This window comes from Amblyraja radiata, chromosome 26 (assembly GCF_010909765.2).
Source record: "Amblyraja radiata isolate CabotCenter1 chromosome 26, sAmbRad1.1.pri, whole genome shotgun sequence".
Classification (NCBI taxonomy): Eukaryota; Metazoa; Chordata; class Chondrichthyes; order Rajiformes; family Rajidae; genus Amblyraja; species Amblyraja radiata.
The window spans coordinates 18,088,626-18,157,479 of NC_045981.1; the positions used below are offsets into that span (position 1 = coordinate 18,088,626).

The window sequence follows — 68,854 nt, forward strand, 5'->3', positions numbered from 1 at the left end:
TCCCAGCCCCACACAGTCCAGTTTGTGATGTAAAATTCATTGTATAGAGATTCAGTGAGCAGAGGGAGGATGGAGTTGAGCTCTGAGGGTAAGTGCAGCTTTTGGAAATGCTCTGCCTACCCTCTCAAGTTGTAAAGTAGGCACACGGAAAGTATGTGTTGGCAGAAGAGGGCACAAAGTGCTGGAATAACTCAGCAGGGCAGGCGGCATCTCGGGAGATCATGGATAGGTGAGGTTTCAGGTTGAGACCCTTCATCCCACCAGGGCTTTTGATAAGTTCTAGGAGAATTAGGCCATTCAGCCCATCAGGTTAACTCTGCCATTCAATCATGGCTGATCTATCTTTCCCTCTCAAACCCAATTCTCCTGCCTTCTCTTACCCTGACACCCTTACTAATCAAGAATCTATTTATCTCTGCTTTAACAATATTCATTGACTTGGCCCCCACAGTCGTCTGTGGCAATGAATTCCTCAGATTCGCCACCCTCTGCCTAAAGAAATTCCTTCTCATCTCCTTTCTAAAGGTGCGTGCTTTTATTCTGAGGCTGTGGCCTCTGGTCCTAGACTCTCTTCCCCCTAGCGGAAACATCCTCTCTACATTCACTCTATGCAGGCCTTTCACTATTCGCCTCTATTTCCTTGAGTAAAGTTCCTCTACTTCATCCTTAGCCGCTGATTTCATTTTGACTTGCCGAAGAGGGATGGGCTCGGCACTGAGGTTGATACTTCTGCCAAAGATGACGAATAGTTACTGGCAGCACTGAATGCTTCCAATGCTTGGTTGTCCTGGCTGCAATATGTGACAACCAGCGTGCTACATTTTGGTTTTATTCCCAATTGTTTGCGTGGAACTGTCTTGAGTTTTTCCTGCTTCGGATGCTAAATGTGCGCTCAGCTTTATACTATTTCCTGAACTCATTTTGCGTGAGCTTTTTATGGTCTACTCTGAGAGGAGGCTTCCATATGGCCTGGATCCGAAGGTCTTGTTCCTCATTGTCTCTGATCCCTGTATTAACCCTCTTCTGTTTCCTACTTGCCACTTCTGCCATTTGAGAATTGAACTTTTTCCCGAGTTTACTTTCCAAGTTTGTTGTTGCTCTTTTTCTGCTACAAATATTTGCATTTTACTGGGTTCAAATACGAAGAAAAGATCATCCATTCTGTCTCTCTAAGGGGATGACAGGTGGTAGAGTTGCTGCCTCACAGCGCCAGAGACCTGGGTTCAATTCTGAATACGGGTGTTGTCTGTACGGAGTTTGTACGTTCTCCCTGTGACCGCGTGGGTTTTCTCCGGGTCTCCGTTTTTTTCTCACATTCTAAAGGTGAGCAGGTCTGTGGGTTAATGAACTTCTGTTGACTTGTAAATTGTGTGGGATAGTGTTAGTGTACAGGGCTATCGCTGGTCAGCATGGACTCAATGGGCCGAAGGGCTTGTATCTGCGCTGTGTCCCTAAAGTCTAAAGTAAATGTGAATTGGATCATCACCAGGAACAGGTGTAGTGCTCAGGGCAATGAATAATAAAGGCAGCATGGGAAGGCAAGGATGGTGATGGTCAGAGTTGTGTGAATTTCTGATGTACCAAAGGGAAGGACTGAGGGTTGACTTGATGGTCATTAATGTAATGATAGAGTTTGAATGGGGAGACATGGAAATGCCTCCAGGGAACACAGAAGATCACAATTAAACCAAATTCAGGTTCTCTTTTCAATTAAATTGAATTGAATTGAATTGAATCCCTTTATTGTCATTCAGACCTTACGGTCTGAACGAAATTTCGTGCCTGCAGTCATACATACATCATACAATAATAAACAACAGTAAACACAAATTAACGTCCACCACAGTGAGTCCACCAAGCACCTCCTCACTGTGGTGGAGGCAAAAAATCTTAGGGTTACTGTCTCTTCCCTCCTCTTCTACCTCTGCGCTGAGGCGATTCCCCACCGGGCGATGGCACAACAGTCCCGCGGCTCACCGAACCCCACAACGGGCCGGCTCAAACACCGCGGCCCGGGGGTGGTCGAAGCTGCCGCCCTCCAGTCCAGCATACGCAGCCGCTGGCCCGCGGCTGAACCCAGGACTCAGGTCACCGCCGCCAGAATGCCGTCCCAGCCACCGGAGCACCGTTCCAGCCCCGAGCCGGATCGCCCTCACGTGAGTGCCGTTCCTCCCTCGAGCTGGGCCACTCCGACGGGAGTGCCGTTCCTCCCTCGAGCTGGGCCACTCCGACGGGAGTGCCGTTCCTCCCTCGAGCTGGGCCGCTCCGACGGGAGTGCCGTTCCTCCCTCGGGCTGGGCCACTCCGACGGGAGTGCCACAGCCCCTCGCGGGAGAGTCTCGGCCCCTCGCCAGGCCGTCCTCACGGGAGCGCAGTTCCAGCCCCGAGCTGGGCCGCCCTCACGGGAGCGAGCCCAGGGCGAGTCCTGACAGGCTGCCTCCGGAGTCCCGAGGTCGCCAGCTCCGCCATTAGGCCTCAGCGCAGACGGAGGCAGAGAGGGGGGATACGACGAAAAAGTCGTATTCCCCCCAAGGGAGAGACAGCAAACCCCGTTTCAACCCCCCACCCCCCCCCCCCCACATAAACACAACCTAAAAATCAAAAACGCAACTACACAAAACGAAAAAAAAAAAAACAACACAAAAAAGTAAAGACAAACGGACTGCAGGCGAGCCGCAGCCGTTCCCAGCGCCGCCACTTCCAGTCAAGAAAGACTGGTTCAAATATGAAGTTGAATCATACAGCAGGGAAACAGGGCCTTCGGCTCACCAAGTCCACGACGGCCATCGATCACCCATTCACTCTATTAACTCCCCCTCCCATTCCATATCCGACCTCTCTGTCCTGGGCCTCCTCCACGGCCAGAGTGAGCAACACCGGAAATTGGAGGAACAGCACCTCACCTTGGGGAGTCTGCATCCTGGTGGCATGAACATTGAATTCTCACAATTCTGTTAACCCTTGCTATCTCCTCCCCTTCCTACCTCAGCCCTCTAGCTCCTCCTCCCCCTTTTTCCTTTCTTCTCCCCGCCTCCCCCCCACCCCCTATTAGTCTGAGGAAGGGTTTTGGCCCGAAACGTTGCCTATCTCCTTTGCTCCATAGATGCTGCTGCACCCGCTGAGTTTCTCCAGCATTTTTGTCTACCTTCAATTTTCCAGCATCTGCAGTTCCTTCTTAAACACACTGATGCTCTGTTATCTCACTTTGCATCCACTCCCTACACACTAGGGGCCATTTATAAAGGCCAATTAATCTAGAAACCCATGTGTGACTTTGAAATGTGGGACGGAACCAGAGCATCTGGAGGAAAGGCACGCTGGTCACAGGGAGAACGTGCAAACTCCACACGGGCAGCATTCAAGGTCGGGATCGAACCCGGTTCTCTGACGCTGTGAGGTGGCAGCATTACCAGCCGTGCCACTGTTCATTGAATGTGATCAAAGAGCCATGAAGGTGAATAGCTGAGATCCATTTAGGGGGAAGCTAAATAAGCAAATGGAGGAGAAATGAATTGGATGAAGAAGAGTCTTGCACTGAGTCCATCCATCAATAGTCCTGTTGTACCATTTCTGTGTTGTACGCCCTACGCATACTCTGTTGCTGAGTTGCCTAGATAACAAATGTGATTTCTTGATTAGTACAAGTGTCAGAGGTTATGGGGGAAAAGCAGGAGAATGGGGTTAGGAGGGAGTTAGATCAGCCATGATTGAATGGCGTAGTGGGCCGAATGGCCTAATTCTGCTCCTATTCCTTATGATCTTATGATTTTGTACTGTCCATGATTTGTGAGTGCATTGAGTAGGTTGATTTGATTGATGCAAAAATGGCCTTTGAATCCTCAAAATGTGCTGAGATTTTATGTGAATCTATTTGGCACAATTTGGATTGGGAGTGCTGACTGGGTCAAGTGAGTCCCACTAGTTCATTAAAATGGCCAGACTTTGGGTGAAATTTCAACATTATTGGGGGAATTTACATCTACTATGATGATCCTATTCCTTCAATAGGGAGATGCAGAACAGAAACAGTGGCACAGTGGTGCAGCGGTAGAGTTGCTGCCTTACAGCACCAGAGACCCAGGTTCGATCCTGACTATGGGTGCTGTCTGTATGGAGTTTGTGACCATGTGGGTTTTCTCTGGGGGCTCCGGTTTCCTCCCACACTCCAAAGATGTACAAATTTGTAGGTTAATCGGCTTTGGTAAAAATTGTAAATTGTCCTTAGTGTGTAGGATAGTGCTAGTGATAGTGCAAGTGTGATTGCTGGTTGGTGCGGACTCGGTGGGCCGATAGGCTTGTTTCTGTGCTGTATCTGTAAACTCTAAACTAATCAGTCTCTCACACCTCAGCGTTAATCTCGTGCCTTTGATCCAATCATTGCCTTATCAACCTCCTCTCACACCCCCCCCCCCCCCCCCCCCTCACCTCATCTGTCCGCCTATTCCCATCTCCCCCTCCCCTCACCCTAGTCATCCTTCCAGTTCCCCTGTTTGCACCCTTGCATCCCTCTCCTTAGCACACCGCCTCCTGCCATCAACGGGCCATTGTGGACTCCTCAGGTCATACCCCCACCTCTATCTTTCAGTCTGAAGAAAAGTCTCGACCCGAAACATCACCTATTCCTTTTCTCCAGAGATGCTGCCTGACCCACGGAGTTACTCTGGCATTTGGTGTCTATCTTAGATTCATAGTCACAGAGTGATGCAGTGTGGAAGCAGGCCCTTCAGCCCACACGGGCCAACATGTCCCAGCTACACTAGTCCCACCTGCCCACGTTTGGTCCATATCTCTCCAAACCTGTCCTATCCATGTACCTGTAACCGTTTCTTAAACGGTGGGATAGTCCCAGCCTCAACTACCTCCCCTGGCAGCTTGTTCCATAAACCCACCACCCTTGGTGTGAAAAAGTTACCTCTTGGATTCCTTTTAAATCTTTTCCCCTTCACCTTGAACCTATGTCCTCTGGTCCTCGATTCCCCCACTCTAGGCAAGAGACTCTGCATCTACCCGACCTATTCCTCTCATGATTTCGGTATAAACCAGTATCTGCAGTTCTGTCCTACACATTTCCTCCACCTAGTACCTGCTAGTACCCCCCCCCCCCCATATCTGGAAAAGAGTCCCGACCCAAAACATCACCTATCCATGTCCTCGAGAAATGCTGCTGCTGAGTTCCTCCAGCACCTTGAGTCGGGTTATGTCTCAGCCGTCAGCGAGCTTTACAGGAAGCGTTTATTAATGTTGCAATTCATCCCTGAGGAACTGAAAGAAACGCTGTCCGTATGTTCACTGCGTGGTCCTCTGCAGACACGTGTTCCTCTTAATAGAAGCCAGCACTTGCCAAGGCTGCACTCACGTTGGCGACCCTCCGTCTGTCGGAAGGAGACGGGAGCTGGGAACAACTTGGGCTGAGAGAAGCTGGGAGACAAAGGTTTCCAAATAACCTCCCATCCTTAACCCCATCCGAACAAGAAAGGTTGGGAAGCAGGTTGTAATTATTTGAAAGTTATTTCGGTAAGTGGTTTTGAAGAAGTAGAGTGTGAATTTTTGGCATCAAAGGTGAATTGATTGCAAGGCAGAGAGGGGGGGGGGGGAGGGGGGGGGGGGGGGGGGGTGGAGTGGAGGGGGGGGGGGGGGGGTGTATTTAAGGTGAAGGTAGGAACCAAAGATCCTTTAGCTCGATAGAGGATCTTTGGTGGGAACGGTTCACACTTGCTTCTGTAAAGGGACAGGGGCGGGTGATCGGAGCAGCCAGCGGTGAGCTGTGTGTGAATGTGTATATCTGTGTGTGAGAGAGAGAGTGTGTCTGTATGTGTGAGAGTGTGTGTGTGTGTGAGAGTGCGTATGTGTACATGTGTTTGAAAGAGAGTGTGTGCAGGTGTGTGTGAGTGTGCCTGTGTGGCTGTATTTGTGTGAGTGTGTGTGTAAGAGTATGTGTGGAAGTGTGTGTCTGTTTGAGAGTGTTTATGTGTGTACATGTGTGTGTGTGTGCATGTTTGAAAGTGCACGCCAGGTTGATTGCATTGGTTGAAACAGGGCGGACCACGTGAAGGTTGTAATCTGAAAGTGTGTTTGTGAAAGAGTGGGTGTGCATGAGTGTGCGTGTATGTGAGAGGGTGAGCGGGCGCATGAGAGTGTGTATGAGAGAGTGTGTGTTTGTGTGCGTCGGTGTGTGTGTCTGCGTGTGTGTGTGAATGTGAATGTGTGTTGTGGGGTGAGCTCAGATTTAAAGCGCGACATTGCCTCTTGCAGAGCCAGATGGAGAAGCTGGTGTTTGTGCTGCTCTTGGCTGCCTTCGCTTCGGCAGAAAGGAACCGAGGATGGGACCACAGATCAGACGGTAAAGACATTTAAAGACTAAACTATCGGCGTTCACGGTCCGCTGTGAGTGAGCAAAGCTGTGTGTTTTGGCGAGGTGCAGTGTTGTGGTGCTTGCCCACGTTAGTCCCAGAACACAGACCCACAAAGTGCCGGAGTAACTCAGCGGGTCAGACAGCATCTCCGGAGAAAAATAATGGGTGACGTTTCGGGTTATAAACCCCCGTCGCCCATCGTTTTTCTCCAGAGATGCTGCCTGGTCTACTGAGTTACTCCAGCACTTTGTGTCTACCTTCGTTATAGACCAGCATCTGCAGTTCCTTTCTGCACACTTATCCCAAAGCAAATGTGACTACTTCACCCGCTCTGTTGTAAGAAAGACTCTTGCTCTCCAAGAGCTGACTGCTCGCATTGTACTCCACATTGAAAACTGATCATAGTCTAATATATCAGAAAAGGGGTGGAGAATGCTAGACATCTTGTTCAGCTATAGGAACTGTTCTATCCCCCTGATTGCAAAGTTCTATTACATAAGTGGGGATTAAAAATAACTTCTATAACTTTTTCCACCTCAGTATCCAGCTCAAATATTCCCAAGACTTCTGTTCCTTTAAAATAGAATGGAATTCACATTTTGAAAATAATATGCTGTGGACAGGTTTAAGGTGAGAGGGGAAAGATTAAATAGGAACCTGAGGGGCAACCTTTTCACACAGAGGGTGGTGGGTGTATGGAATGAGGTAGTTGAGGCTTTTTCAGACTTTTCGACTAGATACAGCATGGAAACAGGCCCTTCGGCCCACCACGTCCGCACCAACCAGCGATCCCCAACCACCAGCTCTATCCTACTAGGATTAATTTACAACTTTACTGAAGCTAATTAGCCTACAATCCTGTACTTCTTTGGGAGTGTGGGATGAAACCGGGGCACCCAGAGAAAAGCCACGCGGGTTACGGGCAGAACGCACAAACTCCGGACGGACTGCACCATGGTCAAGGTCGAACCAGGGTAAAACAGTGCCACTACCACTGCGTCACTGCCCCCAAAGCCTGGCATGTATTATAACAAAATTTGAAGGACATTTGGACAGGTCCAAGAATAGGAAAGGTTTATAGGGATATGGGCCAGTTGTGAGTAGATGGGGCGTCTAGGTGGGCAAGGAAAAGTTGGGCTGAAGAGCCTGTTTCCCAGCTGTATGACTTTGACTCAATGACTAATATTTGCTCTCGTATTCCTGATGAGGTTAATGCTAATCCTTTGACAGTCGTTCTGCTAAATGCAAGTGAATTATCATTTAACATTCTAACTTCCTCGATGTTTGTGAAGCAATGGGACATGCCCAATGGTCTACTCTTAAGTATTGCTGCATTCTGTCCTGTGGTGATGTTGCCAAGTTGGGGGTTCTTCTCAATAATTGTCCATGATAATAATTTCTACGCTGTTGTCTGCTGGGGCAACAGCATTAGTGCAAAAAACAACAAGAAGCTGGACAAACTGGTTAATCGAGCTAGCTCAGTGCTGGAGGGGAGAGTAGACTCTGGGATGGATGTGCTTGAGAGGCGTATGAGGCACAAGGTGCAGGTCATCCTGAAAACCCCGGGCATCTCCTCCATGTAATTCTGGAGAGTCAAAAGAGCACTCGGAACAACAACCGGCTCCTCTCCCTGCCTGTAGAACGGAGCGGTTCAGGAGATCCTTCACCCCTGCAGCCATTAGATTTTATAATTCGGACCGCTAGGCTGTAGGGGGGTGCATTTTGCAATTTTTAATTTTTAACTGTTAATTATTGGTCTTTTTAAGTATCTATTGCTCTCAGGTAGTGTCCACATTGTATTCTATGTATTTTCTGTCTGCGTTCGTTTTGAATCTGTGGGTTTGTTGGTTGGGGGCTTCTGGACATCTGAATTTCCCTGAGGGGATCAATAAAGTATTTATTATTATTATTTATTATGAGGTGAAATTTATATATTTTTGAGGTCTGTGGGTGAAACCAAATAGAGGCGAGGATAGACACAAGATACTGGAGTAACTCAGCGGGTCAGGCAGCACCTCTGGAGAAAAGGAAGCGGTGGTGTTTCGGGTCGAAACCCTTCTTGAGACTGGTGAGGTGAGGATATCCTTACTAACTGCATAGATGTGGACGAGATCTTTCAGCGAGTGGAGAAGAGAATTAAGAGTATTTTGTTAGGGGTATATATTTCTAGTTATATCTTTTGTGCAGATCCTGTTGTTATGTTAAATTCTCCACTTCAGGTGGCAGGTGTGATAATACTATTTTACAGGTATTTTAATCCTGAGCTAATCTTTACAATATGTTGATATTAATCCCCATTGCCACCAATGGGATTGTAATCAATGTTGATGTTGTGAAATAAATAGCATAGCAGGAAGGTTGGATTCACAATGGGAGTGAAAGTTGTTTATTGGATAAGAGGTAGGTCTATTGTGGACGTCTCTATTGATTGGCACTAGAATCATTGTTTTTCTTAATATACATTAGTGATTTGTACTTGGGTTTCAGGTCCAAGGGTGCAGATTATGTTTGGGTTTTGTTATTGTCACATGCACTGAGGTACAGTAAAATAGCTTGGTTTTGCATGACATCCTTTATAAATACAACCAAGTCAAACTCAAGTACAATAGGTAGAGCAAAGGGGAAGATACAGAGTGCAGAATATAATTCTCAGCATTTTGTGTCAGTGGCACAGCTGATAGAGTTGCTGCCTCACAGCATCAGAGACGCAGGTTCGATCCTTACCCCAGATGCTGTCTGGGTGGAGTTTGCACATTCTCCCTGTGACCACGTGGGTTTCCTCCAGGTGCTCCGGTTTCATCCCACATCCCAAAGACAGCGGGTTCGAAAGATCATTCGTTTCTATAAAATTGCCCCAAGTGTGTGAATGAAAATGTGGGATAACATAGAACTAGTGTGGATGACTCGGGGTAGACTCGATGGGCTGAAGGGCCTGTTTCTGTGCTGTGCCTTTCAATCTCTGAAGATCACTTAAAATAGAAAAATGAAAATGCAAATCGTTTGTATCATTGTCTACATTCAACTATATTTGTATATTTTGTGTCTATCTTCTTGTTTTAAAACTTACACTAGGTACATGTTGACCAAATGTAATTAATTATTGCATCAATATTGTCATCTCAAGAACCTCCAGATTACATAAATTTGCCAGCAATGATGAATGAAGCTATTTAAAAATCATTTATGAGACAAAAAAACAGACAATACAAAGTACATCCTTGATATTTTCCTAATAAATGAGTAACATGGCTTAACAAGGAAGCAAGAAACAAGTTTCCTTGTAGTATTTTGGCACCTATCCAGATTCTTTTCCATCTATAAGACATGCAACACAAATTCTGTGCCAACAACACAGACACTGATTAAAATGTGATCACGATAAATTGTGGGCGACTGCCAAAGCTCTGAGGGCTTATTTTCACTACTTAGGAAATGGGAATGATTAGCATGTTTGTGTGTGAGATTGTCTGCAGTGTTGGACTACTCGGCGTAGCAGCAGGGTCAGTAAAACCGTTCCTGCTTCAAATATGTTTTTAAGGAGTTTATTATACATGATAAGTCATGATAAGATACTCCCCTTCCCATTTCCCTGCTGACCTTTCTGACCTAGGCCTCCTCCACTGCCAGAGTGAGGCCACAGGCAAATTGGAGAAACAGCACCCCATATTTTGCATACATCCCAACAACATGAACTTTGAAGGTAGACAAAAGTGCTGGAGACACTCAGCTGGTGCGGCAGCATCTATGGAGCGAAGGAAACAGGCAACGTTTCGGGCCGAAACCCTTCTTCAGACTGATGTAGGGTGGGGGGGGGGGGGGGGGTGGAAAGGAGCCAGAGGGCTGAGGGAGAGCTGAGAAGGGGAGGAGACAGTGAGGGCTACCTGAAATTGGAGAAGTTAATGTTCATGCCGCTAGGGTGCAGACTGCCCAAGCGAAATATGAGGTGCTCCACCTCCAATTTCCGGTTGTCCTCACTCTGGCCATGGAGGAGACGCAGGACAGAAAGGTCGGATTCGGAATGGGAGGGGGAGTTGAAGTGCTGAGCCACCGGGAGATCAGGTTGGTTATTGCGGACCAAGCGGAGGTGTTCGGCAAAGGGATCGCCAAGCCTATGCTTGGTCTCACCGATGTAGATCAGTCCCCCCCCTCCCCCCCCACCTGACGCCACCATAGTAATTTAATCAGTTCCACAGTTCATCACCACGTATCCCTCTTGAGATCGAATCTTCCCGAATCAACAATTAGCCTGCCAGGGCACTACTCTGCACGAGGTTATCTTCTACCAGCTCTGATTTGTCCTGGTCTTTTCTCACCTGCAGCTTTTCCCCCTCCCCCTCCCCCTCCCCCCCCAACCCCAACCCCAACCCCAACCCCAACCCCAACCCCTACTTTCAATCTAAAGAAGGGTCCTGACCTGAAATGTTACCTATTCATTTTCTCCAGAGGTGCTGCTTGACCTGTTGAGTTACTTACTCCAGCACTTTGTGTCTATCTTTGTTATAAACCAGCATCTGCAGTTCATTGTTATTACACTATGTCTGCTCCAGTTATATTGGTTTACTCCCTCAACCTCAAACCATAGCCACGTCTCCCCATCCCTACCTCAATGACCAACGCTCTGTTAGTGAAAGGGCAGCACAGTGGAGCAGCGGTAGAGTTGCTGCCTTGCAGCGCTTGAGATCTGGGTTCGACCCTGACTACGGGTGCGATGAGTATGGAGTTTGTACATTCTCCCTGTGACCACATGGGTTTTCTCCAGGTGCTCCGGTTTCTTCCAAAGACGTACAGGTTTGTAGGTTAATTGGCTTTGGTAAAATTGTACATTGGCCTGAGTGTGTAAGATAGTGCTAGTGTACGGGTTGATCGCTGGTCGGTGCGGACTTGGTGGGCAGAAAGGTCTGTTTCCACACTGTATCTCCAAAGTCTACATGAAATCTTGCAACCCCAATGAACACAGTTATCATCACTTGGTGGTATGTGACACAGATTAACATTGTGGCTATTAAAGGCTATTGCGGGATGTACACCAGCCTGTTTGACCACGTGAAACATCCATAAGCTGTCGAGTGGTTATGACCAAATAATATATTTTTAGTAAAGGTGTGTGAGGGATTAATAATGGGCAGGACAAGGTGGATAACTCCTTTGCCCATTATTAAATAGCGCCGAACAAATTATTTTTACTCAACATGTCAGAGCAGATGGAACCTTGGTTGAAACGAAAGCCATCCCCTCCAACACTCTATCATCACTCTATCACTACTTCACAAAAACAATTGCTTCAATATTGTGTTTAAGTCTCTTGTGTGGGACTCAAACTCTTTTGGCTTGGAGCTGAGGTTTACCAACTGAGCCATAGCTGACACTGAAGAGATAACGGCTGCCAAGAAAAATACTTTGAATATACACAGTGGGCCAGATGTTGCGGCTGAGAACTCATGCCATCAGTTCCTTCCCAACTTGCTCTCAAGGATTGTAATTCTTTCCTTGCATGCATAACTATTGAGAGTGTGGACTGATGATTCCCAGATCCCCAGCGATCCTTCCTCTGGGGATGATGGAGGTGAACTGCTGCCAACCCACAGTGTTTTCCTGTATCCCAATCAGATTATGAAATAAACAGCATGAGGTCTGAGTGCAAAATGGTAACTGCTGTCTGTGAGCTCCGTCTCTGATCTGGAATGGTGAAGGATGGATGGAAGGGGGAATTGGATCTAAATGGGAGGGAAAAAAATACATTTTACATTAGGGAGCAGAGAGAAAATGATATAAAAAGAAAGTTTAGGTTTATTATTATCATGTGTACTAAGGTTCAGTAAAACACTTTGATTGCATGCTATCCAAGCAGATCAGATAATACGTGTAGGAAGGAACTGCAGATGCTGCTTCATACCGAAGGTAGACACAAAATGTTGGAGTAACTCAACGGATCAGGCCGAGTTCTGGAGAAATGAATAGGTGATGTTTCTGGTAGGAACCCTTCCTCAGACGATATAATTCAGAAGGTACACAAAAATGCTGGAGAAACTCAGCGGGTGCAGCAGCATCTATGGAGCGAAGGAAATAGGCAACGTTTCGGGTCGAAACCCTTCTTCAGACTGATGGGGGGTGGGGAGGAGTGGGGGGGGGGGTGAAGCCTATGTTGGAGGACAGGGAGGGGTCACAGAGAGGGGGCAGTTAGAGAGGAGGTTGTGAAACTGTCTCCGAAGAGGAGGAGAACTTCTTCAAAGTAGGCATACCTTGAGGAGATTTCGCAGTGGAGTAGACAAGGTGTTTAAGAAGGAACTGCAGATGCTGGAAAATCGAAGGTACACAAAAATGCTGGAGAAACTCAGCGGGTGCAGCAGCATCTATGGAGCGAAGGAAATAGGCAACATTTCGGGCTGATAAACCCTTCTTCAGACTGATGGGGGGGGGACGGGGACCAATGCAAGACCAAAATGAACAAGCGGGGCTATGCAGATGCGGCAGACACAGAATATGAATGTGGAACATCTGTACAATCCATGCCACGTCCACTAAGATGCCCACTTCTTGGTGAACAATGCTGCCTGGAAGATCTAGCGGTAGCAAACGGAAAGGCTGTCCACTGTGCAAGAGCCTGGCCGAACATCTGAGACATAGATGATGGGCACGGAAGAAGAAGAAGGCGCTCAGGAGTTTGATAATATTTGAGGTTGTGTTTACTGATCCATCTCTGCATTCAGTGCTGAGTAGCACCAAGCAAGACCCCTCTGGTATTAATATTCCACAGCAGACAGATTATGATCAGCAGCCGAGATAAACGTTAACATCTGTAAAAGAACAAAAAAAAGTTGAATCCTTGAATCCGGCTTGTCCCATTCTCTGCACCTGCACACAAATAGTGCTTCCTAATCACCTCCAACCGTCATTCCAGCATTCCAACGGAAACCCAGGAGGCGAAATATCCCATTTGATTTGAGTTCTGTCCTGCAGAGAAAAAAAAACTTGTTCTTTTTCATCTTGAAAGTCCGTTTGTTTGACCAGGTGGGCAGCAGATGAGATATTTTATCTTCGTACTATTTAATGGAGAGGATGGCTGGCGGGTGAACAGTTTAATGCAAAGGGAAAAATCAGCCAAGAGCTTATTTTAGTTCACTTTAAACCAAGAAAGTGTTTTTCGTGATCTTTATGCAATCAGTGGTTTTCAACTTTCCCACCTGCCTGACAAATACCAATGTGCTTCCGACTTGTAAAACTATTGATCTATTCTGCTGTTTACGCACTCCAACGCCATCCTTTAATTGTTATACTCTGCTAATAGTTTAACAAGTAAAACATTGTAAATTGTCCCTAGTGTGTGGGATAGTGCTAGTGCACAAGGTGATCACTGGTCGGTGCAGACTCGATGGGCCGAAGGGCTTGTTTCTATGCTGTATCTCTAAAATTACAAGTATAATCAGATGCTGATTTCTAAGCCTCGATGTTTTTATATTGAAATAAACAAGAAAGTGCTGGAAATTCTTAAGTTTGTCAAGTGGAGCTCTTGTTTACCTGGAGAACACAAACAGAGCCGTGCCTGACATTAGATGGGCATCGAGTCATCTAGCCCCACCAACACTAGTCCCACCTGCCTGCATTTGGCCCATATCTCTCTATACCTATTCTGTCCATATATCTATGTCTGAAGAAGTGTCTAAACCCGAAACGTCGCTTATTTCCTTCGCTCTATAGATGCTGCCTCACCCGCTGAGTTTCTCCAGCATTTTTGTCTACCTGTCCATATATCTGTATAAATGCTTCTTATAAGTTGCAATGGTACCTGTCTCAACTATCTCCTCCGGCAGCTCGTTCCAGCCACCCACCACCTTTTGTATAAAAAAAGTTACCCCTCAGAATCCTAATAAATCTTTTCCCTCTCACCTTAAACGTATGCCCTCTGGTTCTCGATTCTTCAACTCTGGGCAAAAGTGTGTTTTGTCAATCCATTCCTATAAAATCACCTCCTCATCCCCCTGTGCACCAAGGAATAAAGTCCGAGCCTGCTCAACCTCTCTCTATATAGCTCAGGCCCTCGAGCCCTGGCAATATCCTCATAAATCTTCTCTGCACCTTTCCAGCTTGACACCATCTTTCCTCTTGGTGGCTCTATGAGAAATATTTGTTTGTTTTACAATGTAATTGTGTTGTGCCGTTGCTTTCCAGCTAAGAAAGTGAGCATGCGAGGATGTGCGAACCTGACCAACGTGCTGGACAACTGGAAATTTGCCATCATGACCCAGATTAAGGACCTGCTCCTATATGACCACCACACGATCCTCCCAGACTACGGCCGGTAGGTGTTCAGCAAAAGAAGAAGAAGAAGATTGCATTTTTGTAACCCTTTTCAACATTCCGGCCATATCGTATTTCCTCAAAATCTGGGGCATCGCAGTAGCACAGCGGTAGAGTTGTTGCCTTACAGCGCAAGACACCCGGGATCGAACCAGACTACAGGTGCTGTCTGTACGGAGTTTGTACGTTTTCCTGAGACCATGTGCTCCAGTTTCCTCCAACACTCCAAAGGCGTACAGGTTTGTAGGTTAATTGGCTTCGGTAAAAATTGTAAATTGTCCCTAGTGTGTAGGATAGTGCTAGCGTATGGGGATCGCTGGTTGGTGCGGACTCGGTGGGGCCGAAGGGCCTGTTTCTGCGCTGTATCTCTAAACTAAACTAAAATCAAACCAATAAAATCTAGTTACTGTCTCAATCCAAGGAGACACAGCAGCCAATGTTTGGAATGCAGACTTTTGAGTTGTTGGTACAGCTGAGATTATCCTCCGAGCTCAGGAAAATGGAAGCCCCTTGTGCCTGCTCTACCATTCAGTAAGATCAACACTCCCCCATGGACATTGATATAATGAACATTATTGAAATCTCCAGTTGAGGTTACCATTGGGCAGAAGCATGACTGGGGCAACCACACAAGGACTATAGCCTGCACAGTTTACCAGAAGCTAGCTACCATAACATGATGTGACATGATGAGATCCGTTTAGCTTGGTATTATGTTCAGCACAGGCACTGTGGACCAAAGGACCTGTTCCTGTGCTGTACTCTTCTATGTGAAGGAAGGAACTGCAGATGCTGTTTTATCCATAGATAGACACAAAATGCTGGTGAAACTCAGGCAGCATCTCTAGAGAAAAGGAATAGGTGACGTTTTTTTATGTTCTTCTGTGGGTGGTACAGTGACGCAGCAGTAGAGTTGCTGCCTCACAGAGTCAGAGACCAGGGTTCAATCCTGGCTACGGGTGACAATGGATGGAGAGAGAGTAACATTGATGAGTTGTGAAGGCTGGCTCCTGAGAACTTATGCCCCTGTCCCACTTAGGAAACCTGAACGGAAACCTCTGGAGACTTTGCGCCCCACCCAAGGTTTCCGTTCGGTTCCCGAAGATTCCCTGAGATTTTTGTCACTCCCTACCTGCTTCCACTACCTGCAACCTCCGGGAACTGCACGGAAACCTTGGGTGGGGCGCAAAGTCTCCAGAGGTTTCCGTTCAGGTTTCCTAAGTGGGACAGGGGCATTAAAGTATGTCCTTTTGAGTTTCACTGCATCATCTTATCTCCCTCACCAGAGATAACTGGGGGAATATAATTTCAATTAAGAGACAGAAGGATTTAAGGCAAGTGAAAAAAAAAATGGTCTAAGCTTGAAACTTGAAAGATTGGCTCAGGCAAAAAATCTTCATCACATTGAAAAATGGACTGGATGGACACGTGATGTAGTGGAACCAACGCAGCTATAGACCAAAATATAGGAGTAGTTAGGGTGGACGCACAGAGTCTTTTACCCAGAGTAGAGGAATCAAGAACCAGACGATCTGGAGATCTGGTTTGGAGAACAGCCCCGACCCAAAACATTACCCTTCCTTTTTCTCCAGAGATGCTGCCTGACCCGCAGAGTTACTCCAGCACTTTGTGTCTATCTTTGGCAAGGACCAGAAGATATAAGTTTAAGGTGAGAGGAGAAAGATTAAATAAGAACTTGATGGGGAACTTGGTCATATAGAGGGTATGTGGAATAAGGGGCCAGATTCTTGATTAGTACGGGTGTCAGGGGGAGAAGGCAGGAGAATGCGGTTAGGAGGGAGAGATAGATCAGCCATGATTGAATGGCGGAGTAGACTTGATGGGCCGAATTCTACTATTATCTATGACCTTATGAAGTAGCTGAGGTAGATACTATGATGACAAGTATTACATGAACAGGTACATGGATAGGTTTAGAGGTATACGAGCTAAACATGGGCAATGGGGCAAGCTTAGACGCGGCATCTGGGTCAGCATGGACGAGTTGGGCCGAAGGGCCGGTTTCTGTGCTGTGTGACACCAAGAGTTGAGAAGTGGGATTGATCAGGATTGTTTCTTTTCAGTCAGTATGGACCTTGATGGGTAAGTGCCAACCTAAATGCAAATGTATGGGGTTAATGGAGTCTGTCTGTCAGAGCTGAGCCAAGTGGTGGGTGGAAGAAAGCTTGGATTCCTGGAAAAAAACAACTTCTTATGTAATATTCATTGTCTGGCAGTGAGGGGATAGCCTGTGTAACGTGGTATCTAACTGTTATAGTTGGACACTGTTCAATATGACACAGCAATCTCCAACAAAATATCAATGTTCTATGTAGTGATCCAAATTAATTTTCTAACGTTTAGACTCACAGATTATTGACGGCATGTTTTGATTGTCTGGATTGCCTTGTTTAATCCAACCAGTGTAAAGCCAAGGTTTTGACTTTCCGGTTTGCTCCCACATTCCAAAGGTTAATTGGCTTCTGTAAATTGTCCCTAGAGGGTAGGATAGAACTCGTGTACGGGTGATACCTGGTCGGTGGGCCAAATGACCTGTTTCCACGCTGTATCTCGAAAAACTCAAACCTTCCTTTGTCCCCCTGCAGGATTCACACACTCTCCGGAGCACTTGATGATCTCTACAAAGAGTTCAGTGCCTTGAAAGAGAGAATGATTGAGTTGACCAACAAGTTTGAGGGAGTGCAATTATTCGTGGACGAGCTGAAGGCGGCTCGGCACTGGACACGGCCTGGAGAGAGGCGGGTCCAGTCCACCCACGGCAAGCTGGGAAACGAAGCTCCCCGCAGAACACGCTACGTGGTGCGTAAAGTGAAGAAGCAAGTCGTCCAACCTCGAACCTAGACTTGGCCGGGCAGAAACCACAGGCCGCTGCTTCTATTACAACAGTGTCTCATGGGGCTTCTGAACTTCCTTAGTGAGCTCTATAAATTGCCAGTGCGGTCAATGTATTTTAAAGGACCTAAAAACCTGGAGTAATTCAGCGGGCCAGCCAGCAACTCTGGAGAAAAGTCTCTACCCGAATCGTCATCTATTCCTTTTCTCCAGAGATGCTGTCTGACTCGCTGAGTTACTCCAGCTTTTTGTGTCTATCTTCGGTTGAAACCAGCATCTGCAGTTCCTTGCTACACATTTTAAAGTGTACATGATTAATGGAGGCTTTACTCCAAGTCAGGCAACTACTCATTTAATTAATACACTCAGACCTTCATTAGTAAGTTTTATTTAAGGGTTTGCTTATATTTCTTCCAAGGTACCCTAATATAAAAAGATTCACCTGTGTTTACTTATACAGAATATGCCTCTTACACTCTAAGAAATATTGTTTTTCTCTGCCAATGTTAATCCTACCATCATACTTTCATTGTTTTGTGTAGAGTCAATAAATCTGCTATCATTGCTGTTCAATAGACATCAGCTGTGGTTTGCCTGTATCCCCACCTGCTCCTCATTTCCCTGCCTTTGCACTGTGAATGGCCAATTTGAACAGAATAGGTGGATTTCTCTACTCTCCGGATAGCTCCAGCCGTAGATTTTCAAAAATCAAAGATCCACTTTTTAAAGAACGTTAATCACTTCCTTGGGCTTGGATATCAATAACCGCCATTAAAAGTGTTCTTCACTGAAATATTGAGACCTGATGTTCAAAATTCACCCACTGGATGGAAAATATACCTGGGGTAAATTAAATCCGGTGCCTCGCTTAAGTTACGTGTGGATAGACACAAAGTGCTGGAGTAACTCAGCGGATCAGGCAGTATCTCTGGAGTAAAAGCATGGGTGACATTTCGGGTCGGGACCCTTCTTCAGACTGAAAGTAGACGGGAGGGAACTGGAGGCACCAGTCTGAAGAAGGGTCTCGACCCGAAATGTCACCCATTCCTTCTCTCCAAAGATACTGCCTGTCTCGCTGAGTTACTCTAGACTATCTTTGGAGATAAGGAAAGGCCAGAACAAAGCAGGGTTGGCAACAGATGACCAAGGAAGGGTGGAGTTATTCTTGTATTACAAAGGCTATACAAGAATGGAGCTAGGCCTGGAATCCAGGTGAGTAGATGGCCCTGGTCTGCTGACGGCTGGGGGAGAGGCGAGGATCGGCGGACTTATTGGTCACGGCCCGCGGGCGGCTGAAGTCCAGGTGAGGGGCGGCAGTAGGCGTGGCCAAGGAAGCTGGGTGGGCATGAGAGGGGAGCAACTTGCGGGGCTGTACGCAGTGCGGGCCAAGGGGTGGCATAGGCCACCGTTGTTGGGTCAATCCGCTATAATGAAAATCCGTTATAAAGAGGTCCACTAAAGCAAGGGTTTGCTGTACGTTTGCATCAGCCTATCATATATACCTTCCTCTGGCAAGTGGTAAGGTGAATCAATTTGCACGATTCCACATGCAAAGCTTTGTTACTTTTTTTAACAGTAAAAACCAATACACAAAGGAAAAACCACTGCACGTATTAAATAACAAACCAAATATCCATCCACAGCTTGTCATGAAAACTAATATCGTAGCATTCCATCCTGCATGCTTGGTAATAACCGTGAATGTTTTCTTGTATCTAATTTACAATTAAAATATACCATTGTGTGTTTACATAATATTTTAATTTTTAAACATGTATATTAATCCTAAATGTATTTTAAAATATCTCTTCACGGTGGTATGTGGGCCCTAGTTTATACCAAAGATACTAGAGGAGCTAATCTTTGGTTTATACTGTGTGAGACACTGAGCAATCATCCATAATAGCATGCTGTTGTTTCAAAAAAATTCTGATGAAAGGTCTTCGTTCTGAGCCGCTTGTTCAGTTTCTTTTTCCACGGACACATCCTGGCCCGTTCAGTGATGCCAGCAGTTTTAGCTGTTATTTCAAACTCCCGGCCTTAAACATTATTTCAAAGCCATAAACTACAAGTGTGTTGCACAGCCAGGAAGAGCTGATCCTCTCGGCCCCACACCGCTTGTCATTCAATAAGCTAGAAAACAGATGAGACAATGATTTGTACGGCTACGACAGGTCAAATAATTTTAATGGGGACGAGGCTCTGTTCCAGGTTGATTCTGAGCCGTTCTATTGCAGATGTGACTGTTTCAGGCTCGGATATGGACCTCTGCAAATTCCTGTCTCATGGCCTCTGTTTCTTGATGTCACGAAACCTGGCCTCCTTCTCCCACATCCCCGCTCATTATCAGGCATATGTTTTGCATCAGGATCTTTGTCCCTACCACATGCTGGTCCCTTCAGCTGCTGAATCCTCCATTTGTATTTTTTGTCACCGCAATGTTCTGTTTACTTGTCTGGAAGATTCCAGTTACTGCACACCCTTGTAACCCTCCCTGCCGCACACAATCTTAACTCCTTGGCCTCTTTTCAGATTCAGATTCAGATTCAATCTTTATTGTCATTGTGCAGTGTACAGTACAGAGACAACGAAATGCAGTTAGCATCTCACCCAGAAGAGCGAACATAGAATAATGGAACAGTAAAATATATATATGTACATACAGTAGCAGTAGTGCATTTTTTCTGTGGGAAGGAGTGTCCGGGGGGGGGGGGGGGTGACTGGCAATCACCAAGGTGCAGAGTTAAGTTGTGTAACAGCCGCAGGGAAGAAGCTGTTCCTGAACCTGCTGGTCCGGCAACGGAGAGACCTGTAGCGCCTCCCGGATGGGAGGAGAGTAAACAGTCTGTGGCTGGGGTGAGAGCAGTCCTTGACGATGCTGTGCGCCCTTCGCAGACAACGTTTGCTCTGGACAGACTCAATGGAGGGGAGTGAGGAACCGGTGATGCGTTGGGCAGTTTTCACCACCCTCTGCAGTGCTTTCCGGTCGGAGACAGAGCAGTTGCCATACCATACTGTGATACAGTTGGTAAGGATGCTCTCGATGGTGGAAATTCACCAGAATCTGAGGATTTTCTGCTTGCATCATGTCATTGGATGGCACAATCCTACTCTCATCTCTCTCCCATTCTCTGGAGATACCTCCACAAATCGCTTTATGATCTACCTTTTAAAGGGGTTCCAAAATATGTGATTTTTACTCCTCCTGTCTTCTCATTCTTCCAGTCCTCCTGGATAATTAAACTGCACACACCTTTCCAAATGTTCCAAGTTGGTGTCTATTGCACAAGAAATATGCAAATGCAAATCACTGCAACAGAAAGTTATGACTAGCACCATTGCATTCAGTTGCCTTTCTGTGCCTTGTGGAAAAAAAGACCCAGGTTTGATCCTGACCTCGGGTGCTGTCAGAGTGGTGTTTGCACGTTCTCCCTTTTACATTTCAAGGGCAGAGGGTCACATTTTCTTGTGTTCCAGTGATAACAAACTCAATAAATGTGCACAATAAACTGAGCAACCTGACTTGTCTTTATTTTGTGATAAATGGAACAATATTTCAGCAGGTACAATTACTCAGACACCCAGGAGCATAGCAGTAACGTGCTGTGCACTGGATTAAGGCAGTCGTGTTTTGGGTGGGTTTCCCCCGGGTCCTCTGCTTTTCCTTCAACATTGCAAAGGTGGGCAAGTTTGCAGGTTAATTGGCTTCTGTAACTTGTCCGATTGTGTGGGGATGACATAGAACTAGTGTGAACGGGTGATCGATGGTCGGCACAGACTCGATTGGCCAAAGGGCCTATTTCCAGCTATATCGCCAACCTAAACAAATCACATTGTGGATCAGGGCTATACAGTTTCTTAAAATATATATTCTTGATAAATAAGCTTTATAGACTTTCAGTGAAATCTTAGTACGGTGAGGAATAGGAAATGGGATACCAATAGGACTGGAGTTAATTAGGAAATATCGACATAATCCTACTGTAATATTGATCCATCCATCACAATGCAAGCAGGGTTCCTGCAGCATGTATTAATCATGGCTTCACTTCTGCATTGCACTTGCTGTTTTTCTCAGAATTGATCACTTCCTTTATGTTTGCTGCTGAGCCCCTCAATTGCTCTATTCTGAAAATTTCGAGCTGAACCTTTTGTTGATGCATGTCCTCCACGGATGCTGCCTGACCTGCTAAGTTCCTCCAGCTCTTTGTCCTTCACTCAAGATTCCAGCATCTGCAGTTCCACATTTCATGTTGATTTCAGAGTCATAGAGTCACACAGCACGGAAATGGGCCTTTAGGCCCAGCTTGCCCAAAATGACCATGTTGCCCTTTCTACACTAGTCCTATCTGCCCACGTTTGGCCTATATCCCTCTAAAGCTTTCCTATCCACGTACCTGTCCCAATGTCTTTTAAATGTTGTTATGGTTCCTGCCTCAACTACCTCCTCCAAATACCCAAAAAGTTGCCCCCTCAGATTCCCATTAAATCTTTCCCCTCTTACCGAAAACTTCATCCTCCCACCCTCTACCCCCATTTCCAAAAGCAGATCCTCTCTTTGTTATGTAACATCTTGGTGGTTCTGCCACTGGTGAGCAATGCCTGTGTGATGTCCACATCTACATGAGCAGATCCCATCTTTGGAATGTGTAATAAAGGCGTCCAGGATCAATTCACATGATTCCATCTGGCAAGGAGGTTGCTTGTCCGCACTCTTCCACCAACTGAGTTCACTTCTTCAATAAGTAAATGGGCTCACAAAAATAGAGTAACGTTTTTGTGCAAACTTTGTAAAATGAGATGCTGCAGGTGGAACTGCTGCCTCACAGTGCCAGAGACCTGGTTCGATACTGACCTCAGGTGCTGTCTGTGTGGAGTTTGCACATTCTCCTTGTGATCGCGTGGGTTTCCTCCCATATTTCAAACACATGAATTTGTAGATTAATTGACCTCTGAAAATTGCTCCTAGTGTGTATGGAGTAGATGCGAAAGTAGGATAACAGAACTAGTGTGGATGGGTGATCGATGGACGGCATGGACTAGGTGGGCCGAAGGGTCTGTTTCCATGCTGAATCTCAAAAGAAAAAGTTCTGTCACAGCAATGTCCACAATATTCTCATCAAGGAAGCCTAGAATAGATACTGATATTATATATGCCCTTATCATAGAACTATATAATCATTTCATCTATACTCATTTCTTTTGCGAGGTTTATGATGAGTTATTTTTGTATTTTAAGGGCAGGAGGTCACATTTTCTTGTGTTCCAGTGATAACAAACTCAATAAATGTGCACAATAAACTGAGCATCCAAACTTGTCTTTATTTTGTGATAAACTGAACAATATTTTAGCAGGTACACAAAAATGCTGGAGAAACTCAGCGGGTGCAGCAGCATCTATGGAGCGAAGGAAATAGGCAACGTTTCGGCCCGAAACGTTGCCTATTTCCTTCGCTCCATATTTGCTGCTGCACCCGCTGAGTTACTCCAGCATTTTTGTGTACCTTCGATTTTCCAGCATCTGCAGTTCCTTCTTAAACAATATTTTAGCAGGTACAATTACCCTGATACCCACATCACACAGGCATTGCTCACCAGTGGCAGAACCACCAGTAGTGCAGCAAGACAGTGCAGAATTAAGACAGTCATTTTTTAATTACAGACTTTGTCTCACTCAGGTTAATAAATAAACGCATAAATGCTGAAAATCTGAAATAGGAGAGAAAAACAATGTTGGAACTGCAGTGGTCTAGATTTATTCTTGTCAAGCAATCTTTGGCAAAATTGTGTAATTTAAGACCCAAAATTCATTTTCAGATGGTTCTGCTGCACAGTTATTGCTATCTGTTACTTAATTTTAAATCTGCTGGCTCTGCTTTCAAATCCACGCTGCATTTTCCACTTGCAGAGAAGAGAAACAGGATCCTGCTGGAACCCCCCCTGCGGAAACCCATTCATTTCAATCGCCTTTGTTTGCCAACTCTTGATAGATGCACAGTGTCTCTTTCCCGGAGTGGGGGGGAATCAAGAACCAGAGGACATAGGCTTAAGGTGAGGGGGGGAAAAGATTTAATAGGAACCTGAGGGAAAACTTTTTCACACAATGGGTGGTGGGTGTATGGAACAAGCTGCCGGCAGAGGTAGTTGAAGCAGGTACTATTGCAATATTTAAGACAGGTACGTGGATAGGATGGGTTTAGAGGGATATAGGCCAAACGCTGGCAGGTGGGACTAGTTATGTTAGCCGGTGTGGCCTATTCCCACGCTGTAAAACTTTATGACTCGTAGAAAATGTTAAGGTCATTCTGTTCATTCAGATACGTCTTTCTTACCTTGAGTTTCATAATCCTAGTCATTGGTATAGATGAGAACCAGTAAGAAATAGTCAATAGAGTAGAGTGTTTCATTGTCAGTAACTTGACTCCTGATGATGCTGCACTTAACAAGCGTATCTGAAACACTTTTTTCGACTGGAATAAAGATTCAGGACATGATACACATTTGTCTAATTTGTCTGCAGCAGTAGACTTATTAAAGAATAGAACCCAAAATGGAATGGATTATATTTGGAATAATAGGAGAAGATACCAATTTAAATAAAGACCAAAATGTTTTTTTTAATTATGGGTTAATAATTGGAAAGAAATTGATACTTAAATTTTGGAAAAATACAACCATACCAACTGTTAAAATGTGGATTAGGAATATGATGGACATAGCACGCCTTGAAGAAATGAGACTCCGACTAATAGATAAATATGACCAATTCTTAAGGAGTTGGTCTCCTTTCATCGACTTTTTGGAATCATGTGATGCAGCGGTACCATAAGGATTGCTGATTTCAGTTCATGACGTGGATAGATCTACATCTCCGAATATAGATTTGAAAAATTCTCTTTTAAGGGGCCTTTTCTTCTATTTCTACTTTCCACCTTTTCTTTTTTATTTTATTTTTTTATTTTTATTTTTTTATATCCACACTTCACATTTTTCTACTCTCTACCATCTATTTTTCCACTCTTTCCCCTTTCTATTGTTTTCTTTTTCTTGTCTTGCCTACTCATAACATAAAACTAGAGGTTGTACATAGAATGGATTACGGTATGACATAGTTGGCACCTAAAATTAGGTGCCACTGTATTGTTTTGTATTGTATTAACTTCTAATAAAATAAACAAAAAAAACAAAACAAAAAAAAAGCACTTATTAGCTCTTGCCCCACCCCTCTTCCCTCACCTCTCTATAGCTACCTACTTCCCTTCAAAGACTCAAGGCCCTAAAATAACTCAGTGGGTCTGGCAACATCTCTGGAGAACACGGATATGTGACGTTTCGGGTTGAGAGATGTTCTCCAGAGATGCTGCCTGACCTGCTGAGTTATTCCAGCACTTAGTGTCCTTTTTGTATTAACCAGCACCTGTGGGTCCATGTTTCTTGTGCGTGTGAGTGTGTGAGATTTCAGGATTGCAGACTGGCTTCTGATTCAGTTATTTATTCCATTAGAAAAACACCAAGTGCTGAAGTAACTCAGTGGGTCAGGCAGCATCTCAGGGAAATTCCTTCAGCACTTTGTATCTATTTTTTGATTTACAATTCCTCGTGTCTTTTATTTATACTTTGGTTCTGCATGAAAATCCTGCTTGTTTACATTTGTAATATGTTATATATCTAGCCCAATGGTGTGAAAAGCCTGATCATGTTCAGAATATTGTCAGCAGCATGGTGTAGTTATGTGGTACCCATAATGGAACAAAGGTCCCAAGATTCAGAAGTTCATGTTATAGGAGAACAAGGCCATTCGGTCCATCAAGTCTACTTCATCATCGTTGAAAACATTAGCGACGCAGTGGTGCTGGTTTCCAATGGGAATGGTGGCAGACGCACCACTACATCTCTGTCCTCCAGTTCCTGCGGACCTCCGACACTGGAAGTATAGGATTTTGATGTGTGTGCTTTATCACCATTCCTTACAACGCTATGTACGACAGTGATCGCAACTTCTACTGAAGTGTGGACGGCCGTTGGCTCGCTAGAAGCTCATCTGCCCTTTGAGAGGCCTTGTTTTTGGTCTTGCTGGGGGTCCACAGCCCCCTCCTCACCTGGCAAACCAGGTGGGGGAGACGGTTTAGTCGCCGACTATCCGACCATGGAGCAGGTAACACGGGATTACATGGTACCCGTGGTGGGGGGAACTCCTCCTGACATGATTCGGGGTTCGCATAACTATCAAGTCTACTCCACCATTCAACCATGGCTGAACTATCATTCCCTCTCAACCACATTCGCCTGCCTTCTCCCCATAACTCCTGACACCCGCACTAATCAAGCATCCATCAATATCTGCCTTAAAAATATCCATTGACTAGGCCTTCACAGCCTTCTGCGGCAATGAATTACAGGATTCACTGTGCCTGAAGAAATTCTTCTTCATCTCCTTAAAGGTGCGCCCTTTTATACTGGGGCTATGCCCTCTGGCCCTACACTCTCCCACTTGTGGAAACATCCTCTCCACACCCACTCTATCCAGACTTTTCAATATTCCCTGAGAAGAAGGATGATTCTTTACAATCTGTTGTCTCTCTACGCTGTATATAATAGGCACGCGTCGGCAATCAGCAGTAGAAAATAAAAAAGTGTCACCTTCATTTTTATGCTAAATGATTCCTTTCTTCCCACACACTGAGCACTGAGTGTCTAGGCATTGACGTTGCATTTTGTATTGCATTTTGCAGAGCTGGTGCATTGGGCAGACCAAAGATTATAGAGGAGCTATATGGTTATAGAGGAGCTATATGATTATAGAGGAGATATAATCTTTGGGGCAGACTGGGGACATGCATGTTTCGGAACGCTTTCTTTTGCAACTTCTATGTCCTTTCCGCCGAGTCGTAGGGGCCCAGGGAGAGGAGGCTTCTGCTCCTCTAGTATCTTTGCTTGTGCTCGGGGAGAGGAGGCGCCTGTCCCTCGGCCATGGCTGGTGCCCGGACCCGGCGTGTCCGCTACTGGGACCACGTTGCAGCGGTGAGACGGGGCGGCCGCTGCTCGGCGTTGCTGCTGCTGCCGCCCCGCTCCTCCCCGCCCCACACACGGCTCTGTGTGTCCAACCGCTCCCACTTTGTCTACACGTACCACCACCACGGCTCCCTGCAGGTGAGTGGCCGCTTTTGTGATGGTTAAGATGGTTAAGCCCTCCCTTCACAACCTCCAGTTTAAATTCCATTTGGAATATTTTGGAGGACCAAGAGCCAAGATAGATCAGCCATGGACAACCCCAGCGGCGTGGCACTTTAACTCTCTCTGCTCCCACCCCCAAACCATCCCCTCTCCAGGACAGGTCTTCCCACCCAAACAACCCCCTGTCCAGGTACCTTCCCACCCAAACCATCCCCTCTCCAGGTACCTTCTCCTACAACCGCAGGAGATGCCACAACTGCCCCTCTACCTCCTCCCTCTATTCTGCCCATAGACCCCGATAGTTCTTTCAGGTTAGGCAGAGGTTCACCTGCACCTCTCCTCCAACCCCATCCACTGTATCCGTTGTTCAAGGTGTGGACTCGTACATCAGCAAGACCAAACGTAGACTGGGCGATCGTTTCGTTGAACACTTTCGCTCAGTCCGCCTGGGCCTTTGTGATCTTCTGGTTGCTAAATACTTTTAACTCCCCCTCCCCCAATCCCATACTGACCTTTCTGTCCTGGGCGAAGATCCTATCGCTATAGGACCTTTGGTCCTGGGCCTCCTCCATTGTCACGGTGAGGCCAAACACAAATTGGAGGATCAGCACCTCATATTTTGCTTCAGCAGCTTACAACCCAGCGGTAATATTGCTTTGTCTAACTTCAAGTAACCCTTGCATCCCCTCTCTCTCTCTCTCTGCTGCTCCCCATCCTGGTCGTTATACTAGTTTCACTGTCGTCATGATGAGTTTCATTGTCTATATAACTCGTTTTCACCTAGCTAGCCCACAACTAACAATGGACTTGTTACTTGTTTGCATATCTTTCATTTCTTTGTTCTATATCTCTCCATATCACTCACTTCCCTTTCCCATGACTCTCAGTCAGAAGAAGGCTCGACCCAAAATCGTGTCCTGCTGAGATACTGCAGCATTTTTTGTCTACCTTCAGCCATGATTGAGTGGTGTAGAAGGGTTTCGGCCCGAAACGGTGCCTATTTCCAAAGTGCTGGCTGTTGGTGACGTCACCCGCCAGGGAGTGGCCCCCGTGATCAAATCACTTGACTCTGCGCCCACCTTGATGCCTCTGGCTGCTCTGCCAGTCACCACTCTCACACTATGACGTTACCGGTTTGGTTTAGTTTAGAACACCACAGAGGCAGCGGAGAAAGCCTCGAGATGGCTCTGGATCAGGAGAGGAGGTCCATGGGGAGGAGCGAATGCCACCTGAACACAAGTCGTGGTCTGATCAACCACGGCTGGGTCGCCTGGGTGAGGGTATCTGATGTTGAAAGACCCGAAACACCCAATGACCCCAGGTTACACCACTGATGATGTGTTCAGGAGCATCAATAGATGTCTTTTTATCAATGCTTCCTGTTCTGTCTTGGTAGGTTGTGTACAGGTTACCCACTGCTGTGTGGCAAGTGGAGGTGCACAGGAGTGGAGAGCGGCTGTTTGTGCTGTGTGATGATGGCGGAATATATAACATTCTGTTAAACCAGAAGAGCAGGTAACAACGTTTTAGTTATACGGTACCCATAATGGAACAAAGTTTCCAAGGTTCATAAGTTCGCAAGTTAGAGGAGCAGAATTAGGCCATCGAGTCTACTCTGCCATTCAATCATGGTCGATCTATCCTTCCCTCTCAACCCCATTCCCCTGCCTTCTCCACATAACCCTCGACACCCTTACTAATCAAGATTCTGTCAATCTCCACCTTAAAAATATCCATTGACTTGGCCATCGCAGCCGTCTGTGGCAATCATTTCCACAGAAGGAATGTGAAGGTGGTCTGGTTCCCAGAGGAGTAGGGGGCGGGGGAGATACTGAGCAATGGTCACCAAATAAACATGGGGATACCACACAATATAAAATGCTAAAATATCTGGAGAAAGATCCCGATCCAAAGCGTGGCCTACCCATTCCTTCCACTCATTACTGCTCAATTCCCCCATCCCCCCCGCCTGTATCCACCTATCACTTGCCATGTCCCGCCCCCATCTATCCATTCCCTCCACAGATGCTGTTTGACCCGCAGAGAAATGAGACAGTACTAAAAGGAAAATCATTTGAGGCAGGATTGGTGGTTACACCACGGTTTGCTGCCTTACAGAACCAGAGACCTTGGTTCGATCCTGACTGCGAGTGCTTTCTGTATGGAGTTTGTACCTTCTCGCCGTGACCTACGTGGGTTTTCTCTGGGAAGCACCGGTTTCCTCCCACAATCCAAAGACATTCAGGTTTGTAGGCTAATTGGCTTGGTATAAATGTAAATTGTCCCTAGTGTGTGTAGGATAGTATTGGTGTGTGGGGATCGCTGGTCAGCGAGGTCTCGGTGGGCCGAAGGGCCTGTTTCCGTGCTGTACCTCTAAACTAAACTAAAAAGTGTATGCTGAGGTGGCCTGATGAATATGGTCTTGGCTTTCACTCAATCTTTATTTATCAATATATGTAACCCTGAAATTAGTGTGAGATATGATACAAAGTTAGTGAGATGTAAAAACTCTGAATTCACAGTCGAATACTGAGTTGGATGATCAGCCATGATCATATTGAATGGCGGTGCAGGCTCGAAGGGCCGAATGGCCTACTCCTGCACCTATTTTCTATGTTTCTATGAAAATATCAAGAAAAATTAAACTTCTGAGTTTTTAAATACGTTGAGCATTTTTTTGAACAAAAATCCGAGTAGATTTTCTTACGAGGATTGTAAACGGGGGAAAGGGTGCAGTTGCTGATTCAGACAAAATGTGATCGATCCATGATCTCCGTAAATGCTGCCTGTCTTTCTGAATTACTCCAACGCCTTGTGTCCTTTAGTGTATTAAATGCTATTTTGTACTCGGTTACTGCCTCCATTACGTAATCTAGCAGCTCGTTCCATATACTCACCACCCAAGATGTGGGGATAAATATTGCTCCTCGCGTTCCTATTAAATCTTTCTGCTTTTACAGCTTTACCCTCTAGTTCTTATTTCCACTACCCTGCATTCACCCTATCTATTCACCTCATGATTTTATACACCTCTATCAGTTAACCATCAGCTCTTGTGCTGCACAGAATAAAGCCCTGGTCTGCCCAACCTCTCTCTATAGGTCAGGCCCTCGAGTCCCAGCAGCATCCTCATAAATCTACTCTGTACTCTTTCCAGCTTAATGGCATTTCTCCTATAATAAGGTGACCAAAACTGATAGTACAGTAGCTGTCCAACTGTAACAAAATATCTCAACTCCTCTACTCGATTCCGTTACTGATGCCAAAAGCCATATCACCTATCCTTTTTCACCAGAGATGCTGCCTGACCCACTGAGTTACTCCAGCACTTTGTGTCATTCTTTGTCCTTTACTCACTCTAACCAGGTTCAGGCCTCTGATCACATTTTCTTTGCATCGCCCAAGGCAGTTTTGAAAGCTCCGACCCAAAAGAGCTTCTCATCAGCATCTCCAAAGTCAGATTTGTTTGACTATGGGACTGACCAGTAGGTGGGGCTGTAACTTCAGTGAAAGTTGTCCTCTTGCTGATGGTGATTTGTAATAAGTACACGTCGTAAGTAGTCAAGAAATTTGTCATTGCTCGGATGCTTGCAGTGTCTTTGCCCGTGAGAGTTGAATTTGTGTCTGTTTTGGCTGCTGCTCTGGAGCTCAGCTCATTACTTTTATTAATCATTTATCTCTCGGCCCCAGTGTCCCAGTCTCTTCCCTGTACAGGGGGGGATTGGTGTTGTGTTTCATTTTTAACTTGTAGCACATTGCTGACTCTATTCCCTCTCCTGACCCATCCTTACTTCTGTGCTTTACTGCTGTCCCTCTGCTGATGTGGACTCTCAGCCCCCCTTGGTATTCTGCGAGGTATTCATGAAGGAACCAGCCCATTCTTTCATATCAACAGCTGTGTCACCTTTCCCGCCCCCCTCTCTCGCTGACCTTCCCCTCCATTGCACCCGCGGGGATTAATCTCGCCAACCTCTTCATCCTGCCACCAACATCTCCTTGGACGTTAATGGTGGATCGCTCTCCCTCCATCTGCACTTTCCTCAGTAAAGCTCCGACAATGAGGGCGGCACGGTGGCGCAGCGGTATAGTTGCTGCCTTACAGCACTTGCAACGCCAGAGACCCAGGTTCGATCCCGACCTCGAGTGCTGCCTGTACAGAGATTGTACGTTCTCCCCGTGACCGTGTGGGTTTTCTCCGAGATCTTCGCTTTCCTCCCTCACTCCAAAGACGTGCAGGTTTGTCGGTTAATTGGCTTGGTATAAGCGTAAATTGTCCCCAGTGTGTGTATGATAGTGTTAATGTGCAGGATCGCTGGTCGGTGGGGACTCGATGGGCCAAAGGGCCTGGACCTCTAAACTAAACTAAAAACTGAAAAAAAATCCAGGACCTGAGTGTTTGAAAGCTTGATGGTTTGGCAGCTGTCTTGCTTGCAAGTCCATAACGTGAGCCAGGGCATCACAGTCCTGTCAAAGTCTATTCAAAATGAGCTGGTACACAGTTCATTTAGCTAACTCTTACCCAATTCCGCTACATTATTGTAAGTGCCGATGAGCTTCACACCTCCAAATGCATCCAATAGTGTCATCCAGGAGAACAAATGTAACGGAGACACAAGGAACTGCAGATGTTGGAATCTTAAAACAAACAACAGTGCTGGAGGAGCTCAGCAGGTCAGGCAACATCTGTGGAGGAAATGGACAGATGACATTTGGGGATCAGGACCTTTCTTCAGGCAGATAGTAGGTGGGGGTGGGGGGGGGGGGGGTGAAATGCTGGAAAGGAGAGGTGGGTACAGGACAAACCCTGGCAAGTGATAGATGAATAATTCCTGAATATTTATCTCCATCTGCAATTTCCTTCTGTGGAACGGCACAAAGTGCTGGAGTAACTCAGCAGTTCAGGCTCCATCCCCGGAGAACATGGGTAGGTGACGTTTCGTGGTGAGACCCTTCTTCAGACCACTTCTTTCCCATTTCCTCCTTTCCATTCCGCACACAAACCTTAATTTCCTGCTTACTGTGACCGAGATTCAGCTGTTTCTTCTGGCGCTCATTTGAACCACGCTTAATTTGACCGACTGCAGTCACTAACATCGCTTGCAGCTGATTTTTTATCACAGTTTGTTTTGGACGGCTCTTTTGCCATCAAGAGTTTCAGTAAAGTACAAAGGGCAGTTTGTCTAATTAACCTGGAAACCGGCAATCAGACCATTGAAGCACAAATCCCTTTGTTATGGCTTGTGTCCAGTGCTAAAATAATATCACAGGAAATATAAGCAAGTCAAACGAACATCTGTTTTAGGAACAAAAATAACAAAGTACAGATCCCGAATAACATTCACCTGGATCTTGTTTTAGTCAGTGAGACAAAATACATAATCCTCTCGGGACTGCTGCGCTTCTAGGAGTCCTCGGATTATTGTAGACTTTTGTCCACCTCCCCTGCTGCTATCCGCATCCAACCCATTCCGTGGTATCAGCGAATCTCTGAGTTTTCCCTGCGATTGTCCTGTTATCCTAAAAAACTTTGCAATGAAAAATGCATTTGAACCACTAATTGAGACACGCTTTATGGATCTGACTGCTGCATTCATTTTGATCGGATGATCGTACATTGCTAATTTTGTTGCTAATTTTATTGGAATGATACAGTCTATATTTCCTTGCAGAGGCGAACCAGGTCTGCCGCCGCACATGGTAGCAGGCGGCTCTCTCCCTGCCAAGTCACCCCTTCAATCTCGGCAACCCCCCCCTCCCGGTCTCCCTTCATTTCCTGGTATCAGTAAATCTCCTGCGATTGTAATATTATCCTTATTACGTTGCAATGGAAAATGCAATTGAACCACTAATTGAGATGCGTTTTATGGATTTGACCCGCTGCATATCTTTCGATCGGATGATGGATTCAAGAGGCAGTTAGATATAGCTCTTAGGGCTATCAGAATCAAGGGATATGGGGAGAAAGCAGGAACGGGGCACTGATTTTGGATGATCAACCATGATCATAATGAATGGTGATTCTGGCTCAAAGGGCCGAAAGGCCTACTCCTGCACCTATTTTCTATGTTTCAATATCGTACATTGTACATTTTTTCTAATTTTATTGGAATGCCTCTCATTTAAAAATGTTCCCTTTCTTTTTTTGTTGCAGTTCTGTCAAGGCGGAATTGTCCCTGAATCCTTCCCAGTCAGGAGGTGACTCTGGCTGCTTTGTGCCTCCTGTCTTTACGGTGGGTATCGAGCAATGCCTTGTCAGAGACTCTACAGCCTGCTCCTTCATTGCTGTGCACGAACAGGTTGTGATGGTGACGGAGGAAGGGCGGAAATGGAAGATTAAGACCTTCGGGCTGCCATCAGCAGACTGTCAGGGCCAGAAGTGTCAGAAGATTGAGGAGATAGAGTTGATTTCTCATGCTAACTTACCGCTCGGTGAGAAATCCCCCAAACTGAGCCACCCACCTGTGTTGTGTTGTATTTATCCTCACGTTGAAAACGAGCAACAGGGCAGTGAAGATTACCCCTGTCTTCAGTCGTCAGTCTTCAGTCTCCTCTTCAACGTGGATGCCAGCTTGCTGCGGTCACCCGTGGTACTGTGTGGATTGCCGGACGGCCAGGTTTGCTTCTTGCCAGTGAAGTACACCCGACCTGAGGCCAAAGGTCACTCGTCTCGAACGACGGTCCTTCTGCACCTCGAACAGCCGGTGGCGTTTATTGGACTTTTGTCATTAAAATGGGAAACGGACGATGACCAGGATCGCCAGTCATCAAGGGCCAAGCCCCCAGTACCCAATAGCATTGTCGTGGTCGGGAGAGATGGCAAAGTGGTGATCGCCAAGTCCAGCCTTCAGATGGAGATGTGGGCTCCCAGTTTTGTTGAGTACCACCTTCAAGGCCCCATCGTCAGTGCTTGCTGTCACGCAGCTACACTTTATTACAGCACTTGCTCGGACGTTTTTGGCGTTGAGTTCCAACGTGGCGAGAATTCATCTTCTGGGAGGACGGCAGATATGAGGAGCGGTCGTCACCCTGTGGGAGACTTGCCCTCCATCCTCATCCCCATCAGCCTGAACATCTGCGGGGTTGTAGCTGTTTCCAGGCCTTCACTAACAGCTGAAGGTAATCGGTCTGGGCCCTTGGCCTGGTTTAGAGAGTGTGTCGACAACCTGCAAAGTTAACTCTGTTTCTCTCTCCACAGATGTTGCCTGACGTTCACAATCAAAGAGACCAAAGTCAATTGCATCAGTACGGTAGCTCCATCTCTTTCACATTGTCTCAATGTAGTTCACGAACATTGTAGACACAGGGAACTGTAGATACTGGTTTACAAAATATAGACACAAGGTGCTGGAGTAGCTCAGCGGGTCAGGCAGCATCTCTGGAGAACGTGGATAGATGACGTTTCAGGTCGGGACTCCTTTACCTCCTTTATCCACCTATCACTTGCCAGCTCTGTCCCTCCCTCCCTCGCTTGTGTTCTTGACCTCGAGTGCATGTTTTTGTTTGCATCAGGTGACATTCAGTTGGTAGCACTAACGGAGAAAGGGAAAGTGATGGCCTGCACCTTACCCCCCTCTCTACGTGAAGCCCCGACCACAAAACTCCACGCAGCCACTGCAGGACAACGCATTAAGGACCATCTCTCTGGGATTAGCAGTGTCTCGGACAGGTACGAGCATCATCCCGGCGCTGTTTGGGTTAACATATCAGCGTTTGACAACTTTGGGTCTGTACTCGCTGGAGTTTAGAAGTATGATGTTGGGGGGGGTTGGGGGTGAGAATCTGTTTGAAACCTACCGAATAAAGAAGGGCCTATACAGAATGGATATGGAGACGATGTTTCCAGTAATGGGAGAGTCTAAGACCAGAGGGCACAGCGTCAGAATCCTTTAGGACGTACCTTTAGAATGGAGATGAGGGGAAATTCCTTCTTTAGCCAGAGGGTGGTGAATCTGTGGAATTCATTGCCACGGACGATGGTGGAGCAAGGTGGGTATTTTTAAAGCCGAGATTGATGGGTACTTGATTAGTAAGGGCAAAAAAGGTTACAGGGAAAAGGCAGGAAATTGGGATTGAGAGGGGAATGATCGAATGGTAGAGTAGGACAGAATGGCCTAATTCTGCTCCTATGCCCTACGATTTTATGAAGTGCGAGGTTGATCCTCATGTTAAAGCTTCCAGTTCTGGTTTTCTCAGAAGCATTAAGAAGTGCATCAGTACTTGTGCAGAGAGAAGCCATTAGGTTTAATGTTTGCTTTGCTGAACTATTCATAGACGTAGGCAACAGTGCCTCTAGCTTAAGGAGCTGTTCAACAGTGGTATGCCTGACCAACTTGAGCTGCAGAGTTAGGTAGCCTGTTGCCACTCCGCAGTTAGAGCTGCGGTGAAGACGGACTCCAGCTGTGGCAGAAATACAGGAAGGGACGGAGGGAATTAAGACATGAAGTAACAACATAAATGAGGGCATAAATTCACTGCGTTCTCCTTCTCTCATTCACAGAATCGCTTCCTTGAAGGGCGTAATGCAGCAGAAAGACAAGGCCCTCAAAGGACTGAACCAGGTCTTCAACATCTGCTGTGCGCTGCTGGCCGGTCAGGAGAAAGGAACGGAGCCTTCCGAGCAACCCTTCCGCTGCCAAATCGCTGCAAAATGGAACCGAGTTTTGCTCCAGGATTCGTTGGTCATCTCATGCATTTTGGAGAACCTCAGCAACTGGCCCCTGGAGCAGGGGTGGTCTTTCTGCGTCCAGCTCGTCACCCAGTCCCTGGCTTTGGCCAAAGGATCGGACAGCACGGCCTACACCTCTGCCTTTGCCATCGGCGAGCTTCCACCCAGGGAGAAGATGGAGGTTGCAATCCCCTTGAACTCTGAGCATGACGGCTCTCTGCCGCTTCCTGTGGCCGTTCACTGCTTTCTCCATTACGACTTGAACCATCTCAGGGCGAGGACTGCTAGCAGCTTGCCCGCCTCACCTGGACCGTCACCGTCTCCTGTACCTGCAGGACATGACGACATCTGCTTGCCCCTAAACAGGCGCATCGTTGATTTGTTAGACTGCTTGCACATTCACAGTGGAGGAGCAAGTGAAACTAGGCCGCACCTGAATCACAGACCTGCCCCACCAGATCCGTTGGAGATTTTCTTGCATTCAGCTCTGCACTCTGGGAGCAAAGGCATTAAAAGCAACAACGTGGTCAACGGCTCTATGAGTGGCCTGTTCAAGGATAGGACTGGTGGGGGGCCGTTTACAGCTTCCATCAAGTTGTCCTCTCATCTGATGGATGTTGCTCTGAAAGATATTGGCACAGGTGAGGATCTTTTTTTCTCTTTTGAATGATGAGCTGCAATAGTTTAACTTTGGGCTTAATCCCAGAAACTTCCTTCCCACTCTGTGGGTTTCCATGGACTGCCAACCTATGGAATGGCTGCCTCAGTCTTCCACTGTTGAAGTGACCTCTGCATCCTCCACTTGGTTCATTGCAGTCAAAGTTTAGAAGTTGGGAGGTTCAGATATACATCGCGGAAACAGGCCCTTCGGCCCATTGAGTCCACGCCGACCGTCATTCCCCGTACACTAGCACAATCCTATACACACTAGGAACAATTTACAATTTTCAAGAATAAGATCGTGAGAGGAATAGACAGGATAAATGCACATTCTTCTACCCAGAATAGGAGAATCGAGAAGCAGAAAACATAGATTTAAGGTGAGGGTGGAACGGTTTAATAGGAACCCAAGACGCAACGTTTTGTACATAAAGGGTGGTAGGTCTATATGGACTTTAGTAAGGCCTTTGACAAGGTTCCTCATGGAAGGTTGGTTAAGAAGGTTCAACTGTTGGGTATAAATGCAGGAGTAGCAAGATGGATGGTATGCTAGCCTTTATAAATCAGAGCATTGAGTATAGAAGCTGGGATGTAATGTTAAAATTGTACAAGGCATTGGTGAGACCAAATCTGGAGTATGGTGTACAATTTTGGTCGCTCAATTATAGGAAGGATGTCAACAAAATAGAGAGAGTACAGAGGAGATTTACTAGAATGTTGCCTGGGTTTCAACAACTAAGTTACAGAGAAAGGTTGAATAAGTTAGGTCTTTATTCTCTGGAGCGCAGAAGGTTAAGGGGGGACTTGATAGAGGTCTTTAAAATGATGAGAGGGATAGACAGAGTTGATGTGGATCAGCTTTTCCCTTTGAGAATAGGGAAGATTCAAACAAGAGGACATGACTTCAGAATTAAGGGACAGAAGTTTAGGGGTAACATGAGGGGGAACTTCTTTACTCAGAGAGTGGTAGCAGTGTGGAATGAGCTTCCAGTGGAAGTGGTGGAGGCAGGTTCGTTGGTATCATTTAAAAATAAATTGGATAGGCATATGGATGAGAAGGGAATGGAGGGTTATGGTATGAGTGCAGGCAGGTGGGACTAAGGGAAAATAATTGTTCGGCACGGACTTGTAGGGCCGAGATGGCCTGTTTCCGTGCTGTAATTGTTATATGGTTATATGGTATATGGGACATGCTGTCAGAGGAGGTAGTTGAAGAAGGTACTATGACAGCATTTAAGAAACATTTAGACAGGTACATGGATAAGCTCATTCCATCTACCCACCACTCTTTGTGTGAACTACCATCTTTTAATGCATTAATGCCAACGCATTAATGTTGTGGATGTCACCAGGCAGGACTCCTCCATAAGGAGCCAGCATAGACTCGATGGGCTGAATGGCTGTCTTTCATTGTATACTGTAACTTTGATTCCCCCATGGAAAATTCAAGCATGTAGTTATGCTCTGACCCTGAAACTAAGGGACAAAATAGTTCAGCAGATATCTTTGAACTGCTGGTTTTGGCAGTCCTTGTCAATGGAATGTTCCAGAACTTTTTCAGGACCAAGGTATGAGAGTAACATGAACTCGTGGGACTAAAGGCAGTCGCTGGCAATTGTTGCAGCTGGCTTTGTCATCATAAGCTTTTTGTTTTGTCATCAAGGCTTCAGTAAGTTGCAATGGTTGGTGTGTACAATGAGAAAACAGGCTACGGAACTGTAACGCGGCCTTTCCAAATGTTGTTTGTTGGACGGGTTTAAAGAGTTTGTAAATGTGACCTGGTGGCTTCCGCAAACGGCTTCCTTTAGTCAACCTCCCCGACGGAGTTCAAGCATCCTGTTATTTCCATCTCCCAGTATTTATAGCATATAAACAAGTTTAGAGGTAAAGAAAAAAAACATTGGCTCTTCCATGGTATTTAATGCCCTACAGCAGTAACATTCAGTCATAGAGTAAATGAAACAGGCCCTTCGGCCTAACTTGTCCATGCCTCGTCTATACCAGTCCAATGTACTGCATTTGGTCCATATCCCTCTAAAACATTTCTATCCATGTACCTGTACAAATGTCTTTTAAATATTGTTTTAGTACCAAACTCAACTACCATCTTTGGCAGCTTATTCCATATGTCCACCACCCTTTGTGTGAAAAAAGGTTGCTCCTCAGATTCCTGTTAAATCTTTCCTCTCACATCTGAAACCTATGTCCTCTGGTACTTGATTTGTCTCGGTACAAGACTCTGTGCATTCACCCTATCTATTCTCCTCATTATCTTATACGCCTCTATAAGATCATCCCTCATCCTCCTGATTCCAAGGAATAAAATCCTCTCCCTATAGCTCTGGCCCTCAAGTCCAGACAACATCCTCGTAAATCTTCACTGCATTCTTTTCAGTTTAACACCATCCTTCCTACAGCATGGTGGCCAACACTGAACACAATGTTGCAAATCTGAAGAAGGGTCTCGACCCGAAACATCACCTATTCCTTCGCTCCGTAGATGCTGCCTCGCCCGCTGAGTTTCTCCAGCATTTTTGTCTACCTACAATACAGCAAATGCAGCCTCACCAATGTCTTGTACAACTGTAACAAAACATCCTCACTTCTATACTCAATACCCTGACTGATGAAGACCAATATATTGAAAGCCTTCTTGACCATCCTATCTACCTGTGACATCACTTTTAAGGAACTTTCAACAAACTAAGTACCTACACTCCTAGACCGTTTTGCTCTACAACACTCCCCAGGGCCCTGCCATTCACTGTGTAGGTCCTGCCCTAGTTTGACATCCCCGTATGCAGCAACTCACACCTATCTGCATTAAACTCCATTGACCATTCCTCAGCCCACTCACCCAACTATATGACCTCCAGGGTACTGCCTGACCTGCTGAGTTGCCCCAGTGCTTTGTGTCCTTCCCAGTAACTTAATACTGGTGCCATCCCATCAGATGGTCCGTTTCCCTTAAGGCACTTTTAGTTCCTGATGAAGATATTTAATACATAGAGGTTTGGCTTCTGAAGCTCCTACCACTGTTTTTTAGTTTAATTTAGAGATACAGCACGGAAAAAGGCCCTTCGACCCTCTGAGTTTGCACCGACCTGCGATACCCGCACATTAACACTATCCTACACACACTAGGGACAATTTTACATTTATACCAAGCCATTTAACCTACAAACCTGTGCATCTTTGGAGTGTGGGAGGAAACCGAATATCTCGAAGAAAACCCACGCAGGTCGCAGGGAGAACGTACAAACTCTGTTCTGACAGTGCCTGTAGTCAGGATCAAACCCGGGTCTCCAGTGCTGTAAGGCAACTGCGCCGCCCCTATCTCTGATCATTGCCAAACATTTTCAGAATGTTTTGGTCGTAAAGTGCTCCTTCCTCTCCAGAATCTTGCACTGAGCTATTTTATAACTGTCCCCCCAGGAAACGAGGCAGAGAATGGTTCAAACGTCCTCCAATGGCTGCTGTCGACAAACTCCGAGATGGAGGCATTAAGGATGCAGCTTGGCCCAGTTGTACACTGTTCAGCACCAGACGGTAGCAGTGTCCACATACTCACCAAGAAGGTAACTGGTCAGTGTCCGAACGCTGAGGTTGTACCATCAACCCACTATGAAGAGGCTGAAACTGTGCAGGATAGGAAACCTCAGTGTCACAGCAGGACCATGGGTCAAGAGCGTTTTATTGTAAAATGTCCCGAAATGGAACAATAAAATTCTTACTTGCAATTGAACAACAGATATGTAAACATAGTCCTCAGTCCATCATAAACACAAGAAAAGTTCAATATATTAAATAAAAAATAACAATAATAGTGCAAAGACAAAAAATAATGCCCCCCCCCAAGTCTATCTAGTTCAGAGCTTAGTTAGCTTTTGATAGCCTGATGGTTGTTGGGAAGAAACTGCTCCTGAACCTGGACAAAGGTACAGAAGTATGAAAACGCACACCTCCAGATTCAGGGACAGTTTCTGACCAAGGTAGACAAAAATGCTGGAGAAACTCAGCAGGTGCAGCCCGCTGAGTTTCTCCAGTATTTTTGTGTACCTTTGATTTTCCAGCATCTGCAGTTCCTTCTTAAACACAGTTTCTGCCCAGCTGTTATCAGGCAACTGAACTATCCTCTCACCAACTGGACAACAGTCCTGAGCTACCATCTCCTTTATTGGAGACTCTTGGACTATCTTTAATCGGACTTCACTGGACCTTTTCTTGCACTCCACATAATTCCCTTGATCATGTATCTGTACATTGTGGACGGCTGAATTGTAATCATGTATAGTCTTTCCGCTGACTGGTTAGCACGCAACAGAAGCGTTTCACTGTACCTCGGTACATGTGACCCCTTTAGCTGTTGATTTATAAGTAGGCCAAAATCTTTTTTCAGCTTTGAATATATTTAATGATCCCACACCATCTCTGCCTTGGAGAATTCCAAAACCACACTAAATTCTCTGAAAGAAGAAAATTCTTCCTCAACTTATTCCTACTTGAGTGTTGGTTTACCTTTAAAACCATGCTTCCTGATTCTACACTCCTCACCTGGGGGATATCCTCACAGTAAATGCCCCGTCTGGTCTCCTCAGAAGGGTCCCAACCTGAAACTTCACTTGTCTATGTTCTCCATGAATGCTGCCTGACCCGCTTGATTTCAGTTTAGTTCCGAGACACAGCATGTTAACAGGCCCTTTGGCCCACACTGACCATCTATCACCCATTCGCATTAGATTAGTTTAGAGATACAGCTCGGAAACAGGTCCTTTGGCCTTCTGAGCCTGCACCGACCAGCAATTACCTATTCACACGAGGGACAATTTTACAGAAACCTGTATCTCTTTGAAATGTGGCAGAAAGCCAGAGCACCTGGAGAAAACCCACGCGGTCACAGGGAGAAGGTACAAACTCCACAGACAGGATTGAACCCGGGTTTCTGGCGCTGGGAGGCAACAACTCTACCCGCTGAGTTACTCCAGCACTTTGTGTTTGTGGCACAAGATTCCAGCATCTCCAGTTCCTTAGATTAGATTAGATTAGATATAATTTATTGCCACACAGCCAGGCTGGTGGAAATTTGGGTTGTCTGCAGCGATACAATAATAAAGAACACACAACCACAATAAAACTGTAACACAAACATCCACCACAGCATTGATCACTGTGGTGAAAGGCACAAAATTTGGCCAGTCCTCCTCCATTTCCCCCCCGTGGTCAGGACCAGAGTCCAGAGTCAGTCCAGGATCGGCTCTTCCTCACCGGAGACCGCGGCTTTAGATTGTTGTAGGCCGCAGGCCGGCAGTCAAGATTTAAAGTCCCCGCCGCAGCCAGAAGCACCGTAGACTGCAGGGCCGGCGGTCGAAGCTCCCCTCCAGGGGTGATGGTAAGTCCATGCCGGCCCCACAGTAGAAGTCGGCCGCGGGCCGGCAGTGATGGCTTCTTCTTCCCCCGGGTCCCCAACGTGAGATCCCGGGCTGTAGACGCCGCACCAGCTGGAGCTCTGCAGACCGCGACTTCAGGCCGCGACTTCAGGCTGCCGGCTGCCCCGGGTCAGCGAAACGGAGCGCTCCCCTCCAGCGAGCCCCAGCGAGGGCTCACCCGCTCCACGCCGAGAGTCCACGCTGCGCCCGCCGCTGAAGCCCCGGGCGCGTCTCCGGGAAAGGCCGCGTCGATCTTTGATGTTAGGCCACGGGGGAGGCGACCTGGAAAAACTCGCCTCTCCATGGAGGAGGCGACCGAAGCAGTTTCCCCCACACCACCCCCCACATAAAACACACAAAGAAACATTAAATACAGACTTTAAAACATACTAAAAAAAAATAAAAAAAGGTTGAAAAACTGACGAGCTGCATGACATGGCTGCTGCCAGAGCAGCGCCCCCTACGGAATCACCTCAGAAGCTTTTTCTCTTCTCCCATTCCTCTCTCTGCAGGTTGAAGTCACCAATTTCTCAGTTGATGGTGTGATCAGTGCAGTGGAGGTGGTGATGGAGTGTTCCTCGCTGTCCGTGTTTTGTTTCTTGCATCAGGCTCTCACTCGGCGGGTCCAGGTAGGAAGACAACAGTCGCTCCTGAAACTATTGTCTGTCTCGGTGGGGGAATCCTATCTGGGCTTTCACTGCCTCGTCAGTGACCTGGACTGATCCTTGCCAGTTGGACTGAATGTTGCCAGTTGTCTCCTGGTGTGGGATACTCTGCGATGCCAAAATCACCGCCAACTGTTTAGTGCAGCTCTAAGAGCAGAATTAGGCCCATCAAGTCTACTCCGCCATTCAATCCATGCCTGATCTACCTTTCCCTCTCAACCCCATTCTCCTGCCTTCTCCCCATAACCCCTGACACCCTGTGTAAGAAAGAACTGCAGATTCTGGTTTAAATCGAAGGTAGACACAAAATGCTGGAGTAACTCAGCGGGACAGGCAGCATCTCTGGAGAGAAGGAATGGGTGACGTTTCTGAAGAAGGGTCTTGACCCGAAACGTCACCCATTCCTTCTCTCCAGAGATGCTGCCAATACCGCTGAGTTACTCCAGCATATTGTGTCTACCCCTGACACCCTTGCCAATCAAGAATCTGTCAATCTCTGCCTTAAAAATATCCATTGACTTAGCCTCCATAGCCATCTGTGGCAAGGAATTCCACAGAATCACCACCCTCTAACTAAAGAAATTCCTCCTCATCTCCTTTCTAAAGGTATGTCCTTTTATTCTGAGGCTATGGCCTCTGGCCCTGGACTCTCTCACTAGTGGTAACATCCTCATATTTACTCTATATAGGCCTTTCACTCTATTTTAGTTTAGTTTAGAGATACAGCATGAAAACAGGCCCATCAGCCCACTGAGTTGACATTGGCCATTGATCACCCGTTTACACTAGTTCTCTGTCATCTCACTTTGACATCCACTTCCTATGCACTAGGGGCAATTTATAAAAAACACACGTCTTCGTGATGTGGGAGGAAACCGGAGCACCCGGAGGAAACCCATCTGGTCACATGGACAGCAGCCATGGTCAGGATCATACTAGGGTCTCTGGCACTGTGAGGCAGCAACTCTACCAGCTGCGCCACTGTGCCCGCCCACAATTGTTCATGTATAGAATCGTACAGCATGGAAGGTGACCATTTGTCCCTTTGTGCCTATGCCAGTTTGAGGACTAGCATTGTTTCCCTTAATAGCTGAATCTTTGTAAATTCAGTTCGATTGTTTCTCTTCTTTTTCTGCAATCATATTAAATGGAGCTGTCAAAACAGTTTTAGTTATGACCGCAATGCGTGGTGTGGAAATTGGTTTACTTTAACATGTCGTCCGCATGCACTATTAATCAATCATCTAAAACCAGTCAATTAATATGAAAGGAGAATCCAACAAAAAATCCTTGCTGTTTAAAGGACACCTCTTTCCTGCAGTTAATGGGATTTGATAGAATTATGTTTGACATTTTAGAATAATGTCAGTGGCCATGTGTGGAGAGCTTTGAATTAAGCTCCTGCAGGTTCTCACCAACTAACTCTCCAGGGAATGGTAATGGGATTGAAACTCCAATACAATCATTCTGCAGCCACAGAACCCCGAAGAAGTCACTTAACTGGATGAGAAAACTATTGGAAGAGAACCTTGTGTTAGGGATAGAGGCTCAAGATACTGCTGATGCTGGCTTACAAAAATGAAAGACACAAAACACAAAACAGAGTAACTCAGCGGGTGAGGCAGCAACTCAGAGAACATGGACTGGAGATGTTTCGGGTTGGGTCCCTTCTTCAGACTCTGTTGCCTGTTCATGTTCTCCAGAGATGCTGCCTGACCCGCTGGGTTACTTCAGCACTTTGTGCCTTTCCTTGTAAACCATCATCTGTAGTTGCTTGTGCGTACAATGTCCATGAGTACTTTAAGACACAGTGTAAGAGCTGGAACTACTGTATTAGTGCTAATTACATTACACTCTATGATTGTGAACTCCAGCACGTTGAGTTTGGTGTAGTTTAGAGATGCAGTGTGGAAATAGGCTCTTCGTCCCACCGAGTCCACCACGACCAGTGATCACCTGTAAACTAGTTCTACCCTACTCACAATTTACAGATGCCAATTAACCTACAAACCTGCACGTCTTTGCGGTAAATTGTAAATTGCCATTAGTGTGTGTGAGATAGTGTTAATGTGCGGGCGCTGGTTGACACGGACTAGGTGGGCTGAAGGGCCTGTTTCTAGAAGGATTAAATGAAAATTGACACATTGCCGATGATGCAAATCTGAAATTAAAACAGAAAATATTGGAAGTGTCATGCAGATCACATGACCCAAAATTCCAATTGTCGTTCCGCAGATGTTGCCTGGCCTGCTGAGCATTTCCTGCTTTTAATTCCTAAGGAGTAACAACATGATATTTCTTTGACAAGGAACCAGAATTTTCAACAAAGCAGGCAGAGGGAGGAGGAGAACTTCCTCAAAGTAGGCATCTTCCGTCTTTCTAGACATACCCATCCCCCCACCCCCATCCCCCCCCCCCCACCTCCCCATCCCCCTGCAATCAGTCTGTAGAAGGGACCCGAAACATCACCTATCAAATTTTCTCCAGAGGCTCAGCCTGACCCGCTGAGTTACTCCAGCACTTACTTTGTGTCCAGTTTAGTTTAGAGATGCAGCGTGGAAACAGGCCCTTCAGCCCACCGGGTCCGCGTTGACCAGCGATCCCCGCACATTAACACCGTCCTACGCCCACTAGGGACAACTGTTTTTCACATTTACCAAGCCAATTAACTTCAAACCTGTACGTCTTTGGCGTGTGGGAGGAAACCGAAGATCTCGGAGAAAACCCACGCAGGTCATGGGGAGAACGTACAAACTCCATACAGACAGCACCCGTAGTCGGGATCGAACCCGGGTCTCCGGCGCTGCATTCACTGTAAGGCAGCAACTCTACCGCTGCGCCACTGTGACCACCCTTATCTTATATTTGTGTCTATCTTTAGACTTTTCAACATACTGACATGATAAAAAGCAGCATAAATTAAATCCTTTTTTTTTTGGTGAAGTAAGCTTTGAAATTTCTTATTCAAGCAGTTATTGTATTTGTAAAAAAAAAGATACCTGAGAGGGTCATAGAATGTGGGCAGCGCTCGTTAAAATACCTTCATGGCAAGCATGTCATTTTAGCATCCTCTCAAATTGATTGATTATGTGTGTGTTTTTTTTTACGTTGAACAGATGCTTTTGGAGCAGAGTGCTCCCCATAGTGGCTCGATGCCTGGCCTTCATGTGCAGTCTCTGAGACAGCTGGCACACAGCACAGAGGTACGGGCGGGGATCAGGAAGCTGAGTGGGAAGCCTTGCCGAGAGTGGGCCAAGGTGCTGGGCAGATGTTGGGAAGGCAGACTGTACTTGAGAGCACATGGCATCGTGTTGCTGACAAACCCTCCCCCAAGATTAATGGCCATGCCTGTGTGAGAGAGAGAGAGAGAGGGAGGGAGAGGGAGTGAGTGAGTGAGGGAGAGAGAGGATCCCTGAAACATTGGGAATGTGAGAACCTGATAGCACAAATAATTGTTATCTGGATAAGGAAAGTAAAATCTTTAAAGGCCCTGTATGGATTGTGTTTACACCTGATCAGTGGCCAGTTTCAAATAAAGTTGCTGAAACAAATAGTGTTCACTTGTTGGGGGAAGGTTAAAAATAAACCGATTTGTATCTGATCAATGTATCTCTATCATTACAGGTGGGAAACAATTAGTGGCACCAGCTCATGTATTAGGGAATGGCTCCAGATACATTCAGTAGTAACCGCAGAAATAGAGGGGGCAGGCAGTCTGTGCCTTTTTCCCAGGGTGGAAATGGCAAAGGCTACAGGGCATAGCTTGAAGGTGAAAGGGACAACGTTTAAAGGGGATGTGCGGGCAAGTTATCCTTTACAAAGTGAATGGTTGGTGCCTGGAGCACATTGTCCAAGGGTGGTGGTGGAGGCAGATACGCACATAGTGTTTAAGAGGCTTTTAGATAGGCCCATGGATATGCAGGAAATGGAGGGAGTTCAGTTTAGTTTATAGTCACGTGTAAAAACTTTTATTGCCTGCTAACCAGCTAGCGGAAAGACAATACATGATTACAATCGAGCCATTCACAGTGTACATATACATGATAAAGGAGTAACGTTTAGTGCGAGGTAAAGCTAGTAATGTCCAATCAAAGATAGTCCGAGGGTCCCCGATGAGGTAGATAGTAGTTCAGGACTGTTCTCTGGTTGCAGTAAGATGGTTCAGTTGCCTGATAACAGCTGGGAAGAAACTGGCCATCAATCTGGAGGGATATGGATCGTGTGCAGACTGATGAGATTTATTTATCGGCATCATGTTCAACGTAGACATTGTGAGCCAAAGGGCATGTTTTGTTGCTGTATTTCTCTGCATTCTAAATAGGAAACTCTCCATAACCGACTGCAGTGGAGCACAGCATGTTTGGTTCTTTTGATAATGTTGACTAATGAGGTCTGAGTCTCACAGCATGGATGACCACTCTAAAGCTTTGCTGGAAAAGGCTGCCTCTCCTCTCTCCCTGCAATCAATCTGAAGAAGGGTCCCGACCCGAAACGTCAACTTTCCATATTCTCCAGAGATGCTGCCCGACCCGCTGAGTTACTTCAGCACTTTCTGTCTATCTTGGTATAAGCAAAAGCTAGTCAAAACCACAAAAACAAGGAGAGAGGAGTGGTCCTGAGCTACTATATACCTGACTGGAGATAATACACAAAAGGACATAAAGTGCTGGAGTAACTCAGCAGTTACTGAACCCAATTAATTACAAACCTGTACATTTGCAGGAGCATCCGCGGAGAACATGGATAGTGATATTTTAGGTCGAGACCCTTCTCCAGACCCTAGTATGACTCTTGACTCTCTTGATTCAATGATCAACTGTTATCAGGAAACTGAACCATTCTACCAACAACTAGAGAACTGCCCTGAGCTCCTATCTACCTGTCGGACTATCTTTAATTGTATTTTACTGGACTTTATCTTTCACTAAACATTATTCCCCTAATCATGTATCTGCACACTGTGGATGGCTCGATTGTAATCATGAATAGTCTTTCCGCTGACTGGGTAGCACGCAACTAAAGCTTTTCACTGAACTTCGGCACACATGACCATAAACAAAACTAAACCTGTTTGCCCTATTGCCAGCTGCTCTGTGCAGTGATATTGGTGCCCATGAGCCTGTCCAAAGGTTCATGTCACTGAACAAACTATTCATCATTCTGTTTCCCTTTTGTTGTGGATATTAATACGTTGACGGACCACGGTAATGTTTGGTCAAGCTAATTTCCATAAATGAGTAACGTCTTCGGATTGATTCACCATACCTGCTGAGTTACTGGATACCTTCTGGAGAATAAGTGGAGCCACCACAACAACCAAAGTATACCCTGGGGTTTTTAGAGTTTGAGATACAGCGTTGATACAGGCCCTTCGGCCCACCAAGTCCATACCGACCATCGATCGCCCCAATGCTATTTCAATGTTATCCCATGAAATGTTATTTCGCATCCCGCACACTCCGGGCAATTTTCTGAACCCAATTAATTACAAACCTGTACATTTGCAGGAGCTACTTGGAATTAGAGAAATCAACTTTCATATCCTTGGGTAACATCACATATTCCTTTTCTCCAGAGATGATACCTGACCCGCTGAGTTACCTCCAGCATTTTGTGTCCGTCCCAGATGTGAATCTTATTTATTTTGCAGAACCCCCCCCCCCCCCCCCCTGTTGTAATTGTCCGAAGATAGATACAAAATACTGGAGTAACTCAACGGGACAGGCAGCATCTTTGGAGAGAAGGAATGGTGGGGGGTGTTTCGGGTCGAGACCCTTCTTCCGACTCGTCTCGACCCGAAATGTCACCCATTCCTTCTCTCCAGAGATGCTGCCTGTCCCACTGAGTTACTCCAGCATTTTGTGTCTATCTTCACTGTAAACCAGCATCTGCAGGTCCAAAGTCGTCCAATGATAATTTATTTTGTTTTTTTTACCTCAGGGTCTTCTTAAAGAGGTACAGTCACTCCGTGACCAGAGGTGCCTTGGCGAGGAAACGAATCCGAGTGACACTGCCGGCAAACTGCTGCGACTCTACGAGCGACTGAGGAGCATTGATTTAGTTATCGTGTAACAGATGGAATTGGCCAAACCGCTGGTGTCTCCAGGTTGAAATCGGAGGTCTATCCTCCATTCGTTAAGGCTGTTCAATAGCAGAGGCCTGTTGCTGCATGTGAAGGTTTAAAGTTGCACACTGGTATAGTACCTGTAGCAATTGTCACTTTGTTACTTGACAAATGTTGCTCAGGAAGAACTTTCTTTTATGCGCCAGTCTCTGGAAATATCCTGACAATCTCTGGAAATTCCTATGTGCCTCAAAGCAATGACATTTTAAATGAAGCTCCTGCATTCCCTGCCTTCTCCTCTCTCTCGCCCCCCCCCCCCCCCCCCCCCCCCCCCCTCACCCTAGTCATCCTAAGAGTTCCACTGTTCACATCCTTGTATCACTCTTCCACACCTTCCCCAGAGAAAACTGGGCCATCATGGGCTCCACCTTACCTCAGGTCCTCTTTTCTCACCCAGTTTATTTCCACCCCTTTCCTCCCCCTTCCCCCCCCCCCAAAACCTCTACTTTTGTTCTGAAGAACGTCCCTATCCGTAACATCCACTATTCCTTTCCTCCAGTGATGCTGCCTAACCTACTGAGTTACTCCAGCATTTTGCATCTATCTTGTGTCTAACCAATATTTGCAGTTCCTTCCTGTACCGTCATTATTGATTGTTTGTTTCTTTAAAAGCATGGTGCTAATATGTCCGCATCAAAGTGTCACCAATAGCAATGTGATCAATCACTCTAATTGATCTTAGTAGGCAGCATTGCTCCAGGGACATGTATTGGCTGGGACATCGGGGAAGTCACATGTTCTTTGAATAGAACTAGGACATTGTTTTAGGAGAGGGAAAGTGTCTGCTTTATTTAAAGACCATTAATCCTGGAGATACGACACTGCATGGAAGTCTTGTTGTAGACTGTGGCTTGCACCTCGCTCTCATCCCCTTCTGCCTCAGAGGCTAGGATGCTGCTGTTTATCCAACAAACACTCCAAATGTATAAACAGCATAAATTGATTCAAGAATTTAATTTATTTTTAAATTTAGAGATACAGCACGGAAATGGGCCTTTCGGCCAACCGAGTCTGTGCCGACCAGCGGTCTCCTCCTACACATTAGGGACCACTTGCAGAAGCCAATTAATCTACAAGCCTGTACGTCTTGGGAATGTGGGAACCCAGAGAAAACCCACACAATGTCAAGGCGAATGTACAGACAACACCCGTAGTCGGAATCGAACTCGGGTCTCAGGCGCTATGAGGCAGCAACTCTACTGACATGCCACCTTGACGTCCCAAATCCTTACAGAAAGTGCATTGAGGCATTTTAGAGATGCAATGGGTAGGTGTCTGTTTAAACCCATGAGAATATCAATGCTGGTGTACAGGAAACTGGGGTCCGATATCAAATAGCATCTTGTGTTCTTCATGACCAGCCCCATTACCAGAGGAGCAAGGACATGCATTAGGCCAGATTCCACAGTGGTCAAATGTTGCCCCAGTGAAGTGTCACAAGCATCTGACTGCAGCAAACTAGTTCTAACCTGACAGATATGCTGCGATTTTTTTGAAAATGTGGAAATTAGAATTATCAAATACATTTCTGATTGATTTTGACGAAACTCTGTGATGTGTTTTATTTTTGCGGTACCAAGTCTAGCAGCAGAATTAGGCCATTCGTTCCATCTAGTCTAATCCACCATTCAATCATGGCTGGTCTATCTGTCTCTCTCAACCCCTTTCTCCTGCCTTAACCCCTCACACCTGTACTAATCGAGGATCTACACATGAACCTACAGTATCCAAACAGAGAGAATCTTGCGATTCTTGCCTTGAGATTTAGCAGAAATACTTCTACTTCCTCAGTATCAACATCTTGGGGCTCACCATTAAATAGCAACTCATATACATTAGTTGCCAGTGTAGACCAGAAAACAGAAACTTGCTGCAAATGGTGCTGTCAAGAGGTATTGCCCATGAGAAATAAAGGGTCAAAATTGGATTGTTTTCTCAGGAAATCGGAGGTTGATGGGAGACTGTTCAGAAGCGTATATACTATAAAATTATTGGTGGCATAGATAGGTTAGACATTCAGAACCTTTTTCCCAGGATGGAAATGTCAAGGACTAAAGACCAGAGCTTTAAGATGAGAGGGGGAAAGTCTCAAAGAGATGTGCGGGGCAAGTGTTTTTACACAGAATGGTGACTGGCAAAAATATTAACATAGATTATGAACTTTAACCAGAAATTGGATGGAGATTAAGCAGATATAATGTCATCCAGGGGCTGCTATTCAGGAATTTTTCAGTACTTTGTACATGTAAACTGGAATTATTTAACAAATAACTAGCTCGAGGGTTTGTACAATTTTTAAAAATTTCACATTGAAACATGGTGAAGGGGTAGCCTTGTGTAAATGTCTGATCGGAACAAATATTTGTCTTAATTGGATCGAGTAGAAAATAACTAGTATTTTCTAGAAAGAAAAGAGGAAATAAGGAACTGTAGATGCTGGTTTACACAAAATGGCACAAAGTGCTGGAGTGATTCAGTGGGTCAGGCAGCATCTCGAGATCATGGGTAGGTTTGACCCAATTCCATCTGTCAATGTATACGAGAACTATCAACCCAAACCATCAACATTCCTCTGGCTCTTTTTCTAGCATTCCTATGACAGAATTGACAACAATGAGGGTTGGAATAGGCCCCATCTTGCAGTAAAGTCTCATTGAGGCTTTTCCCAGTTTCTATAACCCGTCGGTATGTCAAGGAGGACTCTCAAACCTCTATAGGTGCATCGTGGTTTGGTTTGGTAACTTGAAAGTCCAGGAACGGAAAAGATTGCAGAAAGTTGTGACCACTGCCCAGTCCATCATCGGCTCTGACCTCCCCACCTCAAAAAGGCTGCCAACATCATCAAAGACCCACACCATCCTGGCAACACACTCGTCTCTACGTTGCCATCGGGAAGAAGGTACAGGTGCTTGAAATCTGGAACATCCCGGTTCAGGAACAGCTACTTCCCCACAGCCATCAGGCTATTAAACTCACCATCAAACCAACTCTGAACTATAATATTGCACTCTTGACTTGACTCTTAATGCTGGAGCTGCTGCTGCTCAGCAGCGCCCCCTCCAGGCAGTAGCCTGGAGTTGAAGGCTGCAAAACACAAAGTCATCTCTTTCCCATAAAACATCAAGCTTAATGCAAGTCAAAGCATGTCCATCTGTCAACTTATACAAGAGCTATCAATCCAAATCATCAACAATCCTCAATCTGGTTCTTTTTGAAAAAAATATTGTATTAGTCTCGCTGCATCAAGAGTTCTTGATTTAAAAAAAAATCATAATTGTTGAATATATTATTGAAAAAGCATTGACATACAGAGTTATACAGTGTGCAATCCGGTATTTTTGCCCAACTTGCCCACACCCACCAACATGCCTCTTCTACACTAGTCCCACCTGCCTGCATTTAGCCCCTATCCTATCCATGTACTTGTCCAAATGTTTTTTAAACATGGTGATAGTACCTGCCTCAACGACATCCTCTGGCAGCTTGTTCCATATACCCCCCACCCTTAGTGCAAAAAAGTTGCCCCTCAGGTTCCGATTTAATCTTCCCCCCCCTCACCTTAACCCTATGTCCTCTGGTTCTTGATTCCCCTGCTCTGGGTAAAAGACTCTGTGCATTTACCCTATCTATTCCTCTCATGATCTTATACACATTTATAAGATCACCCCTCTTCCTCCTGTGCTCCAAGGAATAAAGTCCTAGTCTGCTCAACCTCTCCCTATAGCTCAGGCCCTCTAGTCCTGGCAACATTCTTGTGACTATAAGCAGACTGTCAGAACCCATTTGATTTAATGGGCAATCTTTTTCTTAATTTTAAGATACAGTAATAGGGAATTCAGGTCTGTAGAATAAATGTTGTAGGGAAACCAAAAGGAAGAAATTTTCTCTGAATAACAGAAAATTTAACGTGAAATGTGAAACATTTCATATTAGAATTAAGGGGTACAATGTACCCTACACACATCGATGGGAATCTAATCAGAGAAAGCTTTTGGTCATCGAGTTCCTGCCCCATGGATTTTTGTCTGCACCTTGCACTACTTTGCAAATGTTCCTGCTAATAGCCTTTTAGTTGTTAATCTCTTCCTAAACTTGATTCACTGCTGTCTTTGTGAAATGCTCTGAGATATCACATGGGGAGCACAGCATAGATATAAGTATTGGTATTACGCAGTTGTGTGTAACGGGGGATGTCTTGGTACCGTTGTGAGAATTGGCTGCGACCACATGATCGCAAAGAATTCAGGTCAATACACCATTGATTTCCTTAAAGGATGGGGCGTAGTGCAAATACTTGGATGCACTGATAATATAATACTCTGAGCATATATGCAGAATATTACTATAATAAATTTATGTGCATAAGTTATAGGAGCAGAATTAGGCCATTCGGCCCATCAAGTCTACCTCACCATTCAATCATGGCTGATCTATCTTTCCATCTCAGTTTACTTCTGACCCTGGACATTTCTATGTCTGCTGTACCACAAATCATAGTCATACGCCATGGAAACAGGCCCTTCAGCCCAACTTGTCCACGTCGACCAACATATCCCATCTACACCTGCCCGCATTGGGCCCATACCCCTCTAAACCTGTCCTACCCATGTACCTGTCCAAATGTTTCTTAAACTTTGCGACAGTACCTGCCTCAACTACCTCCTCCGGCAGCTCATTCCATACACCCACCACCCTTTGTATGAAAAGGTTACCCATCAAATTCCTATTATGACTTCCCCCCCTCACCTTAAACGGTCCACATCCCCCAGCGATCACACGTACACCAGCTCCATCCTACACACTAGGGGCAATTCACAGGAACCAATTAACCTACAAACCGGCATGGCTTTGGAACATGGGAGGAAGCCAGAAAAAGCCCATGTGGTCACAGGGTGAACGTCCAAACTCCACAGTGTAGTCGGGTCTACGGCGCTGCAAGGCAGCAACTACTGCGCCCGCCGCCTATGTACGTAGAGTTGCATGTAACGTTTTGGGACGGTTTTTGGTTATATCTTTTTTATTTTGAATAAATATTTCTGAAATCTGAAGGAGCTCTTATATATGAGGCTCTTATATATGAGGCTCTTATATATGAGGCTCTTTTGGATTCAATTGGTTTCAGAATCAGTTGCTTCCCTTATCCCAATTACTTTTAATATATGTTTTGATATGATCTCCTGTTTCACTCCTGCCTCCAATTTCCTTACCAGTAGTCTGACAGGTTTTACCTTCTAGTTTCTCTCACCTTCTCTCTCTTTTGGTGTCAATATTTATTGCTCAATTAACTGTTCTGAAAGTCTATTATCTGGTCATCAACACATCTCGGTTTTCTGGGAGCATGCTGTGAACAAATTGGCAGGTGTGTTTCCTTCATTACAGCAGTGTTTACAATTCCTTGGCAGTAAAGTGCTTTGGAACAGGCACCCCAGCAGAATATTGATTTCTGCCATGCTGCAGTTCCAACAGGTGCACAATTCCAACAGGTATGCAGATTTTTTTAAATTATTTTAAATTTGAGATACAGCACGGAGACAGGCCGTTCCGTCCACCAAGTCCGCCCCGACCAGTAATGAACCCCGCACATTAACACTATCCTACACACACACACACACACAAAGGACAATTTATACCAAGCCAATTCATGTACAAACCTGTACGCCTTTGGAGTGTGGGAGAAAACCGAAGATCTCGGAGACCCACGCAGGTCACGGGGAGTTCGTACATACTCCATACTGACAAGCACCTATAGTCAGGATCGAACCCAGGTCTCTGTAAGGCAGCAACTCTACTGCTGTGCCACTGTGCCATTACAATCCTCCAGTATTCTTTCTAAAGAGTTTAATAACCCTTTGATGCATATCGCATCAAACTCACACTTTCAAACAAAGGCTTGCACGTTGAGATCAAGTATCTTGGCCGAGCCTTTTCTAGCTTGATCAGAGACGCTCTTTTGGTGATCTTGTACAACTGCCTTCCAGGTGCACCGCAAGTTACAGCCCTGGTTAACTAACTTCCTCTGTCTCTTGTGTAGGAAGGAACTGCAGATGCTGGTTTAAATCAAAGGTAGACATAAAATGCTGGAGTAACTCATGGGCGACGTTTCGGGTTGAGATCCTGAAACGGCACCCATTCCTACTCTCCAGAGATGCTGCCTGTCCCGCGGAGTTATTCCAGCTTTTGTGTCTAGCTGCGATAAGTTGTGCCTGATCAATGGCTCTTTAAATTATTCTAAGTCTTTTTTGTGCAAGCCCACAACCTCCTTAACGGTGTGGTCTGAGTGCTGGGCAGGGTGAATATTGACAAGCTGTCAGCCACCTTTCATGCATCATTCTGTCCTTGCACTTACAGTGTGATGATTCGATTTAACATCATCCACCAAGCCCCAAACTCCCACACACCGCTCCTCCCCCTAATCCTATCTCTTCCCCCCCCCCCCCCCCCCCCCCCCCCCCCCCCCCCCCACACACACACAAATCCAGCACCTGCATTACCTACTGCATTTGTGTATACTGTATGTTAGTTTAGTTCAGTTTAGAGATACAGCACGGAAACAGGCCCTATGGCCCATCGAGTCTGTGCCAACCAGCGATTCCCGCACACTGACACCATCCTACACGCACCAGGGACAATTTACAATCATTCCAAGCCAATTAACCTACAGACTTGTTCATCTCTGGAGTGTGGGAGGGAACCAGAGATCCCGGAGAGGGGGGGGGGGGGGGGACGTACAAACTCCGTACAGACAGCACCAGTATTCAAGATTGAACCCGGGTCTCTGGCGCTGTGAGGCAGCAACTCTACCGCTGTACCACTATGTCACACCGTTAGAGAAGATGTAATCTCTGCTAATTGTGTATTCAGAGGGCAACAAGTGGTGTACAAACTCACAGAGCCACTTAAGGTGTTAAGCGTGGACACAAGGAACTGCAGATGCTGGAATCTTGAAGAAAACAATGTCACAGAGTCATAAAATGTGTAAACAGGCCCTTCGGCCCAACTTGCCCCCACCGACCAACATATCCCATCTACCCCTTATTACCTATTAAATCCCCCTTCACCTTAAACCTATGTCCCCAATTTGATGACTTTAACACAATTTCCCTGGGCCATCAGAACTGTAAAATCCTCAAATATCCACACGACATGAAGAGATGCTGTCATCCATTCCACTATAAAACAGTCCACTCAGCTAATATTTCTTCTTTTTAAATTATTTTAAAGTATTTATTAAATTTTAAAGTGCAATATTCTCCCAGTGCAATGTTCTACCTAGGTCTGATAAATATCATTTATCTACAATTTCAAGCAGCTAAATAACGTATTGGATGTGTTTTTAAAAAATCTTGTTTTAACTTGTTTTGTTTGCACTGATCAGGAGTAGCTCTCCTAATTTTGTTGTATTTCTAAGTACAATGATAATAAAGGCTTATTATTTATTATTATTTAATTAGCTTGCAGTACAAAATACAATCTCAAACTTGGACATTCGATTCGATCAGACAAGGGGTTACATCGAAGGTAGACACAAAAAGCTGGAGTAACTCAGCGGGTCTCTGGAGAAAAGGCATAGGTGACGTTTTGGTTCGAGACCCTTCTTCAGACTGGGGAGAGGGAAACGGGAGATATGAAAATGAACCAAATGAATGAAATAATAATAATAATAATAATACATTTTATTTATGGGCGCCTTTCAAGAGTCTCAAGGACACCTTACAAAAATTGAGCATGTAATGAAAGGACTATTCAAAGCCGGCAACGATGAACAAGGAAAGGTGGAGTCCACAATTGTCCATTGTTGGCTGTGGAGAATGGGTTAAATTCCTGTCTCCACTGACCAGAGTTGCAGCTCCTGCTGGATGGGTTTTCTCAAGAATGAATGGAGATGATGTGAAGGATCTATAACTGGTCCACAGCAGGGGCTGGGTCCTCAGTACCACCATGTCTCTCAGGCACTGTATAAATATTGCATAACCCCCTCTGTGTCAGTGTTCATTAGTCCTTGTCAAACATAGCAGCGTGATGAGAATGTTTATAATTCCCTACCGCCGTGCACCCACCGGGCGGCCCTGTGGGAATTTTCAACCCGTCTTTCAGCCGTGCTCTGGGCGGCCCCTCTCTCTCTATCTGCCTCTCGCAGCTTGTCTCTGTAAGTATTAGTTCAGCTCCCCGGAGAGCCAAAGCTCTCCGCTTCACGGCTGATACTAAGGCTGCCAGGGATTCAAGCAGAGACATCTGTCTACGCCACCGCCCATCGCCAAATGCAGAGAGGGAGAGAGAGAGAGAGAGGGGGAGGCGAGAGAGAGAATATAAAAGCAACTGTTCCATTTCCACTTCAATTTCACATTTCGCTGAAATGCGCCACCGCCATTGCCAAATGGAGAGAGAGAGAGAGAGAGAGAGAGAGAGAGAGGATGGGAGAGGGTGAGGAAGAATGAGAGAGAGAGAGGGGGAGAGAGGGAAGAGAGAGTGAAAGAGATGGAGGAGGGAGATAGATAGAATATAAAAGCAACACAGTCCCATTTCCGCTTCAAATTCACATTTGGCTGAAAATGTGCTGATTTGCAACAGAAAACGCTTTTGCTTGGAGCTCATCTACGATCAACGCAACTACATTTCATGCGGGGGACCTGACTGAAGACATCTGCAGCTTCGAAGGGGATGAACCTCAGTGGATGTTCGACACTGGTGACTCACGGCGAAATACTGTTCAAGATTGTTAAACGTTCATACAGTATATTACGGACATGGGTAGTCCCACACATTGTACACAATTTTAAACCTATAGCCACCCTGATGATTACCCCTATTGTGTTTGTCCCTCTCCCTTGCCCCCTATTATCTTCCTGCTTCATTTTTCTGCCCTCTTGCGGGTGCTGGTTCATATTTGGATATATGTAACCCCCAATCATATTAGGACCTAATTATGGGAGCAATCAGTAAGTGGTCCGTTAGTGATAACAAAACTGCAGGTTCATAAGTAGCAGTAGTAGAATTAGGCCATTCGGCCCATCAAGTTTACTCTGCCATTTGATCATGGCTGATCTATCTTTCCCACTCAACCCCATTCTCCTGCCTTAATCACCCCATACCTATGCAAAAAGCCTCTGAAACGCCACTGTCGCATCAGCCTCCACCAACACCGCTGGCAATACTTTTAAGACACCCATCACTCTCAGTGTAAAAAAAATTGCTCTGCACATCTCCTTGAAATTTGTCCCTCTCACCTTCAAACTATGCCCTGGAGTCTTTGACCATTGTTCATAAGTTCATCAATTCTAGGAGCATAATTAGGCCATTCGGCCCATCAAGCCTATTCCGCCAATCAGTCATGGCTGATCTATCTTTCCCTCTCAACCCCATTCTCTCCTGCCTTCGCCCCATAACCCCTGACACTCACTGATCATGAATTTGTTCACCTCCCCAGTAAAAATATCCATTGACTTGGCTTCCAAAGACATCTGTGGCAATGAATTCTACAGATTCACCGCCCTCTGACTAAAGAAATTCCTCCTCATCACCTTTCTAAAGATACGCGAGAAGTAATTTAGTTATGGGCCAAGAGTAGAGTGGTAAGGATAAACTTAATGGTTGTTTTTGAGTAATGATCGACTGAATGAGCTCCCTTGATGTAAATTTGGATGATTGTGGACATTTGAACGAGCAAGATGATGGTTGATTACAGATCACACAGTGCTTGTGGTAGAGTTGCTTCCAGGTTAGGTCCCGACTACGGGTGTCATCTGTACGGAGTTTGTACCTTCTCCCCGTGACCTGCGTGAGTTTTCTCCGAGATCTTGGGTTTCCTCCCACACTCCAAAGACGTGCAGGTTTGTAGGTTAATTGGCTAGGTATAAATGTAAATTGCCCCTAGTGAGTGTAGGATAGTGTTAATGTGCGGGGATCGATGGTCGGTGCGGACTCTGTGGAACCGATGGGCCTGTTTCCACGCTATATCTCTAAACTAAACTAAAAAAAAGATGAATTGGAACCTCTCATCTCACCTCCCATGATCTCATGTGGTGGTAATTCCTTGGTTATCGTTCTTTTCCTCTCTACTCCAGGTGAACCTCAACTGAAGTTCATCAGATGAACCGGTATCCCAGCTAACACCAGTTAACCCAGCATTAAGCGTGGATTACAACTCTTCTCTGACCCATTCCCTGGCCAAAGGAAAGCCTTTCGGCCCTTCTCAATGTGGAACAGCTCCTTCTGGCTTTTTTTCCGTACTGTACCTCTAAACTAAACTGCAGATGTTGGTTTACAAGAATAATCACAAAGTACTGGAGTAAATCAAGCAGGTCCACAACAGTTGGTCAAGCGGCAGTTCTGGAGAACATTGGTCCTTCTTCAGACTGTATGCATTTTACAGACTGCACGTTCGCACTGAGCCCGTTGCATCTTATTGTTGAACAACTGCTAATAAATGCTCAGAATCTGTGGTAAGTTTTAAGTATTCGTTGAACTAGCATTTTTCTGGTGTTTTATCTACCAGAACATCTGTTTGCTCCTTTCAATAAGCGCTCTAATATCGAATTAGCAAATTAATCACCAAGCAGCACATCCTGGTGCCAGACTTGTGAAGGGGCATGGAGCTTGGTTTAGTTTAGTATAAAGATACAGCGCGGAAACAGGCCCTTCGGCCCACCGAGTCCGCACAGACCAGCGATCCCCGCACATTAACACAAGCCTACACACACACTAGGGACAATTTACACTTATACAAAGTATACAAACCCAAGCCAATTAACCTACTAACCTGTAGGTCTTTGGAGTGTGTGAGGAAACTGAAGATCTTGGAGAATACCCACACTCAGGTTACGGGGAGAACGTGCAAACTCCGTACAGACAGCACCCGCAATCGGGATCGAACCCAGGTCTCCGGCGCTTCAAGCGCTGTAAGGCAGCAACTCTACCGCTGTGCCACCATGTCGCCCACAGCCTACTCCACTCTTCCACAACTTGTGGCCCACGCCGCAGCTGCAGCAGGCAGTGCGGATGGATGGAAGGAGAATGAGGAAAACTCATCAGTAAAGCAGGGACGGGCTGTCTTTAGCCAGAGCGCACACTCCCTCCAAGCTTAATGCTTTTGAAACTCAGTTCAGTTTAGTTTAGTGTCACGTGCAACGAGGTACAGCGAAAAGCTTTTGTTGCGTGCTAACCTGTCAGCAGAAAGACAATACATGATTACAATCGAGCCATTACAGTGTATAGATACATGATGAGGGAATAACGTTTAGTGCAAGGTTAAGCCAGCAAAGTCCGATCAAGGATAGCCCGAGGATCACCATTGAGGTAGATAGTATTCTACGAAGGCACTGCAAATTCCAGGCAGCCTGCAGAGTCAGAAAGTCATACAGTGTGGACACAAGCCCTGCGGCCCAACTTGCCTACATTGACCAACATGCTCCATCTAGTCCCACCTGCCTGCGTTTGGCCTATATCCCTCTAAACCTGTCCTATCCATGTACTTGTGCAAATATTTTTTAAACATTGCGATAGTACTGGGCAGCTCGTTCCATAGACTTACCACCCTTTGTGTAAAAAAGTTACCCCTCAGGTTCCTATTAAATAATTTACCCCTCATCTTAAACCTATTTCCTCTGGTACATGATTCCCCTGCTCTGGGTAAAAGACTCTGCGCATTAACCCTATCTATTCCTCATGACCTTATACACCTCTATATCACCCCTCATCCTCCTGTGCTCTATAAAGTTATTTGATTAAAGTTCTCGTCTGCTCAACCTCTCACTGCAGCTCAGGCCCTCGAGTCCTGGCAACATCTTTGTTTGGCCACTGACTTTTCTGCGTACTAGTTGATGTGGAAGTTTAGTTTATTGTCACGTGTACCAAGGTACAGTGAAAAGCGTTTGTTGCATGCCAACCAGTTAGCGGAAAGACAATACATGATTACAATCGAGCCCTCCACAATGTACAAATACATGACAAAGGGAATAATGTTTAGGGCAAGATAAAGTCTAGTGATGTCCAATTAACGGTAGACTGAGGGTCTCCAATGAGGTAGATGGGAGGTCAGGACCGCTCTCAGTTGTTGATAGAGAGGTTCAGTGGTCTGAATACAGCTGAGAAGAAACTGTCCCTGAATCTGGGAACGAAAGTGTTTTCACACTTCTATACTTCAGATCTCAGACCTTGATCCATTTGGAAATCAGGAATTTTAAGCAGTCTGGTGATGAATAGTTTGTAAATTCCAGATGATGCTTTGCGGATCTTGGTCAGGGCCACAGAGCAAGGGGTCTGATCAAAGGATGGCAATCCTCCATGTGTCTAACCATGGATTCGCTCGTGAAATGCAACAGACACCTGCTCCTTATCGAGGATCTTGCCACACAAAGCGACACAAGCTGAACTCAGCACTGTTGACGTGTGAAAAGTGCACTCTTCCCCTGAAGTCAGCCAAATGTGTATAAAATTAAATTTGCGCTGAAATATAAAGGCTGATCAGTTTCAGCCTGTGTATTCCTTGCAAACTGCAGCTTCATTGGCAGCATGTTGGATGAACTCCAATCCTCTAATATGTTGGATGAGGGCTCAGCAGCGACTTCAATCCCATGATGTGTTCTGGGTTCGGGCAGCACAGCGATAGAGCTACTGCCTTACAGCGCCAGAGATCTGCTGCAAGTAAGAATTTCATTGTTCTATCTGGGACGTATAACAATAAAACACTCGACACTCTGGATCTTTTAGCTGCTCTCTAGGTAGCACAAAGGCAGTGCCTCCACTAGCTGAAGGCATTATTCTGAGATGACCACAATGAGTTGTGGAGCTTCAAACTATTCCCATCAGCAACACGAACTCCACAAGTCAGGATATTTCACCACAATGTCAATTGATGGAGGAGAGGGTTTGCAAATCAGGTGCTAACTTCATACTGAATAAACATTGATGCAAGGAGATGGAGTTGTCATCAAAGTCACATTACCAGGGCAATTATTTCTTTATTGAAATTATGTTTGCACAGGATAACCTTTTAAGTTCCAGGATATACAGAGAATAAAACTGTAAATGAGATCTAGAGTGCTGAGAGCTATTAGCTCGGGAACAGTTGACATTAGTACCTATTTGATCCCTCTGATTGAACAATGAAGGTCTCTTACCATCACTAAGACATTCCACGACAAGCTTACTTAAAGAAACGGACGATCACATTATTTTATTCATTGTACATCAAAGTGAGGCATGGTGGCGCAAAGGTAGAGTTGCTGCCTTACAGCGGCAGAGTCCTGGGTTCGATCCCGACTACGGGTGCTGTACGAAGTTTGTACATTCTCCCATGTAACAAGTATGAGATGATTTGAAGAAGGGTTTTGGCTTGAAACGTTGCCTATTTCCTTCGCTCCATAGATGCTGCTTCACCCGCTGAGTTTCTCCAGCTTTATTGTGTACCTCCCATGTAACAGTGTGGTTTTTCACCGGGTGCTCTGGTTTACCCCACCCCCACACTCCAAACACATACAGGTTTGTAGGTTAATTGGCTTCAGGAAAAATTGTAAATCGTCCCCAGTGTGTAGGATAGCGCCAGTGCACGGGGTGATCATTGGTCAGTGCAAACCCATGCTGTATCTCTAAACTAAATGAAATAATTACAAAGTGCTGCAGTACCTCAGCAGGTCAGGTAGCACGCTGGAGAGAAAGGATGGGTAATGCTTCGGGTCTGAAGAAGGGTTCCGACCCAAAGCTTTACCCAGCCTTTTCGTCCAGAGAAACTGCCTAACCCGCTGAGTTACTCCAGCACTTTGTGTTTATCTTTCAAACTCTCAACTTACCTTAAACGGCATTATATTCCTAGATTATTTCTGAAAGAATCCTGGATTATAGAGTAATCATTTAACAAAAAATTGCAACCAAACATATAGTCTGACCCATTTAGATTTCCACTTATACCTATCAAAGATATTCCCAATGAAAGGACAAAGGTCAAGATGCCATTTTGGTTGCAAGAAGAGTAATGGAGTTGCAATGCTGAATCAGCAATCAATGATTTAATGTTGCAATGAGAAGATAGGTCGAGTTACCAAGAGTTGAACATGTAGTTTAGTAGGTGGGGAAAGACAAGGGGACATCCTGTGGGCATTTTGGTAACTCCGAGAGCAGCTTGTGAAGGGTTAACTTCCGAGCGTAATGTGATGCCCTGGGCCTCTATATCACCATCACCAAGCTTTGCTCTTCGATTTTTTCCGCTGTGGCTTGTGTGTCTTCCTTTGTTCATCTGTCTCGATCTGTCGATTAGTAATCAGCGGTGATGGATGGTGCTGTCTGCACTGTCTTGCTGTGTGACAGGGTGACATGTGATACGGAGTGACCTAAACCTTCTCTTCCTTAACAAAAATATTTCACGGGATGCAGCGAAAACATTCCATGAAATCCAACCTCTCCTGCCTTTAGGAGCCAGCAGTGTGTTCCCAACTGGACTCTTGTTAAGATTCACTCCGGGCATTTAGATTCGACTATGATATTTGCAGTCTTTTTTAGTTTAGAGATACAGCGCAGAAACAGGCCCTTCGGCCCACCGAGTCCATACCGACCAGTGATCCACGCGCATTAACACAATCCTACATACATTAGGGACAATTTACACTTATACCAAGCCAATTAACCTACAAACCTGTACGTCTTTGAAGTGTGGGAGGAAACCGAAGATCTCTGGGGAAACCCACACGGTCACAGGGAGAGCGTACAAACTCCGTACAGACAGCACCCGTAGTCGGGATCGAACCCGAGGCTCTGGGGGTGAAAGCGCTGTAAGGAGGCAACTCTACCGCTGCGCCACCTGTCAAATGGGTTGTTTGCATTTGTCACCATTTACTTGACAATTAAATGGAGGTGACAAAAAGCCGGAACAAATCAGGGGCAGCAACAGATGACCTCAGGAAGGGCAGAGCCCATAATGGCCCGGTCATGGCTGGGGAAGGCGTAAAGTTGTAAAATGGATACTTTGGTGAGTGATTTGTGCGCAAATTTCTTAAATGAGTGATATTTAAATTAGCAATATTAAATTAGTAATATTTAAATTAGTAGCTAAGTAAAACCAAACAAGCATAAAAGCATTAGAAATAGGAGAAAGAGTAGGCCGGTTAACTTTTTAACATGGATCATAGAACAGTACAGCGCAGGAACAGGCCCTGCGACCCGCAACATCTACGCCGAACATGATGCCAAGATACCATCACATATCTACCTGTGTAGAATCCATATCCCTCCAATCCCTGTATATCCACGTGCCCATCGAAATGTATCTACAAATGCCACAATCGTATCTGCCTCAACCACCACCCCTATAGCATATTCAAGGCACCCACCACCCTCCGTGTAAGCATATATTTTAGCCTTCTCTACCATATTATATGATCACGGCTGATCTGATTTTGACCTCAGCTCATCTTTAAAAGCCTGTTTTGCTTGTTTTCCTGAATCCTTCCCCATAAACCAAAAATATGCCTATCATGAATACACTTATTTGTTTGGAGCCTGCATTAAGTTGGGTTCTGTCTGTGTGGAGTTTGCATGTTCTTCCTGACACTGCGTGTGATTCTTCTGTGTGCTCTGGTTTCCTCACATAGTTGGCAGGACTCAGTCTGAGCTATAGGGAGAGGTTGAGCAGGCTGGGACTCTATTCCTTGGAGCGCAGGAGGATGATGGGTGATCTTATAGTGATGTATAAAATCATGAGAGGAATAGATCAGGTAGACGAACAGTGTCTTGCCCAGCGTAGGGAAATCGAGAACTAGAGAACATAGGCTTGAGGTGAAGGAATTATTTCACGTCCAGGGTGGTGGGTGTATGGAACCAGCTGCTAGAGGAGGTACTTGAGTCAGGGACTATTGCAATGTTTAAGAAACCACTACACAAGTACATGGATAGGACAGGTTTAGAGAGATATGGGCCAAACGCAACTAGGTGGGACTAATGTAGATGGGACTTGTTGGTCGGTGTGGGGGAGATGGGCTGAAGGGCCTGTTTCCACGTTGTATGACTCTATGACTATGACTCTATCCCTAACACGCGCAGGTTTACAGGTTAATTGGCCTCTGTAAAATTACCCCTGGTGTGTAGGGTATGTTTGTGAAAGTGGGATAACATAGAACTAGTGTGACGGGTCACAAAAATGCTGGTGAAACTCAGCGGGTGCAGCAGCATCTATGGAGCGAAGGAAATAGGCGTTGCCTATTTCCTTCGCTCCATAGATGCTGCTGCACCCGCTGAGTTTCTCCAGCATTTTTGTGTACCTTCGATTTTCCAGCATCTGCAGTTCCTTCTTAAACACTAGTGTGACGGGTGTTTGATGATTTACTTTACTTTACGAACTCCGAGCTGACCAGCGATCCCCGTACACCAGCACTATCCTACACACCAGGGACAATTTATAATTTGCAGAAGCCAATTAACCTTCAAACCTGTTAATTGCCCTGAGTGTGTAGGGGGTGGATAAGAAAGTGGGATACATGGAACCAGTGCAAAGTGTGATCAATGGTAGGCGTGGACCAGTCTCTGGTCGTATGGCCGGTCTCCACGCTGTTTGATGCTGACACTCTCTGACTTCAAAGGCTTAATGGCCTCTTCCTGTGTCTCACGGGTTCTAGAAATTCCCCCCCACCAGATCTGTGGAACGGTAAGACATTCCTGTCATAGAGGGAGTACAGAGAAGGTTCACCAGACTGATTCCTGGGATGTCAGGACTTTCATATGAAGAAAGACTGGATAGACTCGGCTTGTACTCGCTAGAATTTAGAAGATTGAGGGGGGATCTTATAGAAACTTACAAAATTCTTAAGGGGTTGGACAGGCTAGATGCAGGAAGATTATTCCCGATGTTGGGGAAGTCCAGAACAAGGGGTCACAGTTTAAGGATAAGGGGGAAATCTTTTAGGACCGAGATGAGAAAACCATATTTCACACAGAGAGTGGTGAATCTCTGGAATTCTCTGCCACAGAAGGTAGTTGAGGCCAGTTCATTAGCTATATTTAAGAGGGAGTTAGATGTGGCTCTTGTGGTTAAAGGGATCGGGGGTATGGAGAGAAGGCAGGTACGGGATACTGAGTTGGATGATCAGCCATGATCATATTGAATGGCGGTGCAGGCTCGAAGGGCCGAATGGCCTACTCCTGCACCTATTTTCTATGTTTCTATGTTTCTATGGAAGCCCATGTCATACACAAATTAAAGACAGCTCTGACCTGTTCACCCAAGGGCCGCCAACCCGGCCACAGCTCTGACCTGTTCACCCAAGGGCCGCCAACATCCAAAATGGGAATCAGGTGCAAAGAAAGACAACGAAACTTACTGCCAGTGAATAGAAATCATCCCGTCTCTGTTTCCTCTTCACTCCCCATGTGAACAGCGGCACTCAGCTGCTACAAGAACCAATTGAGAGTCATTTAATAAACTCTTCAATTAACTTTTAAAATGTTATGCCGAGAGGATCATGTCATTAAGGTAATTGCACTTTAATTGAAATACTCATGAAATAGCAGGGCGGCTCACTTTGTTAAATGCAACATGATTGCAATTCACCAGTGGGACTAACATGCTTAGCACCATTTGCCTGCAATAGGGGTTGTCCATGATATGATAGATGCAGATAATGGAAGCAGTGCGTTCCGTATCAACAAATGTATAGTTCTGACAATGGAACGATTGGTAGAGTTTAGTTTAGTTTAGAGATACAGTGCAGAAACAGGCCCTTCAGCCCACCCAGTCCACACCGATCGGTGATCTCCGCACTACCCTACACACACTATCCTACACACACAAGGGGCAATTTACAATTTACCAAGCCAATTAGCTTACAAACCTGTACGTCTTTGGAGTGTGGGAGGAAACCGGAGCACCCGGAGAAAACCCATGCAGTCTCTGGGAGAATGTACAAACTCCGTACAGGCAGCACACGTAGTCTGGATCAAACCCGGGTCTCTGGAGATGTAAGGCAGCAACTCTACCGCTGTGCAACGGTGTCACAATGCTGGAGGGATCAAGCAGCATCTCTGGAGAGAAGGAATGGGTGGCTTTCCTGGTTCTGGACTCCCCCATTCCTGCATCTAGTGTGTCCAATCCCTTAATAATTTTATATGTTTCTATAAGATCCTCTCTCATCCTTCTAAATTCCAGTTGTTTCATTCTTTCATCATATGACAGTCCCGCCATCTCGGGAATTAACCTCGTGAACCTACGCTGCACTCCCTCAACAGCAAGAATGTCCTTCCTCAAATTAGGAGACCAAAACTGCATACAATATTCCAGGTGTGGTCTCACCGAGGCCCTGTACAGCTGCAAAGGGCCTCTTTGCTCCTTTACTCAAATCCTCTCATTATGAAGGCCAACATGTCATTAGCTTTCTTCACTGCCTGCTGTACCTGCATGCTTACTTTCAGTGACTGATGTACAAGGACACCCAGGTCTCGTTGCACTTCCCCTTTTCCTAATCTGACACCATTCAGATAATAATCTGCCTTCTTGTTCTTGCCACCAAAGTGGATAACCTCACATTTATCCACATTATACTGCATCTGCCCACTCACCCAACCTATCCAAGTCACCCTGCATCCTCATAGCATCCTCTTCACAGTTCACTCTGCCATCCAGCTTTGTGTCTTCTGCAAATGTGCTAATGTTACTTTTAATTCCTTCATCTAAATCATTAATATATATTGTGAATAGCTGCCAGCTATTATAGGTCCCAGCACCGAGCCTTGCGGCACCCCACTAGTCACTACCTGCCATTCTGAAAGGGAACCATTAATTCCTACTCTTTGTTTCCTGTCTGCCAACCAATTTTCTATCCATGTCAATACCCTATCCCCAATCCCATGTGCTCTCATTTTGCCCACTAATCTCCTGTGGGAGACCTTATCAAAGGCTCTCTGAAAGTCCAGATACACTACATCCACTGGCTCTCCCTTATCCATTTTTCTTGTTACTGACTCTTCTTCAGATCATTGTTTGAGTCTTGACTCTCTTGATTCAATGATCAACTGTTATCAGGAAACTGAACCATTCTACCAACAACTAGAGAGCAGGCCCGAGCTACTATCTACCTCACTGGAGACCCTCGGACTGTCTTTAGTCGGACTTTACTGGGCTTTATCTTTCACTAGGGGTCAAGGAAAGAGCGTGCACGTCGTGGCGCTGTTTCCACTAATTTTTCCGCCACCACGCACAAGAAGCACAAGAAGCGCAAGACACCATTGTATGCAGATGCCGAGAAGTGTGTTCAGCTCTGCCAGACAATTTCTAATCTTGTGATGTGAACTCGATAAGAAGAAGATCTTTCACTAAATGTCATTCAATTCATCGTGTATTTGTACACCGTGGATGGCTCGATTGTAATCATGTGTAGTCTGACTGGTTAGCACGAAACTAAAGTTTTTATCACCGTACCTCGGTACACGGAACAATAAACTAAACTGCCTCGCACAGTGTTCCACTCGTTAGTCACTCTCTCTCTCGCTCGCTCGCTCTAACCCACATCACTGCCACATGTCCTGTTGTTGATAGGAAGGCTTCATTTATTTTTCTCCCTATCAATCACATTTGAATTTTAATGAGTGCTAATGTTTTGAAAAACCGCTGCTTGTTTCTCACCCTTTGCCTTTCATCAAAGGAAGTTTCCTGCTGCTTGTGGTTCATTAACACAATTTCAAATAGAATTTGTTAATTTACCAGTAAACTAACTGTGTTAGCAAATAGATCTGGAAACCTCTCTTACTTTTATGTGTTTCAAGAGTCTAAAGTACTGAATCTAAAACAACATAGATGGAAAAACCTGCCCTTGGCTAATAAATAACAGAAGAATGTTTCTTGGATTGAGATCACGAGACACAGAAGCAGAATTAGGCTATATGTCCGTTCGAGAATGCTCCACCTTCATCGAGTCTGAAATAATTGGAGCCGGAGGGGTTTGGCACTGCGGTGCCTTAAGGGCCTGTCTCACTTGGGCGTTATTTGCGTGTCATTTACGCAACATAATTTACGCGTCACGATGCACGACCCAACATCATTTATGCGTCACACGCGCGCGTCGTGACGTGCAGTTGACGTGCGCATGCCGTGCATTATGCGTGCATGGCGCGTGGTGAGACATGGTGGCGTAGGCAGTGATGCGCGATCGCGCGCGGCGCCTCAGGATTTTGGGCTTCACAAAACCTTTGCGCGCCACCTGCGTGACGTGCAAATGACGCCCAAGTGGGACAGGCCCTTAACAACGCCAGAGACCCAGGTTCGATCCCGACTACGGATGCTGTCTGTACGGAGTTTGCACGTTCTCCCTGTGACCACGCGGGTTTCTTCTGAATGTTCCAGTTTCTTCCCACACTCCAAAGATGTACGGGTTTGTAGATTAATTGGCTTGGTAGAATTGTAAATTGTCCCTAGTGTGTAGGATAGTGCTAGTGTACGATCGCTGGTCGACACTGACCCGGTGGGCCGAAAGGCCTGTTTCTGCACTGTATCTCTAAAGTCTAAAGAAACTTGGAGAAGGCGGGATGTTAATGTGAAAAGGCAGACAGACTAAGCCTAAGCCTTTCTATCTGCTGCAGAGAGATTGAAAGTCTAAAAAGTAAAAAGAAATAAAGGATTGACACCGCAGTGCAAATCCAACAAGTATTTCCTCATCCAGATTACACTCG

The 68,854-nt window shown here is 45.7% G+C and overlaps 1 protein-coding gene across 1 annotated transcript; it reads left to right on the plus strand.

The window, feature by feature from the left end:
• Window positions 1-26,398: 26,398 nt before the first annotated feature.
• Window positions 26,399-49,757, plus strand: faap100 (FA core complex associated protein 100). Its single transcript, XM_033044364.1, has 9 exons — window positions 26,399-26,650; window positions 28,071-28,189; window positions 32,826-33,790; window positions 34,184-34,340; window positions 35,172-35,980; window positions 39,435-39,577; window positions 41,938-42,054; window positions 45,207-45,293; window positions 48,031-49,757. The coding sequence occupies exons 1-9, from the start codon at window positions 26,471-26,473 to the stop codon at window positions 48,160-48,162; spliced, it is 2,709 nt and encodes a 902-aa protein (XP_032900255.1). The 5' UTR covers window positions 26,399-26,470; the 3' UTR covers window positions 48,163-49,757.
• Window positions 49,758-68,854: the final 19,097 nt, after the last annotated feature.

Excerpts from the sequence above, each read along its gene's own strand:
- faap100 (XM_033044364.1), top strand. The coding sequence starts at position 26,471 with ATGGCTGGTGCCCGGACCCGGCGTGTCCGCTACTGGGACCACGTTGCA. Across the intron at positions 26,651-28,070 it reads ACCACCACGGCTCCCTGCAG|GTTGTGTACAGGTTACCCAC; the intron begins GTGAGTGGCCGC and ends CTGTCTTGGTAG. Across the intron at positions 33,791-34,183 it reads GCCTTCACTAACAGCTGAAG|GTGACATTCAGTTGGTAGCA; the intron begins GTAATCGGTCTG and ends TGTTTGCATCAG.